Below are 72089 nucleotides of genomic sequence, written 5' to 3'. Positions count from 1 at the left end.
CGTTGGGCTCTGTGCTGACAGCTCAGAGCCTGGAGCCTGTTTCAGATTCTCTGTCTCCCTCTCTCTCTGACCCTCCCCCGTTCATGCTCTGTCTCTCTCTGTCTCAAAAATAAATAAACGTTATATTTTTAATTAGGATAAATTATTTTTAAAAAAAAATGTTACTCCAGCGAACACACAAATGATAAGAACACAGGACGGCCTTACTACGGATACAGAGAAAGTTTTAGTGCTCTGGACAGAAGCTCAAAGCAGTCACAACATTCCCTTAAGCCAAAGCCTAATCCAGAGCAAGGCCCTAACTCTCTCCCTTCTATGAAGGCCAGGGGAGGTGAGGAAGCTGCTGAACACAAGTTTGAAGTTAGCAGAGGTTGGCTCGTGACACTGAAGGAAAGAAGCCGTCTCCTAACAGCAAAGGACCAGGTGGGGCAGCAGGTGCTGACGCAGAAGCTGCAGCAAGTGCTCTGGTAGCCCTAGCAGAGATCGGAGATCGTTCGTGAAGGTGGTGACACTGAACCACGGATTTTCCAAATGCAGACCGAGCAGCCTTCTACTGCAAGATTGCCATCTAGCACTTTCATAGCTGGAAAAGTCAAGCTTGTTAGGGCCAAGGCTCACGTATCATTCTGAAAAGCCCTTAGGAATTCTACTCTGCCCGTGCTATAAATAGAACAGCAAAGTCTGGATGACAGCACATCTGCTTATAATATGGCTTACTGAATATTTTAAGCCCACTGTTGAGACGTAGTGCTTTCTTTTAAAATATCACTGCTTAGTGACAAAGCACCCGTGAGCTCTGATGGAGATGTACAATGAGCTAATGTCTCATGCCTGCTAACACAACATCCATTCTGTAGCCTATGGATCAAGGAATAATTTTGATATCCAAGCATTATTTTTAAGAAATACCATCCTGTAAAACCAGACAGAGCTCCCACAGTGATTTTTCTGATGGATCTGGGCAAAGTAAATAGAAACCTTCTGGAAAGGATTCACCATGACTTTGAAGGGTTCAAGACTTCCTTAGAGAAAGTAACTGCAGATGTGGTGGGAATGACAACAGAACTGGAGGTGGGGCTAGAAGATATGAATGAATTGCTACAAGCTCATGATAAAACTTGAATGGAATGGATGAGGAGTTGCTTTACATGGATGAACAAAGAAAGTAGTTTACTGAGATGGAATACAAAATTTAGAAAATATAAAAACATTGTATTTAACTATCCTGGAATTAAAATTTTTAAAAATTCAAAACATGGCCACCTGGGTCGCTCAGGTGAGCATCCGACTCTTGATTTCAGCTCAGGTCATGATCTCACAGTTCATGGGCTCTGCACTGATAGAGCAGAGCCTACCTGGGATTCTTTCTCTCCCTCTCTCTCTCTCTCTCTCTGCCTTCGCCCACACATGCATTCATTCTCTCTCAAAATAAAATAAAATAAATTCAAACAGGGGCACCTGGGTGGCTCAGTCGGTTTAGCATCTGACGACAGCTCAGGTCATGATCTCACGGTTCGTGGGTTTGAGCCCCATGTCATGCTCTGTGCTGACAGCTCAGAGCCTGAAGCTTGCTTCCGATTCTGTGTCTCCCTCTCTCTCTCTGCCCCTCTCCTGTTCATGCTCTGTCTCTCTGTCTCTCAAGGATAAATAAACATTAAAAATTTAAAAAAAAATCAAAGAGATGAAATCTACTCCTGGTGAAGATGTTAAGACTGTGGAAATGACAACAAGGAATTTAGAATATTACATACGCTTAGCTGATAAAGCAGCAAAAGGGTTTGAGAGGACTGACTCCAGTTCTGAAAGAAGTTCCACTGTGGGTAAAATGCTATTAAACAGTATCGCATGCTATAGAGAAATCACTCATGAACAGAAGAGTGAACCAATGCAGCAAGCTTTGTTGTTGTCTTATTTTACGAAACTGCCACAGCCACTCACCTTACAAACCACCCTGGGCAGTCAGCAGCCATGAACATCAAGACAAGACCCTTCACCAACAAAAACATGACTGGCTGCAATTTCAGATGACAGCAGCGAACTATTTTTAAATCAGCTACATTGTTTTTGAGACACCATGCTATGACAGACTTAATAGACTACAATAATGCAAACATAACTTACGTGCACCAAGAAAACAAAAAATTCATCTGACTTGCTTTATTGTGATGTTTCTACACTGCAGTGGTCTGGAGCCAAACCAGCAATACCTCCAAGGTATGCCTATAGAATGCCAGAAGCTGGGGTGTGGAGGAAATGGGGAGATGTTGGTCAAATGGTACAAACGTTCAGTAATAAGATGAAAAGTTCTGAAAATGTAACATACAGCATGGTGACTGCAGTTAATAATGATGCTGTATACTTGAAATTTACTGAAAGTACTAAAAGTAGATCTTAGGCATTCATACAGAAAAATAATGTAATAATTTTATAAGAATGGATATTTAATTAACTTCAATTGTGGAAATTATATCACAGTGTATACATATATCAAATCACTACAGTGTACACTTGAATATATATAATTTTGTATCTCCAGAAGGCCGGAGGGAAAAAGAAAATACACCTAAAGTACAAACCTTGCAGGAGTCTGTTGAAAAGTAGCCTGTGATTCAGCTAAGTAGTCTGACAATGTCTGCAAACCCAGCACAAGGAGAGGAAGACATGTCAGCTAAAAGAAGGGATCAAAACCTGGGAAACAGGGGAGCCTGGCTGGCTCACTTAGTAGAGCATGCAATTCTTGATCTCAGAATTCTAAGTTCAAGACCCAAGGCTGTAGAGCTAACTTTAAACAAACAAAACCCCTGGGATACAGAAGTGACATGGATCTGTACTCACTGACCCAAACGAAGAGAGCAAGCATGGTGGAATCCATTATGGTCACTAAAAATCGACTAACTTTGAATCCTTCCCTATGAGGGTTTTAGTATAGCAGGTACTGAGGCTGCAGGGGCGGGGAGAAGACGGCAGTGCAAACAAACCAGCCCTATCGACATGGCAACTACCCAGAAAGCTGAGAACCCACAGTGCCCATGGTCCACATGTAAGAGAGACTGAGAAGGGATGGGTTGAGGGAGAACAGGACCTAGTTCAGGCCACTGGGGAGGGGGAGGGCCTTACCCAGTGAGGATATAAGTGCAAAGTTCTCCAGCATCACAGCGTGGTACAGGCATCTCTGAGCCTCATCAAGGAGCCTCCACTCCTCCCAGGAGAAGTACACAGCAACATCCTCAAAGGACACACTATCCTGTTACGATGGGGACAGATGAAACCATGAACATTCTGAGATCCCACAATCCATCTCACCATACATCTACCCCACACTCCTCCTCCTCCAGAGCTCCCCACTCCAAGAATTCCAGGCCTATGTGCCACTAGCACCGCCCCTCCCCCCCCCCCCCCCCCCCCCCCCATCCTCAGGGTCTCTTTATTCACTGAGTTCAGCCCTCAGCAACATCAGGCAGGGAGACAGAGATGTCATCCAAATTCATCCTGGCCTGTAGGGTCCCAACCATACAATTCCCTAGGGCCTCCATTTTGCGACTCCCAAGACACACTGAAATGTGGGCTCATGCTGTACCCTTCAGCCTCCAATACCAGGGCCCTGTGGCCCTGAGCACACACTTCTTCTTGATGTGCACACTGCTCTGCAGACTCTCCTCTCTCACATCTCCAGTCCCTACAGCTGCACTCCCACAAACTCTACTTTGGGCAAAGCCCTGAATTCTGCTTTGAAGTCCTCCTCTGTGCCTCTGATCTTTGCTTCAGTGTCAGCCGCCCAGAAGCACATATGCTTTAGATGGCTATGGCCCACTTCCACTTCTGTGCTGGACTTGCTGTCGTCTCAGTGGTCACAACTCCCCACCTCTCCACTCAACCTTCCTTAAAACCCCAGCCAGGCATGATGACTCTCACAAAGGACTACATTTACCGGATCTTATCCACCAGCAAGACCCGAACACCCCAGACCCCATCAAAGCCCCCCCCAAAATTCTGGTGAATCCATACAGTGGTGAATTAGCAGGAGCCCTGCCTTCAGTGTCATCTTGCCTCAATTACTCCTCCGAAGCCATCTTGTAGCCACTTGTGCCATGGAAGCTTTAGCCTCCCTGATCATCCTCTCTCCCACACCATTCACACCATCATTTCTCCCTATCGCCTGTGTTTCTCATACTTAGGATGTCAACCAGGAGCTAAGCAAGAGAAGCACCTCTCAGCATGCACCCTAGTCTTTCTGACCAGCTAACAGCATTACCACTATAACCTACATTACACACTTCCTAAAGTGTGACCCACAGTTCCATCCTGGTCCGATAGCCACCGTTTTTGAAAGTCTGCCCCAGATCTATGCACCATCAAGACTGAACACCACAAACCCCACCGAAGCTCACCACAAAATTCCCGTGAAACTGCAATAGTGAGTAAGCAGGAGCCTGGCCTCAGTGTCCTCTTGTCTCAATTACTCCCGTGCCTCCATGGCCTCCACTCCACAGGAGCCTTCATCACCTGCCAGATCATCCTCTCTCCCATGTCTCTGCTTCACCGGTGTTTGTGTGCCCAGCAACCCTGATCAGGTGCACAGCCAGAAAATCACTCCTCATCATGCACCTCCCTCTATTTGGCCAGCTAAGGCACTGTCACAATGACCTGCATTCCCCAACCTAAACATAGTCCACAGCTCCTCTCTGGTCTACACAACAGCCACCACTTCTGGATGTCTTCATCCTGTACCTCCTCCCCAAATCTCCAGACTGGCAAATCCAGCTACTCACTTGCTGTCTCCACGAGCTGTGCCCTGAAATATCTCCTAACAGGACTCGTAACAGGACCAAACGAAACTCCTGGCAGTCCCAAAGAAAATTAACCTACCGTCAACCTCCCCACCCCAGGTGATGAAACTTCCATCCCTTCAGCTGCTAGGACCAAAATCCCTGGGGTCATCCCTGACTTTTTTCTCTCCCTCACCTACAACATCAAAAAATCTACTTTACCCTTCTTTTAAAAAAGGAAGAGTCCAACTTTTCACCTACCCCTATGGCCATTGCTTTGGTTCATCAGCACTCATTTGGATTGCAGCAGCTGCCTCCTCCCGGGCTCCCTGCCTCCTCCCCTACCCCCAAGGTCTGTTATCTTTTCTACAACCGGAAAGGGCCCATTAAGACTTTGGTAAGACCAGCCCCTCCCCCTCTTATCCAAGCCTCTCATTGCCTCCGAAAGAGGTGCCCAAATTCTCAACAGCCACATTACAGGCCTGATCCTTGACCCTCTGCTTTGTTCCCCACGGGGAGAATGGACGCAGGTCGTACCTGTCCAAGCACTTGCACACTCTGATATCTATTTCTGGGATAGCTTCTCACACCTGTTTATATGTAACCCTTGGCCTGCACTCCGGAGCCTCGGCTTGGGGTATCCTCAGGGACCCCACACCCAGCCGTTGGAAAAATAGCAAGGGAAGGGGCTCAGGACACCACAATCCTGGACACCGTACTGGCGATGTCAAGATCAGTGAGGGACTTGCGCAGGTGCCATATGAGCTTTCACAACCTTCAGAACTTGTGGTTGAGTGAAGGCAACCAGGGCTGGGCTCTACCAGGTCAGGCCTCCCCTGCATCCCGCCCGGCCCTGGAACCCAGGGACCTCGGGATGACCAACCTCGGTGCCTCAGTCCTCCTACCAGCTCTGTGACCTTCGACAAGAACGGCACTCCCGGGGCCTCCTTGTCTTCATCACCCCCTTTCACCTCTCTCTTGAGAAGCTTTCGGAAAGCTATTCACACCCAAACACGGACCGTGTCCCTCTTCGGTTCACGACCCTCCAGCGCCCTCAGAACTGAGGTACCACACCCCAGCTCGCCAGTCCCCCCGTGATCCCGCCGCACACCGTGTCCCTGAGGGCAGACCCCACACCCCCGAATCCTCCCCCTCGGCGCCCCCTGCAGCCCGCTCCCGCACCCCATCACGCCGGCGCTCAGACACGGGGCCCCGCCCACGAGCGCCTCCCCGGCCCGGACACCGGACCTGGGCCGCAGGGACGCGAGCAGGTGCCCCGCGCTCGGGCCTCGGGAGTCTGGGTGGGGGAGGGTCCGGGGGCCTCGCGTTTACCTGAGCCGGGTCCCTGCGCGCGGCCGCCGCCATCGGACTCTGTGGGCGGAGCGGGGCCCAGAGCGGCGAAAGAGGAGCAGACCCCCGCCGCGGGACAACTCGGGCGGCGTCGTCGCCGAGCCGCGGACCCGCCTCTCCGCCGTGGGGACAACGACTCCTGAGCCTTGACAGTTCCGTCACTTCGGTCCCGCCCCGGCACGCCCGAGAGCAGCAAAATGGCCGCCACAAGGAGGAGGCCGGAAGTCCCGCCCCTACGGGATGAATTCCCGCGGAAACGCTTCCATTGGCCCAATTCCGCGCACGGTCTTCTGGAAAATGTAGTTGGCGGATCCCTAGAGGCAGCAGCGAGGGTTTTCTCCATTCTGATCTGAGCATTGGCCAGGCTGCTCTCCAAGGGATGCTGGAAACCTAGAGGGAGAAGGAGTTTGCTCCTTGTGAACTGCGATGAACAGGCATAATTTCATACTCCGTGATTGCCAGCCTCTTCCCAGAAATGAGATGTTCCCAAATCCAGTGATCTAAATGGTCCTATCATTCCATAGAACCATTCAGACATAAAATAATCCACGCATAGCTGAAGGCAGTATGTTACTCCTCTTCAAATGAATGTAGCTGATGCTTTTGTCATCACTTTGTGAGTTCTATTATGATTGACTAAGAGCAAGGGAAAAAACTACACAGGGCCGTGACTGGGAATAAAGAGAAATGTTAGGCCAGAATAAACAGGATCTCTGCCCTGGTTCCCACAGAAAATTTGTTCCTTGCCTGTAGGGTCAGTGATTGTGTCCTGCCCATTTTTAACTACCTAGTATTCTTACTCAGTGTTCTAAGATACACTCAATTCTATTTTGCAAAGTGACATCTACCTCAAACAAAGACCAACCTTAGTGCTATTTTAGTTTGGGTCAGTGGCTACAACTTTAACAGTTGCAGAATGTCTGATGCAGAGTATCTGAACCTCCAGATAAAGGGTGTAATTGACCCCCATGATGACATGTCCTGACTGGTAAGTGACTATGATATTCCAGTGATTGCAGGTACAGTTGTGCATGGGGAACTGAGATTATTTCAGAAGAGTAGTTTGGAAATGCAAATTCAGAAAATTAGTAATAATGTTTTTGTTCTTTTTTTTTTTTTTTAAGGTTCTCTTTTAAGTAATCTCCATATACAACTTGGGGCTCAAACTCACAGCCCTGAGATCAAGAGTCACATGCTCTTCTGACTGAGCCAGCCAGGTGCCCCAGTAATAATGTTTTTGCAGTTTAGAGATAGTGTTAGAAATAGCTCTGGGAAAATACCAGGGGATGCTGAAGAAAGTTAAGATGTTAGAGAATTTTTAGGAGAGCTATTTTTCTTGAAAATATTAAGCAATACCACCTTGGAGGGAAGAAAAGAAGTGAACATTTATAGTAGCCAGATTACTAAAAATGGACAAGAAACTGAGGTGTTCTGTTTATTCACAGCTCTACCGCTGTACCCTGAGCAAATACTCAGTTGCAGGCACTTAGGCACTTTTGTAATGTGAATGGAAACATTAGGGGATGCATGGGTGGCTCAGTCGGTTAAGCATCAGACTCTTGATTTTGGCTTAGGTCATGATCTCACCATTTGCAAGTTCAAGCCTCATTTTGGACTCTCTGCTGTTAGTGCAGAGCCCGCTTCAGATCTTCTGTCCCCCCACTCTCTCTCTCTGCCCTTCCCCCAGTTGCTTGTTCTCTCTCTGTCTCAAAAATAAACATTTTAAAAAAGGTTAAAAAAAAGAAACATTAGAACACTGGAAAGACAAATACTCATGCAATTTACATTCTTCAAAGAACACAGGTAGGTAGCAATCCCTATCAAAATAATACCAGCATTCTTCACAGAGCTATAACAAGCAATCCTAAAATTGGTATGGAACCAGAAAAGACCCCGAATAGCCAAAGCAATCTTGAAAAAGAAAACCAAAGCTGGAGGCATCATAATCCCAGACTTTAAGATGTATTACAAAGCTGTAATAATCAAGACAGTATGGTACTGGCACAAGAACAGACATTCAGATCAATGGAAGAGAATAGAGAACCCAGAAATGGACCCACAAATGTATGGCTAACTAATCTTTGACAAAGCAGGAAAGAATATCCGATGGAATAAAGACAGTCTCTTCAGCAAGTGGTGCTGAGAAAACTGGACAGTGACATGCAGAAAAATGAACCTGGACCACTTTCTTACACCATATACAACGATAAATTCAAAATGGATAAAAACCTAAATGTAAGACAGGAAGCCATCAAAATCGTTGAGGAGAAAGCAGGCAAAAACCTCTTTGACCTTGGCTGCAGCAACTTTTTACTCAACACGTCTCCAGAAGCAAGGAAAACAAAAGCAAAAATGAACTACTGAGACCTCATCAATATACAAAGCTTCTGCACAGCAAAGGAAACAATCAGCAAAACTAAAAGGCAACCAACAGAATGGAAGAAAATATGTGCAAACGACATATCAGATAAAGGGTTAGTATCCAAAATCTATAAAGAACTTATCAAACTCAACACCCAAAAAACAAATAACCCAGTGAAGAAATGGGCAAAAGACATGAATAGACACTTCTCCAAAGAAGACATCCAAGTGACTGACAGGTACATTAAAAAATGCTCGGGGCGCCTGGGTGGCGCAGTCAGTTAAGCATCCGACTTCGGCCAGGTCACGATCTCGCGGTCTGTGAGTTCGAATCCCGCGTCGGGCTCTGGGCTGATGGCTTGGAGCCTGTTTCCGATTCTGTGTCTCCCTCTCTCTCTGCCCCTCCCCCGTTCATGCTCTGTCTCTCTCTGTCCCAAAAATAAATAAAAACGTTGAAAAAAAATTAAAAAAAAATGCTCAACATCACTCATCATCAGGGGAATACAAATCAAAACCACAATGAGATACCACCTCCCACCTGTCAGAATGGCTAACATTAACAACTCAAGCAACAACAGTGCATAAGAGACTAGAATGTGGATTCATTTCTGCTTGCTTGTTGATCCTTATATTCCTTTATGCTGGCCTCAAATTTGTCCAGCCCATGCTGGCAGACATTCACAAGCCCTGTCAAGCCTCTCTGAAGCGGCTCAACAGCTGGAAGAGCACCTCAAGTCTGAATGCATAAATTAATTTTGCTCTCTGAAGGATGGGTTGTAGTGTAACCACAAAATTCCACTTCTGGGTTCTTCATGATCATGTAACGAAGAGCATTTCTTAGGGTATGGTCCTCCTCCTTGTGCAACAAAAATGTCACACAATTGTCACACATTTCCAGGGCTGTCTTCTTCTCACCTTCAGCCACTGAGGTTCAATCCAGGAATTTTTCCCTCCAGCTTTCCTCTTCTATTGTGGGGGCGGCTTCCTGAAGCCTCGGGTGGTGTAGGAGGGTCGGAGGCTCTAAGGCATACCGCAAATGGTAAGGGCAAAGCAGGAAGGAAGGAACGACCTATGCAAGGAGCCAAGGACAGAGGCAAAAATGAATAAACATTTTAAAAATAGAAGAAGATTCTCTCTTTCCCTCTGCCCCTTCCCTGCTCTCTTTCTCTCTCAAAAAAAAAAAAAATTAAAAACTTAAGAAGCCAATTTAAATTGTTATGGCATTTTTAGAATTATACCAGGTGTGTCCCCAACTACATCTTTTGGGTGTGGAGCCTCGTTATTTATGTCTTTGGCAAAGAGAACATATGAAGTGAGAACTGTGTTAGTCTGCTGGGGTGGCCACAACAAAACACCACAGACCGGGTGGCTTCAACAACAGAATGTATTTCTCACAGTTCCGGATGCTGGGAGTGCGAGATGGTCGGGTCAACAGGTTTGGTGATCTATAGTCTCTCTCCTTGGCTTGTGGATGGCTACCTTCTAGCTGTGTCCTAATGGGCCTTTTCCTCTTGGCGAGCAGTGTTGGTGTCTATTCTTCTTAAAATGCAGCCAGTTTGGGGGCGCCTGGGTGGCTCAGTCGGTTAAGCGTCCGACTTCGGCTCAGGTCATGATCTCACGGTCCATGAGTTCGAGCCCCGCGTCAGGCTCTGTGCTGACAGCTCAGAGCCTGGAGCCTGTTTCAGTCTGTGTCTCCCTCTCTCTCTGACCCTCCCCCGTTCATGCTCTGTCTCTCCCTGTCTCAAAAATAAATAAAATGTTAAAAAAAAATTTTAAAAATGCAGCCAGTTTGAATAGGGTAGGACCCCACCTTAGTGACTTCATTTAACCTTAGTGACCTCTTTAAAAGTAGTTGCTTAGGGGTTAGGTCTCCAACATATGAAAAGTATTCTATTAATGTTTTAGTGGTAATAGAAGGCAAAGGAGTTACTAAAGTTAGATGATAGACAAAGACCATTCAACTATTTGCAAGTATCTTCCAGTTGCCAGTGGCTCACAATAACTTCTAAAAGTGACTTTTATGAAAATGTAATTTCCAAAAGGTGCATTTAGTGGTATTTACTTACAGTATCAACTGTAAATGCATTGTTTCTTTTTGTTTGTTTGTTTAAGTTTACATATTTATTTTGAAAGAGACAGAGACAGTGCACATGGAGGAGGGGCATAGAGAGAGGGAGAGAGAGAGAATCCCAAGCAGGCTCCACATGGACAGCATGGAGCCCAATGTGGGGTTCAGACTCACAAACTGTGAGATCATGACCTGAGCTGAAACCAAGACTTGGATGCTTAGCTGACTGAACCACCCAGGTGCCCTTGTAAATGCATTATTTCTAAGAACTACTTAAAGAAAACAGGGTGCCTAGGTGGCTCAGTCACTTAAGTGTATGACTTCAGCTCACATCATGATCTCATGGTTCGTGACTTTGAGCCTGCATCAGGCTCTGCCCTGATGGTGCGGAGCCTGCTTGGAATTCTGTCTCCCTCTCTCTATGCCCCCCCCCCCGCCAAAGAAATAAACTTTAAAAAATTCAAATACTTAAAAAAATAAAGCAAATATTACAAAGTGCTGAAACATAGAGTTTAATAAAGTAAAATACATTTCTTTCAATTGAAACTTAGTATTTTGTGATGATGGAAACAAAGGCAAGAAAAATGTAGCTTAAATTAAGTCTCTTTCCAGCTCACAGTCCACTGACAGACACCTGAAACATGCAGAGTGTGACCTTCCCCGAGGAACTCATGGCTGCCTTAGTGACTTTATGTTTATATTTTATTAAAGTCTAAAAGTAACCTTAACAGCTAGCCCCTCAAGGTCCTGAAAGCCTTGCTTCAAAATTTCTCTATCCCCACTCCCTCTGCAAACTTAAAAGTATATAATCAGTCACTCCTCACAACCCCAGTGCAGCTCTTTCTGCCCATGGGTCCTGTCCCCGTGCTATAATAAAATCACCTTTTTTCTCCAAAAATGTCTCAAGAATTCTTTCTTAGCTGTTTGCTCATGAACCCCACTTCTAATTTCATCATTTTGTATCATAAGCAACGCTGATTACTTATGCAGCCTGATTAAACCCTCACAAACACATCATCTGGCCTAAGAAAAGTTCTGAACATTTTGGTCTTTGCGGTGTCCTCAGATACCTGGCATGAAAACCCTTCACCTACTTTCTGGGCTTCTTTTCTCGCCCCTGTCTCCATCATACATTTTTCCACAGAGGCAATGATCTTTCTTCAGTTTTTTAAATTCCACATGCATCTCTCCAACTTAGAGTACTTCTGGCTTTCCTTCTCTCTGATTAAAACATTTGCCCCCACTATGCTTTGTAAATTTAAAAATATCTATATATAGGTGTCTGCATAAATTTCAAATCAGAAGTCTTTTCTACCCTAAACTCCTAAATCCTGAACATTCTGTGAAAGGATCTCAATTTAAAATGGAACCAGAAAATATGAAATGGAGACTCTCACACACAGACTCTCAGAAGAGTGGAACTTAAGAACTGAGAGACTGGGGCTCCTGGGGGGTGCAGTCAGTTAAGCATCTGACACTTGATCTCATCTCAGTTTGTGATCTCATGATTCATGAGTTCAATCCCCACATCAGGCTCTGCACTGATGGTGAGGAGCCTGCTTGGGATTCTGTGTTTCCTTCTCTCTGCCTGTACACCACTTGTGCTTTCTCTCTCTCTCTCCCTCAAAATAAATAAATAAACATTAAAATATTAAAAAACAAACAAACAAACAAACCCGGGGCTCCTGGGTAACTCAGTCAGTTAAGCATCTGACTTGGGCTCAGGTCATGATCTCACGGTTCGCAAGTTCAAGCCCCACATCAGGCTCCGTGCTGACAGCTCAGAGCCTGGAGCCTGCTTTGGATTCTGTATCTCCTCTCTCTGCCCTTCCCCTGCTCATGCTCATGCTCATGCTCTGTCTCTCTCTTTCTCTCTCTCAAAAACAAATAAACATTCAAAAAATTATTAAAAAAACAAAAAAGAACTGAGAGACTGATTTGCTGTAAACATTTGATTTACAGAAGACTTGTCACCTGACCAATGAACATCCCCCAAGAATCTCCATCCTCAAGACAATGAACTTCCTGCTTGGACTTGGGTTGACTCTTCTATCTTTGCACTGCAAGCCCTAAATACAGCCTGCTTGAAACCCCCATTGGACTTGCCTGTATCTTTCTACATTATATGTGCTGAATTGCAATTTCTCTGTCATTCCTAAATAAAATAAATTTCTGGTAATTCAAGCTTGTTCCAGTTTACCTCCCTATTTAAGGTGACAATTCCCTATATTATACTATCATAAAATTTCCTGAATATCTCTAGTGATTAACAGTATTCAATTTTAGAAAATCCTTTAAAAATAATTATCAATAGCGTTCCTGTTTTCCATACACTATAAGCAATCCAAAGCAGAGTTATTATCATTGTTACTCAATTTGAATCAAAATGTCCTGGAAGATTAAATGGTATACAATGAGAGCCTACAAATACATAAAGTTGACTAAATAAATGATCGGATGTTTTAGAGAGGACTTCTAGCCCAGAAACTGCATTTGGAACATTTGGGGTTTTGCCCAGTGGGCAAAACAAAACAGAGATCTGGGTTTCACTGCCAAAGAGACTGAAGGGATGACTGTCAGGGACCCTGAAGACACCCATGCAGAGGCATTCATCAGAGGTGTGGCTTCATAATCCCATAATCAGGGATATGTGAAAATATAAAATAGAAGGCGGAGTAAAAGGAGACAAACATTCACCAGAACAAGAATTGTGCTGAGGGCTCTAGCCTCGTGGGAAGGTCTGGGGGAAAGGCTGTTGCTGTGAATTCAACGGCCTTGCTTCCTGTGCCTGTGTAGGTCAAAGATCATGGAGCCACATGGCCAACCATGAGGTTAGGACACATAACATTAACGAAGAACAACATGAATGTGTGTACTGGGATGGTCCATCTTTCTGGAATGTCTGAAAGACAGTATCTATGAATATTTTTCTGCAGTTGTTTTTCCTCTTTCTTGGTCCAGTCTACTCATAGCAGGAGAGGAATTTAGCAGGAGTTACAGGGCCCACCAGAGGAAAGAGCAGAATCTAAGGCACTTTGGAGACATCATTCCTTAGCTCCACCCATCTCAGAACACTGGGGCAAAGCTTACTGACCTGGAAGCCACTTGAAAGGATGTAGTGCTGAGACAGATCCTTCTGCCCCTCTGTGAAAATAAAGGACAAGTTTATGTCCAATGTCACCTAGAAAATATTTCCTTCCAACGCTGCCCTTGTCTGAAGGAACTCTTTAGAGAGAAGCCCCAAGGAATTGGCAAAGACAAGTTGTTTAACCATATCTCTTAACAGATATTCTCCCCATCAGTACTATTCAGTCTCTTTGAGTCTCTTTTTAAAATATCTCTTTAAATGTTGTACACGTTAAAACAATTATAGTTTCACTCTTCCATCCAGTACATTTCTTGTTTCTACCTGTTAGTTCATAATTTGGGGAGCTTCCTGGGTATCATCTGAAACTGGCCCTTGTACACAGAGGACAGAGGCAGACTGCTCCAGATTGCTAGGTGGCAGAATTAAGCAAGGAAACTTATGTGTGAGGCTTACCTTGGGTGACTGCAAGATAAACAGATCTCTGCATCTGCCCGCCGAAATCTTAAAATGTATATAGAAACCTTCACTGGGTTCAGCTGCATATACCATCCGGGTGGTATCAACAACACTTAGTATCGCAAGGCTGTGTTCTCGGGCAGCTTCTAGTGCAGGGAAGGCAAGCAGAGTGGACATTCCCAGGACAGGGGAGGGGTTTGGAGCCTCTGACTGCCCAGGCCCATCTCTTCACTGAACCGATGGTGACTTCTTGATGACTTCCTCTAATACTACCGTTTCTCATTCACATCTGAAATAATATATATCTGTCCCTGGTTCCTGATGCAAACCTTCTAAACCATTATAATTTTCTGGTGATAGTCACCTTTTCACGTCTCTGGCAAAACTGAGGCTTAACAGTGAATGCAGATGTATCACCTGGTGTAAAGCCCTCTACTTCTGCATCTTTGTAATTTTCAAAGGATTGAACAAATGAGTTATGTAATGAGGGAAATCCAAAATTACATTAATGCCTCAAAAGGGGCTCACAGAGAGATGGAACACAGGTAGGTGAGAAGGACATGTGACAACGTGGGCTTGCGACTGGTATCTGAAGTGGGGGAGGGGCAGCAGTCTTGTAGGACTGAGCCCTCAACCTGTGGGATCCCCGCTATCTCCAGGTAGATAGTGTCAGAACCGATTTCAATTGTAGGACACGCAGATGGTGTCAGAGACTTGCTTGGTGTGCACCCCCCACGCATACCCCCAGTACCACTGACACTGGACAACAGTGCAGAACCTTCAGGCAGTAAGCACAGAACATTGAGTTCTAAGGCGTAAAAGAATTAAGTTGAACCCACAGCTACACTGGAAACTTGGCTACCAGGAAATTCTTCTTTCTAAAAAGCGTGTTGTTTATTTTTTTCTCACTTTGAGAACTCTGAGGAAAATTACACTTAGAGGGAAGGAAATAATCAAGTGAGAATAGAAATACATGGAAAAGTGGAAGGAAAGCTATATAGTCTTGTGCTGTTTCATTGTTTCAAAAACGTTCACTCAACATCTTACCTGGTTCAGAGACTGGTCTAGATATGTTACACATAAGTAAAGAAAGAAATGTGTCCTACCGTAGCCTGCATTCAAAATTATTGAGGGGAGTGACCAATAAGTAGTGAAGAGACTATTCTATATTATACTAAATTATAAGGTGGCAGGTGCTGTGGAAATATGAAATAAGAGCATTACCAAGTAATGGCAAGGAGGTGGATTCAGGAGGATTTCGATAGGAAATAGAGGGGTCAGGGTTGTTCTCATAGGGAGATATTTGACCACACAATTAAAGGAGGGAAAGGAGAGATTTGGAATCTTGGGGAAGATGTTCCATGGAGAAGAAATGGCCAGTACAATGTCCCAGGACCAGGAGCTTGCCTGGAGTATAAGACAATTGATGTGATTGTTGTTTGAATTGGTTGGTAAATTTTAGTAAGCCAGACAGAAATCTCCCTCCTGTGTGCACATTTCCGTAAGTACATCTACATGTCTCTACCACAGACCCCCTGGTTTCCAATCTTCTTCACTCTTCCTTCTTCACCAGGGCAGATCACTGGCTACTACCTGGAATCTACATATATTATCGGCTTGGGATAATAATTGTTCCACACAAAGTGGATGGCCAGACCAAAGCATAGGTAAAGTGCTGCTTCTTCATTGTCTTTCAGGGACACCTTGAATATGGCTGTGATGCAGCTACCGTTAATTTTACTTGCAACCATAAACCAAAATGAGCCAAGCAGAACCCAAGCTCAAGCCCTTAACGCCCAGTACAGCCATTATAGTGAGCTATTGCCACATTGGTGGGTTCTCATGAAGCCCAGTTGTGTTCTCTAGATCTGATTTGGCTCAATCCTGACTGCACATTTCTACCTTCTAATTAAATACACCAGAGTCCTTTGACTTTATAATTTGGTTGGTCCAAGAGAACTCTCCTCATAGTGGGTTGTTCTGGATGCACAGATATTTATACACCCTATTCACTGTTCAGTTCTTATTTGGAGACAATGACTCAACAGGAATGGTGTCAAAATGATGTAGAAGTCTGTACTACAGACACATAGGCTTCCTCCAGAGCCCTGGGGGACTGTCTTGTGATTCTCTGGCTTGGACTCTTACTCAAACCCCACACTGCATGTTTCCTACCAGGTGTTCTGCTCAATTTTGTGGCCCAGTGGACAGGACTGCTCCCACCACAGCCCAGATCTGCTGCACAGCTCTTTCCCACAGGACCCTGTCCATGGCTTCCATATCCTCTGGCATAGGACAAGTGTTTCTAGTTGAGGAAATGTTGCTTCTTAAAGACAAAGAAGCCTACCAGGTGCCGTGCTCCACATTTTTGTAAGGAGATCCAAGAGACAAATATCAGAATGGCTAACACTAAAAAGATCGATTACAGCAAGGGTTGGTGAGCATCTAAAGAAACTGAAATTCATAGGCTACTGTTGGGCAGGAAGCTAGGCATGCGCAACAGGAGGACGGACCTTAGATGTCCTGATGGAGAGCCCCAACCGAAGGCCACCTGGGGGGAGGGGGAGCTTTGTCTCCCTTGGAGTGTACTTTAGTAACACTTTGCTCACCTTTACATTCATTTTGCTGTCCTGTAATTTTTTCCTGTGGCAGCGAGAACTGAGGCTTCTTTCCTTTTCCATCAAATTCTCAGTAATACTAGTGGTGGAGATGTAGAACCCTGTAACCAAGATGGAAAGCAGTTTGGCCATCCCCCCTCTCCCCTCCCCCCTTCCCCCCCTTCTTGTGAACTCCTTTGGGTCAGACACCAGATCTTAAAAATTGTAGCAAAAATGAAAGCTAATACCGGTTTGGTACTTTGGCAGCCATTATCTCCTCTTTCTCATAATGGCCACTTAAGGTAGGCGGGGCATAGGTTATAACCTCCACCGGGCAGATGAGAGGCTATCACACAGCAGGAAGCAGCAGGGCAGGGAGGGCCTGGGGCTTCTGCCACCTGATTCTATCCCTGTTCCACTACCCCTTGCAGTCTCCCTTGTGCTCTTCTGATTTCCCAAACCCTAAGGCAAGCGATGGCCAATATTTGTCGATTTTATAACCTCCAACTTTACCCCCTGGCTGTCATCCTGCTGCCGTAGTGGCCTGGTGTTCGCCTGCTGGTACAACTTTGTTCTCCATGTCCCATGTCGGTGTTACAGGCTCCAAGAAGCAAGAGGATAACCGATGGTGGACCCTCAGAAGCAGCTGCCGGCAGGCCTTCATTGGGCCAGGTGTGTGTGTCAAGGTCACACAGCTAGGGACACAGAGGCTGCATTGGGACCTGGCTCTTTCCAGAGCTCAGTGTTTCCTCCTATGGGAAAAGCAGAGATGCAGCAAGGGAGAGAGATGATGCTTGGAGAGGTGAGCCCTTACCTAGCAAGACCAGGAGTCCAAAGGTCTTCAGCATCACCTCCAGGTACTAGATTCTCTGGGCTGTGCCCAGCCCACCAGAGTGAAGGTCATAAACACCTGGAAGTCAAACTAAGGCATCATATTGACCTTCGGGTTGGTGAGTGGGATCAGAGCTTATCACTCCATTGCTGATAAAGATAGAGAGACCCAACCGTGAATCACCAAGGTGTCTTAAGGTTTGAGCTCTGTGCTGGGCTCAAGGAGGAGGCTAATGCAGTCGTGTACATAATGCTACTGTGACTGAGAGAAAAGCCCTCCCTGGGGAAGGCCACTGGAGATGACAATGGCCTCCCCATGAGGACAGTGGGGGCAGAGGACAAGTGGGAAAACAGTCATGACCATTCCAAGGAGAACAGCAGCAGCAACAGCACCTCCTTGGTCCTTGCTATGCACCTGCCCTGGGCTGAGGGCTTCGTGAACTGTGGTACAGGGGTTACACACACCCAGGGCTGGAGCTAGTTGTTCAGGTTTGAATCCAGTCTCTCAAAGCCGACACTTGTCTGTTATATGACCTTGAGGAACCAACTCCATCTTTCCAACCCTGGACTTCTCTGGAAATACAAAAATCATTCTCACCTCCTCAGGTTGCCATAATTAGAGATGCTCACAATGCAAGCCCGCGAGTCCTGACACTGATAAATGCTCAGGGTGCGAGTCTTAGTAATTCTCACAGGGGCCAAGGTAAGCACCATCACTGCCTCCCTGTCAGTCAGGGAGCTGAGACTCCGGGAGCAATAACAAGTTGCCCAGATTCCCAGGTGAAGCCCCGCTTCCCCTGCAGGCAGGTTAGCAGGTACTGGAAGGCCCCATTTCTTTCTCAAACACAAGGGATAGAGGGCTGTTGGGGCACTGGAGAAACATTGCCTAGCCCAGGGGTGCCACTGCAGGCAGAAGTTGGAGTTGCTCAGGGCTAGATAGGCCACAGGTGCCACTGCACAGCAAATGACCTCCAAATGCTCAGGAGCAGCCTACACCTTACACGCCTTTTACACAAGAGGAACCTGAGGCCCACAGAAGATGGGAATGTGTCCTGAGGATCTGGGGTTCAAACCCAGGGCTTAGGGATCCTGATCAGTGCCTTATATCCTCTCTGTTGGGCTTTAGGACTCAAAAAATACCTTCTCCATCCTGAGTCCACCTGGTGCTCCAAGAGTCCTGCTCCAGCCTACCAACCTCCATAATGACAGACCAGGAAAATGGGTGGACACTACAAAGCAAGGCTTTATTGTATTATTAAATGTCTGGACTTTAGAAAGTGAAGGAGAATATATTAATGTAGATTAAAAGTGTTTATGTGTGTCCATTATGCATAGCATTAAAAAACTGAAAACAATGAGAACATATACTTTCACAAAGTAAAAGTCACAAAATGAAATTCTAACATACATCTGTTGTTTCACATCCTTTTGTAAAAGGAAAATAACCAAAGTTCATAGAATAGGCAGAAGATATGAACCGTTTAGCAAAAATATAGATAGCAAATACACATCAGAAAAAAATGCTCGTCATGACTCCTCAGGAAAATGCAGTTAAAACACTGAGACTGCACTATAAACTTATAAAAAGGATTAAAATTAAGAATGACCAAACCAAACAATTCACAGGATGTGGAGGAAATGGAACTCTCATACACTGCTGGTAAGAGCACAAAAAGGTATACCATTTACATCACAATATGCTAAATTCTTTAAGTTAAACATTTACCCTATGACTCAGACTTTCCACTCTGAGTTACAGACAAAAAATAAGTGAAACACATATCCATATAAATAATTACACATGAATGTTTATACCAACTTTATTTTCCATATGCAAAAATTAGAAATACCCAAATGCCTGTAAACAAATTAATGGGTAAACTAAGAGTGGTATAACTCAAAAGAATATTTCTCAAAGGAAAAAAAAAAAAGATCACCTACTTATATATCATTGATGCATCTACAATTATTTATGCAACACAAAAGTAGGAAAAAAGGGGGGGGCACCTGGGTGGCTCAGCTGGTTAAACATACAACTTGATTTTGGCTCAGGTCATGACCTCATGGTTCATGAGTTCAAGCCCTACATCATGCTCTGCGCTGCCAGGGCAGTGCCTGCGTGAGTTTCTCTCCCTCCCTTGCTCTCTTTCAAAATAAATAAAATTTTTAAAACTTTAAAAAAAAATACTTTGATTCCCACTATATAAATCATAGAAAATAGAGGGTTTTTTTTTTTTAATGGAAAGTAAATCAATGGTTACTTGGAGTGCTGTGAAGGCAGATAAAGGACATGAGGTAAATATACAATGACCGATATGATCACTATAAGACCACGATGTTTTCTGAGGTTTGTAAGTATGTCAAAACTTACTGAAGACTACATTTCCAATATGTACAGTTTATTACATGTAATTATACCTTAATAAACCTTTCTTAAATAATTCAAGATAAAAAATCTGTTTGTCCAACTCTTTTTGGAAAATAGGTTTTGCAACCCTACATTCAACACACAGTCTCACCCCGCGGAGGCTAGTTTTGCTGTGAAAGCAAATATAGCGATCAACGAAGGACTCTCCATGAGAGTCAAGAGGACTGCTGGCTGGGTCACAAAAGCCGCATCCCCGGACTACAGATCCCCCTTTTCTCGATCTGTTTTCCTGCCTGTGCAGCAGTGGTCTTGAGATGAACATCACTAAGAGGCTGCAGGAATCCACAAAACCTTTCAATTATTTCCAATGGCAACGATGTAAGCTACACCAGATCCATCCACCCGGAGGTCCATGGACTTGCGCACACCCCAGCTCTGCACAGCCTCTGCTGCAGTATATGTGGGCACACTTTTAGAAGAGGCACATTCTGTCTAGTTGGCTGCAGTCTCCTCCACTCCCTGTTAAGTCAGTGTTTCTATAGCAGTTCTGGTCTCCCCTGAACCTTATGGCCTTACAATCAATGACAAAACACAGGATATCAGGACACATGGCTCTTTGCAGGACCTGGGAAAGAGGTGTCCCTCAACAGTGCTGACATCCCCTGTGTTATCCCCTGTGGAAAAAAAAAAAATCATGCTGCTCACAGAAGCACCTGAGGTTCTCACACCTGCCCCTCCTCAGGGTGATCTCTATGCAGTCTTTCCTAGGAGGTCAAGGGCAGTGCAAATTTGGCAAAAACTGGTAAGCTCATTTCTGCCACCATACTGTCCCCTTGAGGCACAGAAATTTGAGACCCTCCCCAATGAAAGCTGTTCACCCCTTCATGTTTGTAGATCGCAAAATGTTTATGAACCACCACACATGGTAGATAAAACACACAAGATTGAAAAGGACTTAAACATGGACTTTGTTACTGCAAAACCAAAGCAACAGGGGCTAGCAGTTCTTGAGTGAGTGGCTTGGAAGCTGGAAAAATTAATCACAAATGTCTCTGGAGACCATGTCCCTGCAAATGCTCATCCTTCTCTGCAAGCTGCCAGCTGAACTGATTTGATGTTCTCTAGGACAACATTGGCCAGGTCTATGCCAATTAGTCAGAAAGAAGGAAATGTGGGTCCCCCAGAGACTCAGGTTACTCCTAATTTCCTCCAGCAATGAGAACAGAGGTCAGCTTCCCTGAGCACAGTGGGGTAATGACTGATGCATGATGTAGAGACTTGCCAGGGGAGGAGTAAATAGCTTTGGCCACAGACTGGCAGTGAAATGTATCTGGAGAAAGCCCTCAGCAGTTTAGAAACTGCAACATAGCCACACATGCTTCAGCCACACAGCTGAAACTTATGAGAAACCTCTCTACTACTGGCATTTAGATGCAGTAGATTGAATTCAGGCAAATGGTGCCTTACAAAGAGTTGCCTCTGGTATCATTACACCAAGCAAGGAAACTGTATGCTTCTTACCCATCTAAGGCCTTTCTCCGGTGTGAACCCTCTGGTGCTGAGAAAGGTTTGATTTTCGGCTAAAAGATTTCCCACATTCATTGCAGTCATAAGGCCTCTCTCCTGTGTGAACTCTCTGATGATAATGGAGGGTAGAACGAGAGGTAAAAGATTTCCCACATTCACTGCACTCAAAAGGCCTTTCTCCTGTGTGAACTCTCCGGTGAATAATGAGGTGAATTCTTTGGGTAAAGGATTTTCCACATTCACTGCACTCATGAGGCCTTTCTCCTGTGTGAACCCTGCGATGTCGAATCAGTATGGAGCTATTGGTAAAAGATTTCCCACATTCACTACACTCATAAGGCCTTTCTCCAGTGTGAACTCTCTGATGATAACCAAGGGCAGAGACGGAAGTAAAAGATTTCCCACATTCACTGCACTCGTAAGGCCTTTCTCCAGTGTGGACTCTACGATGTTTAGAGAGATATGAGTTCTGACTAAAGGATCTCCCACAGTCACTACATTCGTAAGGCTTTTCTCCAGTGTGAACTCTCTGGTGTTGATTCAATTGCGAACTATCCCTAAAAGATTTCCCACATTCGCTGCAGTCAAAAGGCCTTTCTCCTGTGTGAACTCTCTGATGACAACGGAGAGCAGAGGCAGAGGTAAAAGACTTCTCACATTCTTTGCACTCGTAAGGCCTTTCTCCAATGTGAACTTTTTGATGATAACGGAGGGCAGAGCCAGAGGTAAAGGATTTTCCACATTCCTTGCACTCGTAAGGCCTTTCTCCTGTGTGAACTCTCTGGTGTATATTGAGGTGATTTCTTTGGGTAAAGGATTTCCCACATTCATTGCACTCGTAAGGCCTTTCTCCCGTGTGAACTCTACGGTGTCGAATAAGTATCGGTCCATTGGTAAAAGATTTCCCACATTCACTACACTCATAAGGTTTTTCTCCAGTGTGAACTCTCTGATGATAACAGAGGGCAGAGCCAGAGGTAAAGGATTTTCCACATTCACTACATTCATAAGGCCTTTCTCCCGTGTGAACTCTCTGGTGTTGAGAGAGGTAAGATTTGTGGCTAAATGATTTCCCACATTCACTGCATTCGTAAGGCCTTTCTCCTGTGTGAACTCTTCGGTGTATAATGAGGTGATTTATTTGGGTAAAAGATTTCCCACAATCATTACACTCATATGGCCTTTCTCCTGTGTGAATTCTCTGATGGTAACGGAGGCCAGAGCTAGAGGTAAAAGACTTTCCGCATTCACTACATTTATAAGGTTTTTCTCCAGTATGAATTCTCTGATGATAACGGAGGGCAGAGCTAGAAGTAAAAGATTTCCCACATTCACTACATTCATAAGGCCTTTCTCCTGTGTGTACTCTCCAGTGTTCAATGAGATCGGATTTTCGTCGAAACGATTTCTCACATTCAGTGCACTCATAACTCATTTCTCCAGTGTGAATTGTACGTTGTCGAATAATGATGGAGCTCTGACTAACAGATTGAGCACAGCCACGACACACGTAACAGTTTTCTCCAGTGTGACTTCTCTGAGGATAAGGGAGGACAAATTTTTGGCTAAAAGATTTCCCACATTTGCTGCACTTGTACTGCCTTGGTCCAGTATGAATTCTTCGATGTTGACTGAGGGTTGAGCTTCCTGTAAATGATTTACCACAGTCACTACACACATGAAGCTTGTCACCAGTGTGGATTCTCTGGTGAATAGCAAGTGAAGATCTGTACCTGAATGTTTTCCCACATTCAGGACACACAAAACACTGTCTTCCAGTGTGGATACCGTGGTCTTGAACAAGTGTGTGTTTGGGACCAAAGGCTTTACCGCATTCTTCCCAGGTGTAATGACTTTCTTTGCTTTGAAAAGTCATCCCACACTTGGTGATTCTGTTCTCTCCAGTATGAGCTGCCTGTTGTTGGAGATGTTCTGAGGTGGTCAGGAAGTCCTTCTCAACTTCCTTATAGGTAAAGGGCTTTTCTGAATCATGGAAATTGCTGCTCTTCGCAAATGAGGCCCTGTCCACCCTGCTTCTGAAGGATTTTTCTCTCATGTGCTGCTTCTCATGCTCTTGAAGGTTTGCACTGCAATAGATTTGCGTCACACATGCCCCATACTTGAATAGTTTCTGGCTACTTGGCTTCTCCTGGTGCTCAGCCAAGTGGAAAACGTCTCTCAAGACCGGACCACACATCTCACAGGGATGGGTCTTCCGGGAAGACAGAGTTGCCTTGGGCATACTGGCCCGTGACACACCTACAGAAATGCTCTGTTCAAGGGGTGCCTCTGCATCTTCTGCCCCACAGCAGCAACCTGAACGCAAAGAAACACTAGTGAAATACACGCTGACTTTATTGGAAGAGGGCAACCCAATTACAAATATGCAAATAAAGACCAAAAAAGAGCAAGGTCTGGTATAATGATAAAATAGTTAATTTATCAAGAGGATAGAATAATTAATTACAAGTATATAGGTTCCCAATATCCAAGCACTTAAATATATTAAGCAAATACAGATCAGAAGGCAGAAATAGACAGCAATGCTATAATAGTAGGGGACTTCAATATCCTATTATCAACAATCAACAGACTATGCAGACAGAAAATCAGTAAGGAAATGTTGGATTTGAACTGCACTTGATACCAAAGAGACCTAACAGACATACACAGAAGATGCCATCCAACTGCAGCAATAAACTGTACATTCTTTTTTTTAATTTTAAATGTTTTTTTTTTATTTATTTTTAAGACAGAGACAGACACAGCATGAGTGGGGATGGGGCAGAGAGAGGGAGACACAGAATCAGAAGCAGGCTCCAGGCTCTGAGCTGTCAGCACAGAGCCTGATGTGGGGCTTGAACTCACGAACCGTGAGATCATGACCTGAGCCGAAGTTGGACACTCAACTGACTGAGCCACCCGGGTGCCCCAACTGTACATTCTTGTTAAGTACACATGGAACATGTCTAGGACTCTCTCACATGTAGATCACAAAAAAATTCTTAACACTTAAGAAGACTGAAAACATACCAGGGATCTTTTTCAACTATGTGTATGAAACTAGAAATCATTAATAGAAGGAAAGCTGGAAAATATCACAAATATGTGGAACTTAATATTATCCTGAACAATGGGTCAAAGAAGAAATCAAGAACTATATTCAAACAAATGAAAATAGAAACACAATACATTAAAACTTATGGAATGTAAGAAAATCAGTTATAAGAAGGAATAAAAATTATAGTAGAAATAATTGAAACAGAAACTAGAAAAATAGAAAGACCAATGAAACTAACAGTTGGGTTTTTGAGATGATAAACAATTTGACAAACCATTAGTTAGACTAAGAAAAATGTGAGAAGACACAAAACCAGAAATGAAAGCGGAAACATCACAAGTGATACTGCAGGAATATAATCAAACAAAAGAGACTACTATGAACAATTACATGACAACAAATTGGCTAACCTAGAACAGATAAATTCACAGAAACATACAACCTGACAATACTAAATACTGAAGAAATAGAAAATCTCAACAGACTCATAACTGGTAAGGAGAGTCAATCAGTAATAAAAAATCTTCCAACAAGGGACATAGGTGGCTCAGTCAGTTAATCTTCTGACTCTTAATTTTGGCCCAGGTCATGGTCTCACGGTTCGTGGGCTCAAGCCCTGCATCGGACTCTGTGTTGACAGCACAGAGCCTGTTTGGGATTCTCGGTCTCCCTCTCTGCCACTCTCCCACTTGCTCTCTCTCAAAAATAAATAAACATTAAAAAAAAAAAAATCTCCCAGGGGTGCCTGGGTGATCAGTCAGTTAAGCTTCCGACTCTTGATTCTGGATCAGGTCATGATCTCACACTTCATGAGTTCAAGCCCCACACTGGGTTCTGCACTGGCAGCACACAGCCTGCTTGGGATTCTCTCCCTCCCCCTTTCTCTGCCCCCCCCCCCCCATGCTCTCTTTCTGTGTGTCTTAAAATAAATAAATAAACTTAAAAAAAAAAAATCTCCTAACAAAGAAAAGCCCAGAACCGGACAGAATCACTGGAAATTCCACTACATATTTAAAGAATCAACGCCATCCTTCTTAAAGTCTTCCAAAAAACTGAAGGAACACTTCTAAAATCATTTTATGAGGCCAGTATTACCTCAAAGGTAGTACAAGAGAAGAAAAGTACAGGCCAATATCCCCAATGAACATGAATGCAAAACTCTTCAAAGAAAGAAAAAAAAAATACTTGCAAACCAAATCCAAATCCAAAAGCACATTACAAGGATCATACACTACAATCAATCAGGATTTATCCCTGGGATCCAAGGATAGTTCAATATGTGCATATCAATAAATGTAATACACCACCTTAATGGAATAAGAGTTTAAAAGGTAAAAATCATATAATCACATCAATAGATGTAGTAAGTTTATTTATTTTGAGAGAGTGTGAGTGGGGGAGGAGGAGGGAGGGGAAGGAGGGAAGGAGGGAGGGAGGGAGGGAGGGAGGGAGGGAGGGAGGGAGAGAGGGAGAGAGGGAGAAGGAGAATGAATCCCAAGCAGGCTCTGCACTCTCTGTGCAGAGCCTGATGCAAGGCCCAATCCCACAAACCATGAGATCACGACCTGAGCAGAAATCAAGAGATGGACATTCAACTGACTGAGCCACCCAGGTACCCCACCTTCACTTTTATTCAACCTAGAACTAGAAGTTCTAGCCCCAAGTAATTAAGGAAAAAAAATAATAAAAGGCATCCAAATCGGAATGAAAGTAAAATGGTCTGTTTGCAGGTGATACAACCTAACATACAGAAAATCAAAGAATACACCAAAACACTGTTAGAAGTAATTAATGAATTCAGTAAGGTTGTAGAACTAAAAAAAAAAAAATCAACATACAAAACTAAATTGTATTTATATACACCAATAATAAACTACCTGGGGAAAAAAAACTGAGAAAACAATCCCACTTAAAATAGCATCAAAAAGAAAACAATATTCAAAATAAATTTAACATAGAAGGTGAAAAATCTGTATCTTGAAAATTATAAGAAAAAGGGGCGCCTGGGTGGCACAGTCGGTTAAGCGTCCGACTTCAGCCAGGTCACGAGCTCGCGGTCCGGGAGTTCAAGCCCCGCGTCAGGCTCTGGGCTGATGGCTCAGAGCCTGGAGCCTGTTTCCGTATCTGTGTTTCCCTCTCTCTCTGCCCCTCCCCCGTTCATGCTCTGTCTCTCTCTGTCCCAAAAATAAATAAATGTTGAAAAAAAAAAATTAAAAAAAAAAAAAAGAAAATTATAAGAAATTGATGAAAAAAATTGAAGACACAAATGGAAAAACATCCTGTGTTCTCAGACTGGAAGAATTAATAGTTAAAATGTCCATTTTACCACAGCAATCTACCCAAAGCAATCTACAGATTTAATGCAATCCATAACAAAATCCAATGACATTTTTCACAGAAATAGAAAAAACAATTGTAAAATTCATATGGAACCACAGAAAACTCCAAATACCCAAAGCAATCTTGAGAAAAAAGAGCAAAGCTGGAGACATCACACTTCTTGATTTCAAAATATTCCAAAGCTATAGTAATTAAAACAGTATGGTACTAGCATAAAAACAGACCAATGAAACAGAATAGAGAGCCCAGAGATAAACCTTTGCACACATGGGTCAACTAATCTTTGATAAAGACACCAAGTATGTATAACGAGGAAAGGACAGTCTCTTCAATAAATGGATATCCACATGGAAAAAGAAAAAAGACCTCCACCTTGGGTCTTAAAATAAGATGGGAGGCATGGGGAGACTTTGGCCAAGCCTGCCAGCTGGTTTGAGAAGCCAGACTAGCTGTCAGTGAATGTGGACATTACGGGCTTTTGTCCACTCCCCACCCCAAGTTCTCCATATGTAATTTGGGTGCCAGCAGCACTGTGATGAGGCCAAGGCTGTGGATATTCCCTACATGGATATTGAGGCACTGAAGAAACTCAACAAGAATAAAAAAATCAGTCAAGAAGCTGGCCAAGAACTATGATGCCTTTTTGCTTTCAGAATCTCTGATCAAGCAGATTACACAAATCCTGGGCCCAGGCCTGAATAAGGCTGATAAGTTCCCTTCCTTGCTGACCCATAATGAGAATACGTGGCCTATGTGAAGTTCACAATCAAATTCCAGATGAAGAAAATACTGTGTTGGGCAGTGGCCATTGGCCATGTGAAGATGACAGATGAGGACCTTGTGGACAACATCTACTTAGCTGTCAATTTCCTGTTGTCAGTGCTCAAGAAGAATTGGCAGAACACCTGGGTTTTCCATGTTAAGAGCACCATGGGCAAGCCCCAGTGCCTATCTATACTAAGGCACAGCTTAATAAACCCTAAAGCTACCAAATACAACAACAACAAAAACACTGGACTTGTATTTTACACCACTCACAAAAATTAACTTGAATTGGATTTTTTAAAAAAACTTAAACCTAAAATTATAGAAGTTTTAGAAGAAAACATACAGAAAAAGCTCCTTGACATTTGTGTTGCCAATGATTTTTTGGATAGGACACCATTTTGTTTTGAAACAAAAGCAAAAATAAATAAGTGGAACTGTATCAAACCAAAAACTTCTTCATAGCAATGGAAATAATCAACAAAATGAAAAGACAACCTAAGAAATAAGAGAAAATATCTGCCAAGAGATTAATATCCAGAATATATAAAGAACTCATAAAACTCAACAACAAAACCCAAATAACCCAAAAGAAGCAAAGGACCTGAATAAACATCTATCCAAAGACATATAAATGGCCCACAGGTACATGAAAAGGTGCTCAACATCACTAACATCAGAAAAATGCAAATCTTAGTTACAATGAAAAATCACCTCACACCTATTAGGATAGCTCTTATCAAAATGCAAGAGAGAATAAGTGTTGGTAAGGAATGTGAAAAAAAGGAAATCATCACAGTTGGTAAGATAAATTGGTACACACATCGGTACAGAATGGAAAAGCTTTCAAAAATTAAAAATAGCAGCACCAGGGGCGCCTGGGTGGCTCAGTCTGTTAAGTGTCCAACTTTGGCTAGGTCATGATCTCAAGGTTCATGGGTACGAGCTCTGCATCCAGGCACAGAGCCTGGAGCCTGCTTCAGATTCTGTGTCTCCCTCTCTCTTTGCCCCTCCCTTGCTAGCACACTCTCTCTCAAAAATAAATAAAAACATTAAAAAAAAAATTACAAAAAAAATAGCAGTGCCTGTTTCAGTTAGAAGAGCATGAGACTCTTGATCTCAGGGTTGTGAGTTCAAGCCCCGCTTTGGGTATAGAGATTACTGTAAAAAATAAAACCTTAAAAAAACTGAGTATCTCAAAGAGGTATTTGTACTCCTGTATTTATTGCAGCACTGTTCACAACAGCCAAGGTATGAGAACAAGGTAAGTATCTATGGATGAATGGATAAATAAACCCTGGTGTATATATATACAATGGAGTATTGTTCAGCCATAAAAAAGGAAATCATGCATTTATGACAACATGAATAAACTTGGAGAGCATAATGCAAAGTGAAATAAGTCAAACAGAGAAAGACAAATACTATATGGTATCACTTCTATGTGGAATCAAAAAAAGGAAGGAAGGAAGGAAGGAAGGAAGGAAGGAAAGAAGGAAGGAAGGAAGGAAGAAAAGAAACAAAGAGTAGAATGCCAGGGGCTGGAGGCTATGGGAAACAGGGAGATGCTGGTCTGTTACAAACTGATCAAGTTCTGTGAATCTAATATGCACCGCGGTGATTATCATTAATAATGCTGTGCTGTACACTTGAATTCGCTAAGAGAATAGATCTTAAGGGTTCTTATACTCACAAAAAATATGTAAAGTGATGATATGAAATCAATTGTAGTAACCATTTCATAATATACATGAATATCAAGGTCATAACACTATACACTATAAATATAAATATATACAAAATTATTGGTCAATGATACTTCAATAAAGCTGGCAAACAAGAAAAAGAAAAAAGAGGTCTGAACACTATAAATAGAACCGGATGGTTTTGAAAGACAGTCCATGGTCCATGTAAATAATGGTCATGATAATGCCTGCAATTCCCAGCACAGGCAAGCACAATGAAATCTCAGATTAAATAAGCAAACAAAACCAAGGACACAGAAGAGCCATGGACCTAGAGAGATGAACTGGCCAGGGAGAGGACAAACAAGATGCCATCCATTAGCCTTACTGCACAACTACTGAAATCAAATCCTTCTTGTAAAAGTTCAGTAGGGACAGTGCTGAACTGGGGAGAGAAGAGGGCAGTGCAAAAACACAGCCCTACCTAGGACAGCAACTATCCAGGAAACGGGGAAAGCCAGCTGTACCTATGGTCTATATGTTGAAAAGGACAGAGAAGACCCCGGGGGCAAGAGGGACAAGGAAAAAAAAAAAAGGAAAAAAAAAAAGGAAAAGAGGGTTATGGATGGTGAAGTGCAAAACCTAGTCCACATCACTGGGGAGGGTCTTACCCAGTGAGGATATAAGTGCAAAGGTCTCCAGCATCACATCGTGGTACAAGCGTTTCTGAGCCTCATCAAGGAGCTTCCACTCCTCCTGGGAGAAGTACACGGCGACATCCTCAAAGGTCACACCACCCTGTCAAGAACAGGACAGATGAGGGGCGCCTGGGTGGCGCAGTCGGTTAAGCGTCCGACTTCAGCCAGGTCACGATCTCGCGGTCCGTGAGTTCGAGCCCCGCATCAGGCTCTGGGCTGATGGCTCAGAGCCTGGAGCCTGTTTCCGGTTCTGTGTCTCCCTCTCCCTCTGCCCCTCCCCCGCTCATGCTCTGTCTCTCTCTGTCCCAAAAATAAATAAACTTTGAAAAAAAAATTTAAAAAAAAAGAACAGGACAAATGAAACCATGAACATTCTTTCTCTGAGAACCCACAATCCACCTCCTACACATCTACTCCACATCCATCCTCCTCCAGAACTCCCCACCCTAGAGGAGGTACCGGGCCCCAGTGCCACTGACAGCGGTTCTCAGCAACAACAAGCAGGAGTGCACATGATGTCAAGGAAGCTCTGGGACTGGCCCTCAGGGCCCCATCCCTCTTACCAAGCATTTCTCCTACATCTCACAGATCATACATACAAGATACGGCCACATGGGCTCATGCTTCACCCCAAGGTCCCCAATCCCAGGGCCGGAGGGCTCTCAGCTCATACTTACTCTTGATGTGTATGTACATCACTCAGTAGACCTCTCTCACATCTATGGATCCCTCAAATGCACTCCCAAGCTCTACCATCTCCCTGCCCTGCACCACAGGCATCTCCCTGGACTCACCCACGTACTGGGCACACCGCATCCAGCATGCTTGAAAGTTTCAAACATGATCTGGTATAACCCCCGTCCTTTGATGGGATCCCAATGACAAAGAAACCCCAAGTGCTGCTTTGAAGGCCTGCCCATCTCTCTGCCTGGGATCTCTGCTTCAGTATTAGTCACCCAGAACCACAAGTGAATCTCATGACCCTCTTCTACTTCTGTGCTGCCCTTGCTGTCCCCATAGCAGCAGCAACCCTCCTTTCTCCACTTAACTTTCATTAGAAGTGCATCAAGGGGGGCGCCTGGGTGGCGCAGTCGGTTAAGCGTCCGACTTCAGCTCAGGTCACGATCTCGCGGTCCGTGAGTTCGAGCCCCGCGTCGGGCTCTGGGCTGATGGCTCAGAGCCTGGAGCCTGTTTTTGGTTCTGTGTCTCCCTCTCTCTCTGCTCCTCCCCCGTTCATGCTCTGTCTCTCTCTGTCCCAAAAATAAATAAACGTTGAAAAAAAAAAAAAAGAAGTGCATCAAGGGGCACCTGAGTGGCTCAGTCTCTTAAGCGTCCGACTCTTGATTTCAGCTCATATCTCACAGTCATGAGATTGACCCCCATATCGGGCTCTGCGCTGGCATTTCAGAGCCTGCTTGCCATTCTCTCTCTCTGCCCCTGCCCTGCTTGTGCTCTCTCCCAAAATAAATAAACGGAGGAAAAAAAAAGTGCATCAAAACCCCACTGGTCTCCATGCCAGGCACAGTGACCCTCACAAATGAACAGATTTGCCCCAGACCTTATCCACCAGTAAGACTAAAACACCGCAGATGCCGTAAAATCTCGCCACAATTCTGGTGAATCTGCACGGTAGCGAATAAACAGGCCTCACTGTCATCCTGACTCAACGACTAGTTCTGCCTCCGCAGCCGTCTCCTGTCCACTCCTCCCAGGGAAGTCTTGGCCACCTGCCAGATGGTCCTCTCTCCCACACTGTTCCCGCTATCACACTTCTCCTTCAGCAGGCACCCTCTTCTTTCCAGCCCACCAACAGCACTGCCACCACGCTACCACCACCTGCATCTCACCCCTCCTATATGTGACCCAAAGCTCCACCTGGTCCACACAATAGCCAGAACTCTTGGATGTCTCCATCCTGGACCTCTCCCAGATTCCAGACCTGAGTGTCCAGTGGCCCATTTGACGCTTTCACTCAGTTCTCTGAAACTTCTCACACTCTTAACAGGGCCGAAAAACTTAAGACATTCACAGTGAAAATGAGCCCACCGCCAACGTCCCCATCCCAGTTGATGGAGCTTCCGTAGCTTCAGCTGCTAGGACCAAACCCTCCCCCCGCTGCTAGGCCAGAACTCTCCCTGGCGTCTAGAGTCCTCACATGAAGAGGCAACCCCTCCAGCCCGCCAGTGCCCTCGCCGCACACCCTCTGTTCCCCGAGAGCAGAGGGCGGACCCCACATCCCCCCGATTCCCCCTCGGCGCCCCCTGCAGCCCTGCAACAGCCGACCCCTCCCCTGCAGCCCACTCCCGCACCCCCTCAGGCCGGCGCTCAGACACTGGGACCCCGCCCACGAGCGCCTCCCGGGCCCGGACACCGGGACCGGGGCCGCAGGGACGCGAGCAAGCGCCCCGCGCTCGGGCCTGAGGGTCGGGGGTGGGGGCGGGGAGAGGAGGGTCCGGGGGCCGCGCTTTTACCTCAGCCGGGTCCCTGCGCTCGGCCGCCGCCATCGGACTCTGTGGGCGAGGCGGACACCCGGGCGGGCGGTGCCTGTCCCGGCCCCGGCGCGGGGCAGCACGGGCGGCGTCGCCGAGCCGTGAACCCCGGTCGGCGCGCCGCGTACGGCGCCTCCGCCCGCCCTTTCTCGGTCAGTCATCCACAATCCGAACCCGGAGCTCCGGAATTTGTGTGAAAGAATGTGCCAAAAGGACCAGGATGACGGCCCCGGAAGTCCCGCCCCGAGACGACGCGCACGCACGGAAATGGCCCCTCATTGGCTCCTGACTGCGGCCGCCCAGCGCAGGATCTTCTGGGAAATGTAGTAGTAGCACACGGTCCGCAGTGTCTACCAGTAGGTGGGCCACACGGCACGCAGGCAAGGCTAGTGACCCTTCAGAGTCAGTGGGGAGAAGGGGTTTTTGCTCATTGTTAAACGTGGCTTAGAGACATTATTTCGACTCTATAAAGCTCAGCCTGCTCCCTGAGGATAAAAATATTATTTTAAATGGGCTCCATGCCCAACGTGAGGCTTGAACTCACGACCCTGGGATCGAGAGTGGGATGCTCTACCAAATGAGCCACCCAGGTGCCAGAGATGCCATTTGGATAGAGGATTTGGGCGCATCTCAAATAATATTAATTTTAGGAGCGCCCGGCTGAGCTTCTGGCTGGCTCAGTGGGTTAAGCGGCCCGCTCTTAATTTCAGCTCAGGTCATGGTCTCAGGGTGGTGAAATCGAGCCCCACTCCTGGGTCCGCAGTATGTATGGAGCCTACTTGAGATTCTCTCTCCCTCTGCCCCTCCCTGGCTCGCTCTCATGTGCTCACTTGATCTCAATAAACAAACAAATTTTTAAAATGGCATCTGATTCCATACATCATTAAAACATAAAAGAGTTCACACATAGCTGGAAACATTACGGTATTGTTCCTCAAATGTATATGGCCTGAAGCATTACTCAGTTTTATGTGTGTGTTTGTCAGGAAGAAGAAAAAAGACTCCACACAGGGCCATCACAGAAAAGCAAGAAAAGGCATATTACACCACCCTGACACAGGTGGACAAAGAGGAATTGTTTCTGGCTCCCACAGAAAACTTCTCCCTTACCTGTATCATAAGTGATTTTGAGAAGTGGAAGCAAAAATCAACAGAAGCGGAAGTAAAATTGTAAAAGCTCTATACTAAACCCTCTATATTTTGTAAAAGCTAACTTATAATTGTGTAGCCTTACTTTTTAAAAAAAAATTTTAAGTAATCTGTACACCCAAGGTGGGGCTGGAACCACAGCCTCGTGAGATCAAGAGTCACATGCTCCACTGACTGAGCCAGCCAGGGCAGGTGTAGCCTTTTTAGAATTGTGACCATTGTGTCCCCTAACTGTATCTTTTTGGATGTCCAGCTTATTTATTTTTTGGGTGAGAAGAACACATTAAATGACAATTGTGGTAGCCTACTAGGACTGTCATAACAAAACAGTATGGACTGAAGCAGCTTGAACAGAAATTTATTTTCTCACCGCTCTGGATGCTGGAAGTTGAAGATGAAAGTTTCTCCTAAGGCCTCTCTCCTTGGCTTGTGGATGGCCATCTTGCTGTGCCCTCACAGGGCCTTTTCCTCTCTGTGACCATACTCCTGGTGTCTATTCTTATAAAGAAATCAGTCCTAATGAAGTAGTGCCCCATCCTTATGATGTCATTTTACCTTAATTGCCTCTATGAATGCTCTTTCTCCAAATACACATTCTGGCTTAGGATTTCAAATATTAATATTACATTAATAAACGTTTTAGTGGTAATGAAAGGTAAATGGCTTACTAACGATATGTAATAAAGAGAAAAAGAGCAACTTTTTGAAAGTATAATCCAGGTGCCAATGGCTCACAATAATTACTAAAATTGACTTTTATAAAAACAATTTCCAAAAGCTTCATACTAAGTACTGTAAATGCACTTATAAGAACTATTTAAAACAAAAACCTTTCAATTAAAACATATTAAAAGGTGCTAAAATGTAAAGTTTAATACATTTATTTGGATACTTAAAATGTTATCATTAACAATACTATTGATCCCATCTGATTAATCCCTCACAAACCCATTATTTCCCTTACCCAAAGTTCTAATCATTCTTACAGTTCAGGTGTCCTCTGATACCTCGTAGAAAAAGCCTCACCCACTTTCTATGCTGCTTTTCTCACCACAGTCCCCATCATACATTGTACTAAACACCCATTGATCTTCCTTCAGTCTTTTGAATTCCATGTGCCTTTCCATCTCAGAGTATTCCCAGGTCTTTTTTACTCCATTTGAAACACCCCCTCCCCTGCCACTATGCTTTGTTAATTAGAATCTTTTAAATGTCAGCGTAAATTTGTAATCAAAAGTGGTTTTATACTCTCAACTCCTATATTCTGAACATTCCCACTGTTAGATCATAAAATTACCTGAGCCTCTAGTGAACTACATCATACAATTTTAGAAAATTACTTTTGAATGAGTGGCCTTCATGTTTTCCACAATATAAGCAATATAGAAGAGAGTTATGATCTTTGTTATTCACCTTTGAGTCAAAGTTTCTCAGATTAAATGACATAAAATCTGAGCCTACAAACATGTAAAGTTTATTTAAAGAAATGGTGAGATGTCCTAGAGAGAACTTAGAGCCCAGAAACTACACTTGGAACAAATGTTTTTCTTGCCGAGCCGGCAAAGTATAACTGAGAGACCTGGGTGTCACTACCAACGAGCACAAAGGGATGAATGTCAGGGAGCCTGAAGAAATCAGTGTAGAGCTATTCATCAGACCATGGTGTAGGTTCATATTCCGAAAGATAAAAGAGAACAAAAGGTGACAAATGTATTCACCAGGATGAGAATGGCTTTTGTCTCACCAGGATAAGAATGCTGCTTACGAGAAAGTCTAGGGGAAAGGCGGTTCCTGTGACTGTATTGGATTCTCCACTTGTGTCTGCGCCAAAGTCCCTTGGAGCCACTTGGTAGACCATGAAGTGAGAACATACAATGTGAATGACGAACAACATGAATTCATGTACTGGGACTATATATCTTTCTGGAATGCCTGCATAACAGTTTCCATGAATTATTTTTTTTTTCTGGAGTTGTTTTTCCTTTTTATTGCTCCCGTCTATTCATGGCAAGAAAGGAATTTAGCAGGAGTTACAGGGCCCACTAGAGGAAAGAGCAGAGTCCAAGGCACTTTGGAGACATCATTCTTAGCTCCACCCACCTCAGAATCCTGGGGCAAAGTGTATTGGCCTAGAAGTCACTTGAGAGAATGTAGTGCTGAGACAGATCCTTCTGCCCCTCTGTGAAAATAAAGGACAAGTTTATGTCCAACGTCACCTAGAAAATATTTCCTTCCAAAGCCACCATTGTCTGAAGGTACTCTTTAGAGAGAAGCTGTAAGGAGTTGGCAAAGACAAGTTGTTTAAATCTCTTAAAATAACAATGTTGGGGGTGCCTGGCTGACTCAGAAGATCATGTAACTCTTGATCTTTGGGTTGTGAATTTGAGTTCCATGTTGGGTGTAGAGATTACTTAAATAAAAACTTAAAATAGGGGCACCTGGGTGGCTCAGTCGGTTGAGCGGCCGACTTCGGCTCAGGTCATGATCTCGCGGACCGTGAGTTCGAGCCCCGCGTCAGGCTCTGTGCGGATGGCTCGGAGCCTGGAGCCTATTTCGGATTCTGTGTCTCCCTCTCTCTGACCCTCCTCCGTTCATGCTCTGTCTCTCTCTGTCTCAAAAATGAATAAACGTTAAAAAAAATTAAAAAAAAAGTTAAAAAAAAAACTTAAAATAACTTCGTTGGACACCTTAAAACAATTATACTTCACTCTTCCATCCAGTACATTTCCTGCTTCTACCATTTCTCACCCACACCCTTTACAACTCAACTTTTTTTTTTTAATTTTTTTTTTCAACGTTTATTTATTTTTGGGACAGAGAGAGACAGAGCATGAACGGGGGAGGGGCAGAGAGAGAGGGAGACACAGAATCGGAAACAGGCTCCAGGCTCTGAGCCATCAGCCCAGAGCCTGACGCGGGGCTCGAACTCCCGGACCGCGAGATCGTGACCTGGCTGATGTCGGACGCTTAACCGACTGCGCCACCCAGGCGCCCCACAACAACTCAACTTTTTAAGAGTGTTTTTTGGGGCACCTGGGTGGCTCAGTCGGTTAAGCATCAGACTTTGGCTCAGGTCATGATCTCACAGCTCATGAGTTGGAGCCCGAGGTCGGGCTGTGTGCTGACAGCTCAGAGCCTGAAGCCTGCTTCAGATTCTGTGTCTCCCCCTCTCTCTCTGCCTCTCTCCTGCTCATGCTCTGTCTCTCTCTGTCTCTCAAAAATAAATAAACTAAAAGAATTAAAAAGTTAAAAAAATTAAAAAAAACTATTTGAGAGAAACAGCCAGCCTATAACATATCTAAAATGCCTGGAAAACACCAGGTAAAAACGACAGGCAAGACAAGGTCTAATCATTGAGAGAAGACAGCTAAGATGGAAGATGTGTTTACTGGGATGTGTTTTTGGTCAACCCAAGTGTTTCACCTAAAAATATATTACTTTAAATTTCTGTTATTTGTGCATCATTGCAGCCTGCTAGAAGATGAAAATAAAGAAGTAGGAAAGATTTCACATTCTTAAAAATGAACAGGGACAAGGTAGGTATACTTTTATTCACTGCTTCAATTGGTACATGTTAAGCAAGCAATGTGTGTCACACCTTATTCTTGTATATGAGAAGTAGGAAGAAAATGTTTGGCAAAGAACCTGCCTCTATTAAGCCAATGTTACCATCAGGAAAGATAAACTTCAAACAAAACAAATAGCTAAAATATGCAATATATTTTCAGATGAGAAGGGCACAGTCAGAGATTCCACAGACAGAGGAAATTCTGTCTCTAGACTGGCTTCAGACTAGCGCTGAACATCCACTATTCCCTGGATCTCCAGTTTAGATCTAAGATCTAAGATCTTAGACTTTTCCAGCCTCCACATTTTTGTGAACCAGTTCCTTTAAAATCTCTCTCCTTTCTCTCTCATGTCTCCATTAAGCCAATATTACCGAGGAAAAAACGAATATGACGTCTCTCTCTCTCTCTCTCTCTCTCTCGGTTCTGTTGCTCTGGAGAGCCCAATGAATGAATAGTCTTTGAAAACTTTCTGTGATCAATTACAAAACTGCACACCCCGTGTACTTTATTACTGGTCCTAGGGAGCTGGGTGCACATTATTTCATCTGTATTTTAGGTCTATAGCAAATTTCTGGGATCAGCACAAAGAAAGTGTTACTGAACCCAAGTTTGGCTGGCAGTCGCCTGAAAGATCATTACTCAAGAGACCAGTTTTAATTGGAAAGGAATTTGAGCTTTATATACAAGGCCAGCAACCTGGGGAGAAGAGGACTCTTGTCCAAACGCCAACTCTGAGGTTTCTACCTGGCCCAGGGGTTGGTAAAGGGGTTTAGGACAGCTACTCAGCAAAGGGAGTGCCGTGACCTGCAACATTTCTTGGTCACGGGCAAACTCGATGGTGCCAGTTATAGATGTTGTCTCGGTGCTTGGTAGTTGTGCAGTGGGGTCCTGGTTATGTGCTGTGCAGGAGGACTCTGTTCTTTCTGCAAAGGAGGGCAAGGTCTATAGATGCAAAAAGGGAGGTGAGGAAAAACATTTCTGTGACCTAAAAAAAAAAAAAGTTTTTCTACAAAAAAAAAGAGAAAAGAAAATAAAAGAAAATTGCTAGGCTAATCAGAAAGCCGAGGTGGCTTCAAACCGATCTGCTGGCCTCTGTGGCCTGGGAAAGTTCTAGTTCCTCACACCTCAAGACAGGTGGTCTACAAATCTCAAAGAGAGTATAAATGAGCTGTTATAGATCAAGGACCTCAGGTCAGCAAGTAAGGAGCGTGTCAACTAGAAGCAAGTTAACCTTTAAAACCAGCCGGAGTGCTGTCACAAGTGTGTTCTCACTCAGAATAAACACCTCATTGGATAAGAGAAAGAACAAGTGAAAGATCACTGAGTGCAGAGGCCAGGAATCACAAAGGTGTATGACGGTGTCAAGGCCCAAGTGTTTCTCTGGCACTTATATGGCCCCTGGATATCAGCACCTGCTCCAGATCTGCAAGGATTTCTAAAGCAGCTGCCCCACTCATCCTCTGAGCAGTGACAACTTGGTCTGATCTGACCTCTAGAATTTAAGCCACAGAGCTGTGAGGTGGGGAGTCTCCTGTTACTTCTCCTGAAAATAAGATGTGCCAATTTAGTCCCTAAGTGTCCTTCTACAGAAACTATGTGATAAAAGACAGGACACAGGCTTGATTTTTTTCACAAATGACTACAGTTCTTAGTAGGAGTGAGACAGGTAACCACAACTGGTCCAGGACTCAAAGATCTTTTGTGATCTCTTTATGTACCCAAATCTTGTGGTTCTGACTCCCACTTACATATTACATCTGATTATTATTTAAATTCATTTCATACTTTTTCTTTATTACAATTCCTCTATAATTTTCTATTATTTGTATTTATGGATTAATTTCACACGCACGTGCGCGCACACACACACTTTGTTTGTTCTAGTTTATTACTGTTTTCCTTACTATTTTTTCAATATGTATACAACCTTTTTGTTTAGAAAATTTTGAGATTTATGTGCATACATATACAATACCTAGTATTTCCTCTTTCTCCTACTTGACGCCCTATCTCCTATAACGCAAGAGTTAAGTTCTGTCATCAATTGTTGTGCATCCCTCCAGAAATACTTATTTGTTAGCATATATTCGCAGTAACTAACCTGTAGTTTACCAAACATCTGATGGTCCCTGAAGTCTAATTCCAATTAATAATTTACTGTTATTTAATAACTTATGGACTATTAAGGTAAACAAGTAAAATATTATTATGGATTTGAAGTAAGTGATGCTGTGATGAATCCTAATTTGAATTCTCTGGGAGAATCTCAAATTTGGATGGTTTAGGTGTCGTTAACTTAATGTAGCTAATAAAACTGGTTTTTTTTTTAACATAAACGTGAACAGATACTTCACCAAAGAAGACAGATGGATGGCAAGCGAGCATATGAAAAGATGCTCAACATCATTTTATCATTAGAAATTGCAAAATAAAACAATGAGATATAACTAAATATCTAATAGAAATGGCCAAAATCCAGAACACTGATGACAACAAATGCTCATAAGAATACAGAGCAATAGAAACTCTCACTCATTACTGGTAGGGATGCAAACTGGTACAGCCACTTTGGAAGATGGTTTGGTGGTTTCTTACAGAACTAATCACACTCTTATCATACAATCTGGCATTGTGCCCCTTGGTATTTACCCAAAGCAGTTGAAAATGTATGTCCACATAAAAACCTGAAGATAGACATTTTTAGCTGTTTTATCCATAACTGTCCAAACTAGGAAACAACCAAGGTGTCCTTCAATAGGTGAATGGATAAATTATGTCCTATCCAGACAATGGGATATTATTCAGCACTAAAAAGAAGTTATCAAGGGGCACCTGGATGGCTCAGTTGGATAACATCAGATTTTTGACTTCGGCTCAGGTCATGATCTCATGGTTCGTGAGATTGGGCCCCACATGGGGCTCTTCGCTGACAGTGCGGAGTCTATTTGGGATTCTCCCTCCATCTCTCTCTGCACCCCCCCCCCCTTGCTCATGTACATGTGCTCTCTTGCACTCTCTCTCAAAATAAATATTTTTAAAAAATTATTTTAAAAAAGAAGTTATCAAGTCATGAAAAGGCATATTACTAAGTGGAAGAAACCAATCTGAAAAGGGTACATACTGTAGGATTGCAAGTATATGACATTCTGGAAAAGGTCGAACTATGGAGATAGTAAAAATCCACAGAATGCACAACACTAAGTGTGAACCCTAATGTTAACCATGGACTTTGAGTGAAAATGATGTGTCAGCACAGATTCATAGATTGTGAACAAACATATCACTCTGACGTGGGATGTTGATAGCAGGAAGTGTGTGCTTTTGCGGGGGAAGGCATATACGGGATACCTCTGTAGCTTCCACTAATTTTGCTGTGAACTTAAAACTGCCCTAAAATCATAAAGTCTAATTTAAAAAATAATAATCTGGGGCGCCTGGGTGGCTCAGTCGGTGAAGCGTCCGACTTCAGCTCAGGTCATGATCTCACAGTCCGGGAGTTCGAGCCCCGTGTTGGGCTCTGGGCTGATGGCTCAGAGCCTGGAGCCTGCTTCCGATTCTGTGTCTCCCTCTCTCTCTGCCCCTCCCCTGTTCATGCTCTGTCTCTCTCTGTCTCAAAAATAAATAAAACGTTAAAAAAATCTTTTTAAAATAATAATCTGGATTTGATGACCTGCTTAACAAGTAAAAAACTGATCATAAATACAAAATAACAGCTAACTTAGTGGGGTCTTCTCTTCTCCAGTATGCAAGCTCTACCCACATGGCTGACCTTACTCCTTTCACTGACCTCTCCTCCCAACGTAGAAAGCATATAAATTATTGATTCTTGCTTAGGAAAAATGATGAGAAACAGTAACAGAAAGAGACTTCAATGTAATACTCTCAAAATTGAAGTCTAAATAATGCAATATAAGGATGAATGGTGCCCTAGAAAATAATGATTTTAGCAAATAGAGGAAAAATATTTTTATCTGTATTTAATTATTGAAATAATGACATTTTAACAATAACTTTAAATTTTCAGACATCTACAAAAGAGAAAGGTTAATAAAATGAACCATGTGAACCCATAACAGTTTCACAGAACCTACCCACTGCCAAACTCATTTCGCTTATAAACCCACCCAACTTCCCTCCAAAGCCAATTCATGTTAAGGATAATTTAAGAAGTCATATAATTGTGCCTCTAAACACTTATGTGAATATTTATAAAAGAATGTTTTTTATAAAAGAATATTTCATTTAGCATAAAGTATTTTTATTATATGTAAATTAAATAATAGTTGCTTAAAATCATCAATTACCAAGTCAGTATTCAATTGTGATGTGTTGATTAAATATTTAGAGTTGTTTGTTGGAGTCAGCACTCAAATATTTTTCTGACCATTGTATCATATTTATATGTTCTCTAGATTTTATTATATTCTACAGATATCCTATCCCTTTTATCTTAACATATTACATTTTATGAAAGGGTTCATATATCTCATAGAATTTCACATATATTAATTTGGCTTACTGCTTACTCATAATGTATTTTAATATAATCTTCGATGCCCCATTGTTCCTTTAAACAGTCACTTAAAATCAATGGGTGGGATCAAAATTAGATTTGGTACTTGGGTAGAATTATTCATATGGGGCCATTGCCATTGCTACTTTTCTCTATATGACATTCCAAAAAACATACTATCTCCTTATCTCTATTTTCATCAAGTCAGTATCAATATATTCAGTAAGTTCTTACTTAGGAGCCAATCAGCTCCTAATGACACTCAAGAGAAACAAACAAACAAAATTTTCCTTCCATTCTTAGAAAAATACAGCTTCCTGCACAAAATATTATGACACCTTCTTCCTCTTCTTTTTCACCTAACAGTATGTTCCAGAGCTGTAGCAGTTGGGAGAACTTCCTCCAAAGCTAATGCTCCATCTTGGTATCCGTCATGATTTATTCAATCTTCCATTGATAGACATCAAATTAGTTTCAATCTTTGGTAGTATTAAAAAACCCTCCAAAAATTAAATTTGTGTGTGTGAAAGACCTGATGTTAATGTTTATGTTATATTGAGTTGGAAAAGTCGGTTACGTGAAAAATGACTTCTGAGTGTAAAGATAATAAGCCTTATTTATTTATCAAACTCACAACCCCGAGATGAAGAGTCACATGCTCCACCAACTTCCAGGTGCCCCAATCCAATTTTATTTTAAAGTTTACATATTTCTCTGATTCAAGGAAAATCAAACCGCCCAAGTCCTCTAAATTGATAAAATGGTTTCTACTAAAATTTGGATATTATCTGCCTCAACCATACTGAATGTGGGATCCTTATATTATCTTTATAATTTTACTTTTCTCACAGCACAGAAGGTGTTATTGACAGACTTGAATTTCAACCAACTTATCTTTAAACTCAATAAAGCTTCCCTCTAATGAGATTTCTCAGCCAATGACAGCGGAAGGAAATGTTTTCTGGAATGATGTTGGATATTACCTTGTCTTTATTTTCACAAAGGGGCAGGTTTTTCTCAGCATTGCCTCCTTTATGAGTGGCTTTCAGAACCTTAAGCTTTGCCATAATACTTTGCAGTGGATGGAGCTTAGAATGATGTGTCCAAAGTGTCACTGGTTTCTTCTCCTGCAGCCTGCATCTGCATTAAGTAACTTTACTGCTATGAAAGTAAATGGCCCCAAAATAAATAAAAACTACTAAAAATATATATAGTAGTATTCATTGGATATTCTAGAAATATCACCTCACTGCATGTATGCATGTTGCCATCCACTGACATTGTGTGCTCTGGCCTCATCTACCAAGTGGCTCCATGTCCTTGTCCTGATCGGGTACAAGCAACAAGCCCACCATGTTCACAGCCACGGCCTTTCCCCCAGACCTTCCTGTGAAACCAAAGCCCCAAAACTCTATTCTCATCTCAGTGAGACAAGAGCCATGTCTCATCCTAATGAATATGTCAGTCGCCTTTTACTTTCTTCTGCTTCATCTTTTTGAATAATCCTGATTATGAACCTACAACATAGTCTGATGAACACCTCCACACTGGTCTCCTCAGCCTCCCCAACATTCATCCCTTCATGCTTTCTGACAGTGACATGTGGGTGTCTCAGTCCTGCTTTACCTGCTGGGCAAGAAAAACAAATGTTCCAAGTATAGTCTCTAGGCTTTAAGTTCCCTCTAGAACATCTCATTATTTATCTAATCAACTTTATATATTTGTAAGCTCACATTGCATGTCATTTAGTCTTCCAGGATATTTTTATTCAAAATTCAGTAACAGTGATAGTAAGTCTGCTTCATCTTGCTTATAGTGTAGACAACTATAAGCTACATCTTCAAAGGTCACACTGCCCTGCATGACAGATAAAACTACATTCTACTTCTGAGAAGCCACAATCCTTTCCCCCGCACATCTCCCTATGACCATCCATCTCCCAAGCTTCCCAACTTAGAGGAGAAATCAGGCCCTGGTACCACTGGTGTTATTGTCTCCTCATGGTCCCATTGGCCACTGGGTTCAACCACCAGCAATAAAAGACAGGCAGAAAAATATATATCTGAGCTCTGGGCCTGGCACACAGGGATCCACAACCTCCTGACAAGCAATTCCCCTGGTATGGTCATTGTCATGTAATTAGCAATGCAGGGCCCTGGGATCATCTGACATGTTCCCTCTCCAAATCCACATCTTTCTTTAGGCTGCACATCCCTTAGTGCCCGTAACCCACAGTCAAATTACTGCGGCTGCCACCGCCTCACTGTCCCACTCCAAAGACAGCTCCCTGACCTGCCCAGAAGTTACCTATATTTAAACTGCGTCCTCCTCACCCCACCCTCAGATTATGGTGATGGCTGAACACGTAACACCTAAGACTGGACAGATGTGACTGACAGCAGTTTATCACAAATTCATCCCTCTGAGAACAGGATACTACTCACCATAAAGGCCCACATGGGGGCTGCATTCTGGAAAAAAGTGAGAAAATAGGGGCTGTGAGATGCTATCCTTGTAGGATGAAAAGGTTGGGAGCCCTCTGTATCCCATAGGCTGTGACTGGCTTGTGTGAATAAGTCTGTGGGCTGGGAGGGGACTGAAACCTGCTACAAAGAGATGAGCAGGAACCGTGCCCTGTTCCCTTTAGGAAAAGGGTTGTTAGGCTAGGAGATATTATCCCATGAAGCAGTGTGGGAAGGAGAATTTGCACTCAGGCCATCTGAGAGCACTAGGTACCTCCACACGTCAAGGAAGCGTATCATACAGGGTTTAGGCCTTATGCCACAATTTGGCACACAGCACCCACAATTCAAGTGGCAAATTCAAACAGGATCCTGTAAGACCACTAACCTCATACGGGTCCCAACAGCAGTGTTATTCCAAATCATTTTATGGCTCTGATCATCCTGTGGCTCTGATCCCTGCCTGACTTAGACACACAGAACCCTGGGCAGATCTCACATATCCATAGGCCCATCCTATTTCCTTGATGCACTTGCTATCACCTCAGCAAATAAAAATTTTCTCTGTCCCCCTAACCTTCGAGACCAACTCCATTGATTGCCCACCCCAGGCCTGGTGATTCTCACAGGTGACCCTATTTTCCCTGACCAGGCTGAATGAAACACATCAGGCCCCACCAAAGTCCTCACAAAATCTTGCTAAGTCTAAAAAGTGGCTAATAAATACCAGTTCTGGCCTGGGCATCATCTTTTGTCCCCTACCTCTCATCTCTGCATCCACTGCAAATCCACTCTTCCCTTGGAAGCTCTGGCCATCTACAGACTAGTCTGTCTGATACACCAAACCTCATGTCTACTTACCTGCATCTGTGCAGCCCGAAACCATCACCCAGGTATCCAAGCAAGAGACCCAGTCCTGGCCCTCACCCTCCACACCTGGCCCCCAAATAGTTTTGCCACCACAACCTCAAGTTTGCCTAAATACGACCCACCGCTCAGTCCTCTTCGTCCCCACTGTAGTTTCCACATTTTGGATGTTTCTAACCTGAATCCCTCCCCAGATTTCCCGACCTGTAAGCTGTTCATTTGATGCCTCCAGTCACTGATTTTTGAAACACCTCAGACTCTTCACATGGTCAAAACTAAGCTCCTGATATCCTCGGTGAATACCAACTTGCTCATCTGAATGTGCCAGCAGCTAGATCCCAAGACCTGACCTTTACTTCTCACCTGCTTGTATCCACCGACCTTTGTCCCACATTTTTCTTAGGCTCTTCTTTCCAGCTTATCTCCTAACTCAGGCCAAAGACCCAAGAGGCAGAGCATCCCATGATGGAAACCAAAACTACCCCTCAAGCTATCACGACTTCCTGGAGGAAGAGCTCTTGCGGCCCAGACCAGTTGGAGCTTAACCCCTAACTCATGCCAGCACAGATGGATCATGGAGTGACCAAGAGTTACCTTTAACTCACTACAATGTTGAAAATCACGCCCAGAGGTGGAGGCTTAACTGCAAACAAAACACCCAATGTATGAAGAAGCATGTTCTGTCAACTGGGCCTGCGTGCCCAATTCCTTGTATTTCCCCACCCCTACATGCTTACACGTCACTCCTTTTCTGCCCTAGGTCCTTTAAAATTCCCTATTTTTCGGAGAGCCAGTCTAACACCTTTGTTGTGACTGTGTTTCCATTCAGTTACAGCTGTTGCTCCAATAAAGCTTTGTCTGTATTTTTAAATCGTGGGTCCAGGTTCATTTCTACTCTCACTGGGTCCAAGGACTGGAGTTCGGTAACACATTGATGCAGCTTCCATTCCTACAGCTGCTAAGACCAAAATCTTTGAGGTCATCACTGATTAGCTCTTTCATTTTCTCACTGTCCACATCAGAAAGTCTAGTTGCCCCTTTTAAAAACACACAGGGGCACCTGGGTGGTCCAGTCAGTTAAGTGTCCGACTTCAGCTCAGGTCATGATCTCGCGGCTTGTGGGTTCGAGCCCCATGTCAGGCTCTGTGCTGACAGTTCAGAGCCTGGAGCCTGCTTCAGATTCTGTGTGTGTCTCTCTCTCTCTGCCCCTCCCCCACCCAGGCTCTGTCTCTCAAAAATAAATACAAAAAAAATTTATTTTAATAAATAAATACAAAATAAAAAATAAATAAAGACACACAGGGCACTTGGGTGGCTCAGTCTGTTAAGCGACCAACTTTGGCTCAGGTCATGATCTCATGGTTCATGAATTCAAGCCCTGTGTCGGGCTCTGTGCTGACAGCTCAGAGTCTGGAACCTGCTTCAGATTCTGTGTCTCCCTCTCTCTCTGCCCCTCTCCTGCTCGTGCTCTGCCTCTCTCTTTCAAAAATAAAACATTAATAAAAAAATTTTTTTAACACACAGCCAGAATACAACCATTTCCTAAGCAACAACCCTGGTCCATTACCCCTCACCTGGACTATAGCAGTAGCCACCACAATGATTGTCCTTCTTGCTCCCTCAAGCTCATAGTCTGTTTTCCACTCTGAAGCCAGATGAAGTCTTCTAAGACCTTGGTAACATCACCTCCTTCCTGTGATCAAAACCTCTCGTTACTTCTAGAACACACACCCAGAAGCGCAGGCAGTCACTCTTGTCATGACACCTATCCACTTGCTATTTATTCCTACTTGAAAGAAACGGAGACCTGTGGTTTTGAACATTCCTGACTTTAGTTTTACCTCTAGGCACTTGCACATCTTGGTACCCAGTCCTGGGTTAACCTTCCACACCTGCTTAAAACGGTCACCATTAAAGGGAACATCCACATATAACCCCTGACATGAACTTAGGACCTCAGCCAGCTGACCTCAGGCTGGCTTCTTTCTATTTTTTGTGCCTGAGTACTCAGTTTTGCCTTTTACCAGGTGTGACCTTGAACAAAGACTCAACCTCCCAGGGCCACAAGGTCTTCACCACCCCTCACCCCCCACCCCTTACGGAGATCGTGTCCTTCCTTTGGCCAAAACTTGGCGTCTAGTGTCTAGAGTCCTTGGCGTCTAGAGTCCTCACGTGAAAGGACAACCCTCCAGCCCGCCAGTCCCCCCCGTGACTCCGCGGCACTTATGTTCCCCGAGGGCAGAAGGAGGACCCCACACTCCCGAATCCTCCCCCTCAGGTCCCCCTGCAGCCCTGCACCAGCCGGCCCCTTCCTTGCAGCCCACTCCCACACCCCGTCACGCCAGCGCTCAGACACTGGGCCCCCGCCCACGAGCACCTCCCCGGGGCCGGACACTGGGGCCTGGGCTGCAGAGACCCGAGCAGGTGCCCCGCGCTCTGGCCTGGAGGGGCGGAGGCGGGGGCCCGGGGGCCGCGCGTTTACCTCAGCCGGGTCCCTGGGCGCGGCCACCGCCATCGGACTGTGGGCGGAGTGAAGTGATGACAGCTGAGTGAACACGACGGTCACGGGCACAGAAGTCTCCAGGCCGGTCTCGCTGGCGACGAGGTCCCCGCCCCCAGACTCGCCTCCGTACGGCGGGACAAAGCCTCCTTTCTCGCCGCGGCCCGGCCCTCCGGAACGTCTCACAAGGCGAAGACACCTGCCGACAGCCAAAACGATGGCCACAGACTGGACACAGGAAGCCCCGCCCCAACCCTTTGTGCTCAAACGGAAACACCTCTTTTCTAAGCCTTCGTTGGCTCAGCGATGCCGTCTTTAACGCTGGGCGTTCTGGGAAATTTAGTTCCCACAGATTCCCAAGGCCTAGGAAAGAGGGTTCTCCACCTGACTCCAGGAGAAAAGGCCAAGATTTACTGAGAGGGCCTCTGGGAAATGGAAGGCCCTTGTTCAAGGGTAGAGGTTCGGCGGTCCTTCTTTAAGGAGGCCATGTGCGGATATCTGGAGACTAATCACCCAGGTGTGCAAGCCATGAATTAGAATAACAAATCTTTGCCAAGAGGCTATGGGCAGCGATGCAAATTTGCCCAACACTGAGGTGCCATTTCCTCCCATACTGTTCCCTTAGAGGCACACAGAGTTCGGGAATCGACAAAAATTGTAATGCTTGCAAAGCCCAAATCTATTATAAACCACTGCATAGTAGCTAGAACCCCCAAATTTAGAGAGTATTTTAAAAATAAGGTCTTTCTTATGGTACAAACCAAAGCAATATGTGATAGGCAGTCCCCAAGTTGGAGACTTGGGAGTGGGAAAAATTAATTGCAAGTATTGCGTGAGACAAACGTACCTGAAAAAGGTAGCTCTTGGCAAGCTGCCAGTAGAATTCATTTGCTTTCCTCTGGGACAACACTAGGTGAGGTCCATGCCAACTAATCAGAGAGAAGGGGATATGGACCTTCTAAGGGCTCAGGCTACTACTACTTTTCTCCAATACATGGCAGAACAGATGCCAGCTTCCCGGAGGGGAACCTGCCAGGTAGTTGAGATGAAGTGGCTTTGGCCACAGAAACTGGCAGTGACATGAATCTGGAAAGAGCCCTGGGCTGGTTAGAAAGTGCAACATAGCCACATATGCTTCCTACATAAATGAAATTTATGGGGCATCTTCCCTTTATGGAGGTTCAGATGTATGAGATTCAAAGCAGACAGATGGATACTCACAGAGGCTTTGATCCATTTTTGTTATACTGAACAAGGAAATTTCACATTTCCTCCAAACTGTGGTCTTTCTCTAGTGTGAACTCTCCATTGATAATTGAAGGTGAGGCTATCGCCAGAAGATGTCCTATATTCACTATACTGTAAGGATTTTCTTTAGTGTAGACACCCTGATTCTGAGCAAGTGTGTCGGTGTAGCTGAAGGCTGTCTTGTGTTCTTCCCAGTTTTAATGACTTTTTCTACCAACCCACACTTGATGGTTTTGTTTGCTCTCTCCCTAGTATAAGTGCCCTACTTATAAAAATAGTCCAAGGTGGCCAGGAAGTCCTTCCTAACCTCCCCACGGGTAAAGGGCTTCCTTAACACATGGAACTTGCATCTCTTCACATATGAGGCGCTTTCCATGTTTCTTCTGAAATTTTTCACCAAAATGCTGCTCCTGGTGACACTAAGGGTTTGCACTAAAATAAAATTGTTTGGTACATGCTGTTCTCTTGTAAACAGTTTCTGTCCATGATGCTTTCCATGGTGCTTAGACAACTGTAAAATGTGTTCCCAGATAGGGATACACATATCACAGGGGTGGATCTTCTGGATGAAGGGACCTGCCTTGAAAATCCTGATCTGTGCTACTCCTACAGAAACACTCTGTTCATAAGGTACCTCTTTGTTCTCTGGTCTGCACCAATAACCTTAAAGCAAAGAAGTAACAGTGAAATATGTGTTGACATTTTTGGAGTAATGTGTCTACACTGACTCAATGAATCACATCCAGTTGAATTACTCAATTTAATTGCAACCAGGAATAATTCAGGGGATGCTTTTGAGAAATGGGAGTGGGGTTCTGGTTGCAGATATGGCTGCTGAGCATTACTGAAACCATAAGGTCACAGAATAGTAGAGGCTTCACCAGGAGGACATTGGACAGGGTGTGGCACAGGGAAGGAAAGCAGATGTACATCTTCTTCTTCCACCAAAGGCTTTCAGCAGGAACTTGTCTGCTGGTGACAATGAAGGCCATGCAGAGGCATGTGAGAGCCCAGGAAAATCCAATTGCAACAAATGAGTGGGAGCTCAAGGCCAATGTCAGGATACTGTACACCTTGGGGTACAACATAGGCAGGTCAGTGTGGCAGAGCACTTAAGAAAGATTGTTGAGAGGGATAGGTAAGATGTGGAATACAGAGATATTCGAGATTTCCCCTGGGACTTCAACAAGTCAGCACAGTACCAACAACAGAAAGATAGAAATGGGGTGTGGCCACTGGCAATGGCACCAAAACCCTGGTGGGAAAGGACAGGTTGCTGGTGTGATCTGAACATAGCCCAGACATCACACACTCCCCAGCTGCCATCCACCAGGGGCAGGCCCCCCTGAGCCCACCCTGTCACGGCTAAGGTCATGTCCATCCTGTGATGCAGAGAGGACTCTTCTGAAGCCCTACTTGAGCAACTACATGGGACATGGAGGATACAAGCACTGAAGGAAAAAACTGTCAGGTGAGTGGTCACTACCGGGCCAGGGCAATTCAGCACACAACAGACCACAAAAGAGATCTCCACACTACAAAGAGAACTGAGCAGGAGGCTTGAAAAACAGCTCATGGTCCAGGTAAGTAGAGGCCATGAGAATGCAAGGAATTCATGGCATGAGCCTGCACAAGGAAATGTCAGTTAAAGTAAGGGAGTAAAACCTAAGGTACAGAGGTTCCATGGACCTAAACACAGTCACTGGCCAGGGAGAGGGCAAGCAAGTGAGATCCTTGGGCTCACTATGAGAGTACTGACCCTGAATCTTTCCCTATGAGGCAGATGTTGGGGCATGAGGAGGGAAGAGGTCAGTGCAAACAGTCCAGCCCTATCAACGACAGCACCTGCTCAGGAACTGGGGACAGAAACAGTGTCCATGGTCCTGATGTGAGAAGGACAGAGCACCATCTGGGGAAAGCAGGGTTGGAGAGTGGGGATACAAAGCTTAGACCAGAGCACTGGGGAGGGCATGAATGCCTTGCCCAGTGAGGATATGAGCATATAAATGCAAAGTTCTTCAGATTCACATTGTGGTACAGGAATCTCTGGAACTCATCCAGGAACCCCCACTCCTCCCACAAATACAAAAGCATGTCCCCAAATGTCATAGTGCCTGTCATTATAGGGACAGCTGAACTCAGGAGTAGCCTCTCTGAGGTCCCACAATACAAACTCATCTTCCTCCAGAGATCCACATCTCAGATTAGATACCAGTCATTGGTCCCACTGATGACTATGCTCTCCTCTTGGTCACATTAATACTGTTCAGACCTCACTAACAACAGGCAAGTGGGGGGAATAGACCCCATCTAAGCAGTGAGCCTGGCCTGCAGGGTGCAAACCCTCCTGCCAGGCAATAACCCTGGGCCCCCCAAGATCATGACTCCCAGATACAACCAAACCTGTCTTCACAACTCTACCTTCAGTCCCCATAGCAAGGCCCTGGAGCCATCAGATCACAGTTCCCCCTATATGCACATCATTCTGTGGACCATACTCTCACATCTCCAGACACTATAGTCATCACCACCTCCCTGCCCCCCTTCACAGGTATCTCCCTGGACTCACCCAGGTACCAGGCACATGGCATCCAAAGAGTGCTTGACCAGTTCAAACATGATCCAGCACAACCCCAGACCTCTGATGGATCCCACAGTCAGGAAAAGTCCCAAATGCTGCTTTGAAGGCCTCACAGCCTGCCTCTGAATCTTTCTTCAATATTAACCACCCAGAACTACAAGTGAGTTTGAGACACACATGGCTTTCTTGCACTTCTGTGCTGCACTGGTATCCCCTCAGCAGCCATTACCCACCATTCTCTACAAAACTTTCATTAAAATCCCAGCACTACTGGTGCCCCATGACAGGCATAGTATCTCTCACAGATGAAAACCTTTGCTCCAGATCTTATACACCAGCAAGACTGAAAAATCCCAGACCTCACCAAAGCTCATCACAAAATTATGCTGATTCGGTATAGTAGTAAGAATAAGCAGGAGCCTTGCCTTCAGTGTCATCTTGACTCAATTACTATTCTGTCCTCATATCCATCTCATATCTACTCATCCCAGGGAAGCCTTGGTCACCTGCCAGACCATCCTCTCCTCACCTTTGTGCCCTCCACACTCAACCATGGTGCCCAATCCTGGGTACCATCTTCCTAACCTATTAAGAGCATCACCACCATAACATAAATTTCCCCCTCCTACATGTGACCCAAAGCTCCACTCAGGTTCACCACTTTTGGATGTCTCCCTCTTGAACCGCTCCCCATATTTTTAGTCCTGTGTGTCCAACTGCCCACTTGGTGACCTCACTTATCATTCTATGAAATATCATAGACTCTTAACAGAGCCAAACAAAACCCCTGATAGTCCCAATAAAAATTAATCTTCCACCAACTTCATCCTAGTTGATGGAGCTTCCATTGTTTCAGCCGCTAGGACCAAAAACCCTAAGGTCTTTTCTGACTCTTCCCTTTTCTCCCTCACCTACATCATCAAAATGTCTACTTGGCCTTTCTTTAAAAATAGACCCATTCTCTCTCCTTCTTCCTTTCCAATTGTGTGAAATAAATAAATAAACAATAAATCATAAAATGGACCCAGAAACCAACCACTTCTCCCACCTCTACAGCCACTACTCTGGTTCACCAACACTCACCAGGACTATTGCAGTAGCCTCCTTCTGGCCTCCCTCCCTCCTCTCTTAACCTCATACATAATCTGCTCTCCACTGTGCAGGGTATGATTCAGATCATGTAACTCCATCATCACTAGAACCTACAACACATTTATAGAAAAGAAAAGTGATTCTGAGAGTTTCATAAACCAATTTTTCAAGTGGAGCTTTGTTTACACTGAGACAAATTGGAGTTAAGTTTTGGATTCTTCTTTTCCCTAAGATTTATTTAAGTAATCTCTATATCCAACGTGGAGCTTGAACTCATGAGATCAAGAGTCGCATGTTCTACTGACTGAGCCAACCAGATGCCCCAAGTTTTGGAATATAACAGACAAGGTGCACAGGCACAAAAACCCTCATATAATATATGTATTTTTGAAAAATGCAATACATGAACATGTAATTTGAGTGTCTTGCATTAGGCCAGATTTCAAAGTCAGTATTTGTGAAAACAATGGAAAGATTCAACATTTCAAAATAATTGCATCTCATTCAGATGACATCTAGGTAAGCCACTGAGCATTTACTAAAAACTCTTAGACTGTGAAAACTATTAAAACATCAAAGTAAAAACTTCAAAAGAAAAAAGCTTCAAGGAAATCATGCAGTTTCTTATTTTCTATTAGAATATAGACTAATGTTGAAAAGAAACAACTCTTCCTATGGAAATTTATGTTGTTATTGAGTTTATTAAAAATACTAAATATAACTTAAATCACCATGATTTATCATTTATAACACCCATGTTACTTAAATATATTGGATTAAAGGGCTATTTAGGCAAACATGTGCTTCATATTTACTTAAACAGTAATTAAATACTAAAATTCAAACAATTTTCAAATGGATTTTTTTAAAGCAGATATCACAGAACTACATTTAGCCACAGATAAGACTATTTTTCAATGACCAAGAATTATTTTTATGTTAGTCATCATAAAAGACAAATGGGAGGGGGGGGCGCCTGGGTAGTTCAGTCAGCTAATCATCTGACTTTGCTCAGGTCATGATCTCATTGGTCCGTGAGTTCAATCCCTGAATTGGCTCTGTGTTGACATCTTGAAGCCTGGAACCTGCTTTGGATTCTCCCTCTCTCTCTGCCCCTCCCCTGCTTGTGCTTTCTCTCTCTCTCTCTCTCTCTCTCTCTCTCTCTCTCTCTCTCTCTCACACACACACACACACACACACTCAAAAAAGTAAATAAAGGGGCGCCTGGGTGGCGCAGTCGGTTAAGCGTCCGACTTCAGCCAGGTCACGATCTCGCGGTCCGGGAGTTCGAGCCCCGCGTCAGGCTCTGGGCTGATGGCTCAGAGCCTGGAGCCTGTTTCCGATTCTGTGTCTCCCTCTCTCTCTGCCCCTCCCCCATTCATGCTCTGTCTCTCTCTGTCCCAAAAATAAATAAACATTGAAAAAAAAATTTTAAAAAAAAAATAAAAAAAAATAAAAAAAAAAGTAAATAAATACATAAATACTAAATTTTTAAAAATAAATAAAAGACAAATGGTTATGAAATATAGATAATGAGGAAATGAAAATCCAGGTCTTTGAAAGTTGCCATTATGCGCCAGTGACCACCAAATACTTCTAAAAGTTGTTTTCATTTCATAAAAAATTCCAAACTATTCCTTTAGTATTTTTCCTGGTTCATTGGTGGTTAAATGTAACAGTCAATAAAGTAAATTTATTTAATTAAATTTTTAAAGAAATATGATCATTTCACCTACGTGAATAAATGCTTATTGACCCATCATGTCCCCTCTGTAAAGATTCTCATCTTTGGCATATCCATCAAGACCTAACAGAAGAAATGATCAATACTTCCTCTGCTTTGTCTTATATGCACTCACATACTTCTTAAATTCCCTTCAGTTTTTCTGAAGTCTTTATTATCAGCCTCCATAATCTGGATACTCCCATGACTTTTCTCTCCATTTGAAAGGACCTTCACCCTATATGCCTAGAAAATGCAAATAAATCTTTTAGTCATTAGTTTAAAGTTCAGATTAGCAGTGAGTTTTGTAAGGGTAAATATAAATCTAAAAAAGAAAAAAAAAAACCTGAGGTAAGAAGAGAAAGAGACTCCATCTATCCATCACTTTTCTTAGAGTATTTGCTTTAGAAAACTTATAATTGTGAATTCTTCCTTTGCTCTTTGAAATGTATGTAAATATTTATAAAAGTTAGATAAGCCCCATGCCAGTTTTAAAACCCAGGATTTTTTTTTCTTGAAGATCTGAAGGGCATCTCTTTGAAATGATATGGAGAAAACTAAGATACCATCTCCTAGATTCCAAGGGAAGATAGGAGCCTAACTTCGCAGGAGCCAGGGTCCAAGTTACAAAATTCCTTCCTGCCATAAAGATACAAGAAATTTATTTTTCCTTAGGATAAGGCAATCAGCAAACACCAACAGCCATTCTAATTGTGAAGTGAGTTTAAGATGGATTTTGTGCAACAAATGGTGCTATGAAGTCATCTTACTTGACGTCTAGTTATTGTTTAAGAACATGGATGTCTTAGGTTGTATTTCTTTGACCTATAAAAGGCAGAGAGTTCTTATTGATTTTATTGTCTTTTTAGTGGGTAGTCCCTGATGCACATTACATCCTGTTCAAGAATAAGACTGTTGTCTGCTAGTGTGGAGAAGTTTTCTGGGTCAGCAGCAGATTTTGTTGATAATTATATTTCCCCAACAGTTTCCATCTCAGAACTCCAAAACACTGAAAATTCCATCCACAGCATTATCATGAAACCCTCAAATTTCAGTAGTGAGTGATACTACCATTTGAGAAAGTCACCTTTGAGTATTTTTACATTTTTATCATAGTAAAATAGACATAAAATTGACCATCTTAACCATTTTATTTTTTACTTTTTTTTTAAGAAAAAGAGGGAGAGTGCATGAGCAAGGGAGAGAGAGAGAGAGAGAATCTTAGCAGCCTCCCAGCTGAGCGTGGGGCTCAATCCCACAACTCTGGGATCATGCCCTGAACCAAAATCAGATGCCCAACTGACTGAGCCACCCATGTGCCACTTAACCATTTTATATATTAAATTTTTTTAACATTTATTTATTTTTGAGAGACAGAGCACAAATGGGGGAGGGGCAGAGAGAGAGGGAGACACAGAATCTGAAAAAGGCTCCAGGCTCGAGGCTGTCAGCACAGAGCCTGAGGCAGGGCTCGAACCCACAAACCATGACATCATGACCTGAGCCAAAGTTGGACTGAGCCACCCAGGCACCCTGTTATATTTTTAAAATAATCTCTACACCCAAAGTGGTACTCAAACTCAAGAACCTGAGATCAAGAGTCACATGCTCTACTGACGGGGCCAGCCAGGTGCCCTTAGCTATCTTAGCCACTTTAAGTGTACAATTCAGTCGAATTAAGTACATTCACATTGTTGTGAAACCACCAGCAGCATTAAGTCCACATCATCACATTGTCCACGTTCGTTACATCATCCCAAATGGAAACTCCATACTGAAGAAACAAAAATCTCCATTCCCTACTTCCCCCAGCCCCTGGTAATGAATACTCCTTTCTGTCTGAGTTTGGCTATTCTAAATACCTCATATAAATGGAATCATTCAGTATTTGTCTTTTGTTGTCTTGTTTATTTCACTAAGCATACTTTCAAGACCTCAAGATTTATCCATGTTGTAGCATGTTTCAGAATCTAATTCATTTTTGAGGCTGAATGATATCGTATTGTATGTATATACCATACTGTATCTATTCATCATCCATCCATGGACATTTGAGTTGTTTCCACCTTTTCACCATGAATAATGTTCCTATGAACACTGATGTACAAATATCTGTTGGAGTCCTTGCTTTCAATTCTTTTGGGTATAGTGGAATTGTTAATATGGTAATGCTACATTTTTAAGGAGGTAATGCTATTTTTTTTAAGGAATTGCCATACATTTGAGTTATTATTTATACCATGTTCATTTCTTGGAAGTCCATTAAACAATGTAAAATCAAAATTTTTATTCAACACAATCTCAGAGTTTTTGCATAGAAGCCCACAAATGTTGCATAAAGTAATCAAATTAATGGTGGGATGTTCTGGAAGAAACTTATGGCCCAGAGACCATCCTTAGAGCGTTTGTTTTCCTTGTCCAGCCAACAAAGCAAAACTTTGAGATTCGGATATCACTGAAAATTTACACAAAGGGGCTGAATGTTGGGAAGCCTAAAGACACCAATCTTTAGTGCAGAGGCGTTCCTCAGCCAGTGGCTTGGGTTCACAGTCTGGGTTATCCAGAATGATAAAATAGAAGATAGAGACAAACATGCTCACCAGGATCAAGATGGTGCATGTCGCTCTGGTTTCGGGGGAAGGACTGGGGGGAAAGGCTGTTGCTGTGAATGTGTTGGACTCTGATTGTGCCTGAACAGAACAAGGACCATGGAGCAGTTAGTCCACATCATGAGGCTGAAACACACAATATCAGTGAAGGTGTGAACAACTGCAGTTACAGAGAATACCAATCTCTCAGGAATGGGTGGAAGAACAGTATCTTTAAATGTTTTCCACACCCATGTTTTTGCTATTCTTTGGGCCAGTTACATTCATAATAATCAGCATATTTAACAAAAGGTGCAGAATCCAGTAGATGAAAGAGCAGAAGCCAATTCACATTGTGGATCTAATTCTGAATGCATCTACCCAGAGAAACTGGGGCAAAGCTTAATGCACTGGAAACAACCGAGGAGGCAGGTGGTGCTGAGGGAAGCCCCTCTGGCCACTCTGTATAAATAGAAGTCCAATTTACATCCAGCATCATCCAGGAAAGATTTTAATACAAAAGCTGTCAGTGTCTGAGGGACCCCTTTAGAGAAAAGAACCAAGATGTTAGCTAAGACCAGTTGGTTAAGAATCAAGTCTATGGGTCTCAAGACCTGTGCACTGAGCAACATAACATTATAAAGACAAAGAAGTGAAGAATTTCCAAGGATCCCAGCAACAATCTGAGTTAGGAAGGTAAGACCCCAGTTTAAGTTAATAGAAATCAATCCATCCATTCAGAAGAGATGTTACAGTTTAATTTAATTTGAATCAGAGGAATATGGAGACTGAAAGAAAATTTGGTTACTCTCATTACATCAAGAAAGTGTCTTTCCTCAAAAACAAACAAGCAAACAAACAAACAAACAAAAACAAAACAAAAAAACCCCACCATTATTCCAAGAGAATATGAACATGATGGATGACTTCTAGTTTCTGGTTAAACTCATAAGGAAATTGGAAGTCACCACTACAACCTCACCACAAATGAAAAGCTGAACAGGCTGAAAAACTAATAACTCTTTTTGGATCCATAAGGGGAGGGGCGCAGGGTAAACTGGTGCCCTAGATCAGAGAGACAGACAGGTGAATATAGAAAGTCACCCCTTGCTGCAGCAGAGACACTCATGAGCAGAAACCACCACGAGAACCAGTGTCTGGGTAGAAAAACCCACACCGTAATTGATGAATTGTTGGATGCACAGTGTGGACAATTCCGAGCTGAAAACTCCAGGGGACCCAGTCACAGCAGGACCCCATAAAATTGTGAAATTATCTCCAGGAACTTGGCCAGATTCACACAGTAAATACTGAAACAACAACAACAACACCCAACAAACAAAAAACTATCAATCTCAAGATTCCTGCAGGAGGAGGGGAAAAAGAACCCTTCTGAAATAAGCCAGAACAGTTCATTCTTCTCAACAAGGCCTACACTCAGGAGAAACTACTTAACCTGAACCTGACTTGCTGGGTTTTATCAGAGCCTAACTAACCCCAGGGAAGGCAAATACCCAACTCCAGCCCATTCTAGCCATTCATCCGTCCCATCTAAGGGAGGAGAAAAATATAGAAACACTTGTGAAGTTAAATAGTCCAGAAGCACAGGTTCACTAGAACACTGAGACCTAATCTTAGAATTCCCCTCCTCCACACCTCACTACCACACAATGAAAGGACTAAATATAGTAGTTCCTTTTACCCATACATCATGCCTGGCTATCAAGAAAAAAATTACAAGGTACAAAAGGCAAAAAACCCACAATTTGAAGAGACAGAGCAGGCATCAGCTCCAGACATAGAAAGGATGCTGGAATTATCAGACCCAGAATATAAAGCAACTATGATTAATATGCTAAAGGCTCTCATGCATAAAGTAGACAGCATGCAAGGACACATGAGCAAAGTAAGCAGAGAGATGGAAGCCCTAGGGAAGAACCAAAAATAAATGCGGGAGATCAAAAATATTGTAACATAAATGAAGAATGCCTTTGATGGACTTATTAGTAGACTGGACACAGCTGAGGAAAGATTCTTTGGGCTTAAAAATATATTGATAGTGGGGCACCTGGGTGGATCAGTTGGTTGAGCGTCTGACTTTGGCTCAGGTCATGATCTCAAGGTTCCTGAGTTTAAGTCCCACATCGGGTTCACTGCTGTCAGCGCAGAGCCCGCTTCAGATCCTCTGTCCCTCTCTCTCCCCCTCCCCTGTTTGTGCTCTCTCTCAAATATAAATAAATAAATAAATAAATAAATAAATAAATAAATAAATAAATAAATTACAGAAAGATATCAACAGAAACTTCAGAAACTAAAATGCAAGGAGAACAACGATTGAAAAAAAGGGAAAGAATATCCAAGGACTGAGGGGCAGCCACAAAAAGTGTAACATATACACAATGGAAAGACCAGACGGACAAGGGAGAGAGGAATAGAAGAAATTTTTGAAACAATAATGACTAAGAATTTCCCCCGAATTAATGTCAGACAGCAAACCACAGATCCAGGGAGCTCAGAGAACACCAAACAGGACAAAAACAAAACAAAACAAACCACCACTACCACCACCCACAATAAAAGAAATACTAGTAGGCATATAATTTTCAAATTATGTAAAACCAAAGATAAGTAAAAACAAACCATGAATAATGCTGGAGTGAAAAACACCTCACCAATAGCAGAGCAACAAATAAGAATTACAACTTTTCTTCAGAAACCATGTAATCAAGAGAGGAGTGAAACATTGAAAATGTTGAGAGAAAACCCTCACCAAACTATAAGTTTGTACCCTGTGAAATTATCCTTCAAAAGTGAAAGAGAAATAAAGACTTTCTCAGACAAACAAAAATTGAGGGAATTTCTTGCTATTAGACCTACCCTGCCAAGAAATGTCACAAGATATTCTTTAAAGAAAAGGAAAGCAAGTTCAGAAACTCAGACTGACAAAGAAATGAAGAGCATCAAAGGAATGAGTGAAAGTAAAATTAAAACTCTTATTTTCTTAAAAAAAATTTTTTTTAATGTGTATTTATTTCTGAGACAGAGAGAGACAGAGCATGAGTGGGGGAGGGACAGAGAGAGGGAGACACAGAATCCAAAGCAGGCTCCAGGCTCTGAGCTGTGAGCACAGAGCCCCACGCAGGACTCAAACTCATGGACCGTGAGATCATGACCTGAGCTGAAGTTAGTCGCTCAACTGACTGAGCCACCCAGGCGCCCCAAAACTCTTATTTTTCTTATTCAATCGATCTAACAAAATAACAACGTCACAAAAGTAGACAAGAATATAGAATATTTTCTTTCTTCCTTTTTTTAATGTTTATTTATGAGAGAGAAAGAGAGAGAGAGAGAGAGAGAGAGAGAGGGCACGAGCAGGGGAGGGGCAGAGAGAGAGGGAGACACAGAATCTGAAGCAGACTCTAGGCTCTGAGCTGTCAACACAGAGCCCGACGTGGGGCTTGAACTGACAAACTGTGAGATCATGACCTGAGCTGAAGTTGGACACTTAACCAATTGAGCCACCCAGGTGTTCCAGAATATTTTCTTCTTCTAGTGAATTTTTTTAATGTTTATTTTTGAGAGAGTGTGTGTGCGCATTCGTGTACACAACAGGGAGAGGGACAGAGAGAGAGAGAGAAAGAGAGACAGGATTCAAAGCCAGTTCTGCACTGACAGCAGAGAGCCCGATGTGGGGCTTGAACTCACAAACTGTGAGATCATGACCTGAGCCAAAGTTGGATGCTCAACCAACTCAGCCACCCAGGTGCCCCAGAAATATAGAATATTTTCATGTTATGCAAAAAGAAGTAGACAGAAGTAGACATGAACACCTGTGAAGGAGTCTACTGAATGTCAAATTAGATAGAATAATTATCTGTAAAAGGAATTACAGGGCAGAGAGTCACATCAGAAGCTAACTTAGAATAAGGTGAATTCCACATGATAAATGACCTCTTTCTGAATAATGATTTGATACTTCACGGTATTGAAGAATTAATATGTTTATGGGTGGAAAGATATTGTAAATAAGAGGAAAGGGGTTTTTGACTTTTAAAAAAATTAAAAAAATTTTTTTAACGTTTATTTATTTTTGAGACAGAGAGAGACAGAGCATGAACGAGGGAGGGGCAGAGAGAGAGGGAGACACAGAATCGGAAGCAGGCTCCAGGCTCTGAGCCATCAGCCCAGAGCCCGACACGGGGCTCGAACTCATGGACCGCAAGATGGTGACCTGAGCTGAAGTCGGACACTTAACTGACTGAGCCACCCAGGTGCCCCTAAAATTTTTTTTAATAAGGAGCCTCCACGCCCAATGTGGGGCTTGAATTCATGTCATGACCCCAAGATCAAGAGTCAGATGCTCTGCTGACTAAGCCAGCCAAGTACTCCAAGTGTCTTTGTCTTTCAAAGTGATGTATTTATAGATGCAATTATATGGCTTCTAGGATTTGCTTTTAAGTAGTTCCTGGAGAATATGGGTGCAATTATACATGAAATGAGTTTAGCCATGGATTGATCCTGGAATAGATGTGTAATAGATTCACATGGTTTATTATACTGCCTCCTCATCTTTTGTAGATGTCTGTAAATTCATATATCAATGTTTTAAAATTCTTATTTGAATAACAAATATTAGAATTTGTTTACTATTTGGGACATTTATTTTTTCTCCTGGGCACTGTAATTTTTTCACTTGGTATCAACTGGCCTGCAATTTTCAGAGAGTATTATGTTGAAGTCTCTTTATCTTACTCTATTTCTATTATTTTTCTGAAGTCTCATTTAAAAACTCTAATGCCTTTACTGTTCAGAGTCACATCAAAGGAAAGAGGCCAGCTATGTGGACAGAAGTGGAAAATGGAGAATATGATGCCCAAGGGAATAGGTTCCCATGTCTCAGTTCTAACTTTCTTTTGATGTTGTGTTCTGGTGTCATCAAATATCACCTGTTTTTAAAAATGCATCCTTGATTTTTATCAGAAAACAAAATTTCAATTAAAAGCCAAAACACTTGGCTCAGTCAGTGGTGCATGTTACTCTTGATCTCGGGCTTCTGAGTTCAAGCCCCATGTTTTTTGTACAAATGACTTAAAAATAAAATCTTAGGGTCGCCTGGGTGGCCCCATCAGTTAAGTGTCCCGACTCTTGGTTTTGGCTCAGGTCATGATCTCACGGTTTCGTGAGCTCAAGCCCCACGGCAGGCTCTGCACTGGCAGCATGAAGCCTGCTTGGGATTCTCTCTCTCTCACCCTCTCTCTCTTTCCCCCTCCCCCACTTGCACTCTCTTTCTTTCTCTCAAAATAAATAAACTTAAAAAAAAATAATAAAGTCTTTTTAAAAATCAAAGCACTCAAACAAATACGTACATTTTTTGGGTGAGACTTCCTGACCCCTACTTCTAGACCTCAGGAATGTGTGGACCAGTGGTTTATTAATAGAGCATTGCCTCTTGTATGATTTTAATTTTTTCCATATTAAAGAGCATCCTTTATTATTATTAGAGCGGTTGTAACCAGCAACATATGAAAAAATTTCAGAAATATGATAAGGCTGAAATCCATATCTCTAGCAAATATAAGGCAAAAGTATAATGATACTGAATTTCTTGGCATCACAAGTTTACCTTTTAACTGGTGGAGATGATACAGTTGAATACTTGCTAAATAAATAGGTAATTAGTAAATGGAAAAAAATGAGATTATGAATATTTACGAGTTTAGAAAATGTACAAGTGCTATGGTAAAATGAATAATTTGTAGGTGGTTCTGTGTAGATACAGATTGTATTTGAAAATATGATGGGAAAAAAGTGCTTTGATAAAATGTGTGTAAAGGTACAAAACCAAATAATTAAATACAGAATAAATATTTCAAGAAAATAACTTAGGGGCGCCTGGGTGGCGCAGTCGGTTAAGCGTCCGACTTCAGCCAGGTCACGATCTCGCGGTCCGCGAGTTCGAGCCCCGCGTCAGGCTCTGGGCTGATGGCTCGGAGCCTGGAGCCTGTTTCTGATTCTGTGTCTCCCTCTCTCTCTGCCCCTCCCCCGTTCATGCTCTGTCTCTCTCTGTCCCAAAAATAAAATAAAACGTTGAAAAAAAAATTTAAAAAAAAAAAAAAAAAAAAAAAAAAAAAGAAAATAACTTAAAATAAGATCTAAAGGAATGCACAAATAACTACCTTGCATGAGATGCCTCAATATTTTAAATAATTTGATCAACTAAATATAAGTGTGTATAAACAACATAAGTGGTAACTAAGTGGAACACAATCACATATCCTGCACTGGAAAGGGGAGGAGGAAGAACAGGAGGAATAGAAGAAAACTCAGAGAACACTAAGCAAGATAAATGTCAAAAAAAAGTTACATGTAGGTATATTTCAATTTATAGAAACTTGAAAGATAAATAAGAAAACAATCCTGAAAGAAAAAAAATACCTTACCTATGGAGGAACACAGACTAAGAATTACATTCATCTTCTCAGAAACCATGCAAGTGAGTAAGAGGGAGAACAATAAAATTTTGGTAAATATTTTCAAACAAGAAAATATTTGAATCCTGGGCCAGCTGTGGCTATGGATCTGGGTGCGTTCAAGAATGGTAGTCATTCATTGAAAAGCAAAAACCTTTCTCCCTTATTTTATCAAAGTATTTTCTATGGAGGAACAGTTAGGGATTAAATTGGGCACATTTACTTCCTGGCACAGTGACAGGAAAATACCCGCTCCACAGGTGTTCTGGCTTGGAACAGGTAAAGTTTTCACTACTTGATGACTGAGTGGGGTGACAACTTCCGAAATCTCAACGGATCTGGTGCAGATGCAGAGGTCTGAGGACTATCAAAGCATTTTAAAATCTTTAAATGTCAGAGTGGCATTAAGACATTAACACATTTTCATGGTGCCTGGGTGGCTCAGGTCATGGTCTTACAGTTCATGGGTTCAAGCCCCACAGCTTTGTGCTGACAGCTCAGAGCCTGGAGCCTGCTTCGGATTCTGTGTCTCCCTCTCTCTCTGCCCCTCCCCCACTCACTCTCCCTCTCTCTCAAAAGAAAATAATTAAAAATTGTTTTAAAAAGACATTAACACATTTTAATCTCTGATTAATCCTGCTGATTAAACCTGGCAATCTCTCTGAGAGAGAAAGAGAGCGATTGATTTGTATTTCACTAAATGGGAGATATAGTCTACCTTCTTGACACTGATCCCAGAAATTTTCTGTAGCAATGAAATACTGGTTCAGTAAAGTGCATCCTGCTCTCCAGAACCCATAATAAAGGATATGGAGGATCGCACTGGTCACAGACAGTTTTCACAGACATACTGTCACAGCCAATCAGAGCACAATATATACAGATGTGTAAAAGGATGTCGCAGGTGCCATCAGACACCAGGTGTCTAAGCAGAAGCCAAGAGCTAAACACACTCATACCAACCATGTAAGCAGGGGAGTGAGGGCTGTGAGGGTGTACGTGTTCACTCAGGGAGAGGAATGCAGATAGGGCTGTGACAAAGAAGATGGACAAGAGATGTCAGGCAACTTTGAGCTAGGAAGGCTGGGGTGGCTCTGTGCCTCAGGAACCCTCAGAAAATATCACCATTTCATATATTTTTCTTGGTTCAGTTTCAACCATGGGGGAGGGGAAAAAGAAAAGATGATATGTCCATATTTCTTATGAGCTTTCTAAAGAAATATTCTACTTTTCTAAGTATCTATCTAGAAAGAAGGTCCACTTACCAAATACCTTTTCTTGCTTAGACAGCAGCTACCATGACCACAGTCTGAGCGCAAGTGCAAAGGGAGCATCTTATCCCCACAATAAAGGCTGGGGACAATATGATCTCCTCTCTTGCTGGCAAGTGATTATCATTTCACTTGTAAGCTTAGTGACAGTGTCTGTCTGGGTAGTGGCAGTTTTCTCAGAAAGACAACTGTGAAATGTGAAAATTACTAAAAGCTAGTAGGAGCAATTTGCAATGATTAGCCAATTATATGGTCAGAGAGAGAGAGAGAGAGAAAGGCCAGAGAAAACATATCTCAGAAGCCTGGAAAAGACCAGGTACAAGGGACAGGTGAGAGAAGGACACTGGGGTCTAGAAAGTGAGAGAAGGAAGCTGAGAACAAGGCTGGGCTTTGTTTCTTGCCAACCTGAGGCATTTTGCTTTCCAAATGTGATTATTTTTCAATTCTTATAACTTTACACCATGGAAGCCTGAAAGGGAGAAGAAAAGAATTGATTAGGAACAAATTGCCTGAATGTCAGAAATGAACTGGAAAAAGTGGATAGACTTTTACTCACTGCTTCAATAGGCACAGGTGAAGCATCACATGTCATTATTATTAATTTTTTTTGATGTATAAGAGGTACCAGGAAAAAAAAAAACTTGTGAAGAATCTGTCTCTATCGAGCCAGCATTACAGTTAAGAAAGATGGACAATAACAAAATATTGAATCTAAGATGACAGTTCCTTGCATGAAAAAAAAGACAGTTTGAGGGATGATCAGGGAACGAAGGAAGATGCAATATAAACTGGATAGTAATGGAGAACTTCATTGACAAGATCATTACAGGCAGTATTTGAAAAAAGATGAACGACTAAGCTATGCAGATACGTTGTATATATTATCTAAACACAGGAAGCCACCAGTGTCCTGTCCCAGGCAAAGCCAAGTGCCAGTGCACATGGAACTAGATGTGGGGCAGAGTTCAAGGAGGCGGTCAGAGAAAAACATGGAAGAACTGTAAGGCTGTCTAGGTTTCTGTAAGAATTTTGAATTTTCTCTAAATAAAATGGGAGCCATGGGGCGCCTGGGTGGCGCAGTCGGTTAAGTGTCCGACTTCAGCCAGGTCACGATCTCATGGTCCGTGAGTTCGAGCCCCGCGTCAGGCTCTGGGCTGATGGCTCGGAGCCTGGAGCCTGTTTCCGATTCTGTGTCTCCCTCTCTCTCTGCCCCTCCCCCGTTCATGCTCTGTATCTCTCTGTCCGAAAAATAAATAAACGTTGGAAAAAAAAAAATTTTAAATAAAATGGGAGCCATTACAGGGTTTGACCAAAACACAGACACTATCTGCTTTGTACACTGAAAGGTTCATGTTGACTGGTGGGTGGAGACTACACTGAAAATAAAGTTAGGAAGAGGAAGAACAGTTACACACCCAATGAGGAAACCCAGGTAAAAGATGCTGGCTCTGTCCAGGCTAGTTGCAGAGAAAACAATGGAATGTGTTCACATTGTTGACAAATTCTGAGACAGAGCAAGTGGGATATCCAGTAGGAATGGATATGGGGAGTGAAAATAAAATGAATCAAAGATGGTCCCTAGATTTGTGGGCTCTGCAACTGGGAAGATGAAGCTGGCATCATCTGAGGTCAGAAAGGCTGGCCAGAGCAGGTCACATTTCTGTGAAAAATCACACAACATAGTGAAAAATACTACCCAATTTGGATACATGTTTTACTCCTGATTTAAACCATAGGAATTGTATAGTGTCCCATTTAAATGTAATATTGTATTATGAACATCTTATCTTATAATTCAAAGTATTATCAATATGTGATTCTATTATTTTGTAAATGGTAAGGCATTGTGTTAAGCTTCTGTCTGCAGCTTCAGCCCTCATTAATCCTCTCCCTGCACAGAAACTTTCAGCCTCATTAATCTCCTTGCCTTCCTGGAATATCCTATACATTTGTACTTCTGTGCATCTTCCTAACTGCTTTTCTTTTCTCATGAACACTTAGTGAACAAATGACAGGTGTGAAGCTCTATGGATGCAGCATGGGTGGAACAGACACAGAGCCTTTGCTCAAATGGACCTTGGCTGCTAGAGGAAGAGGCAAGTATCACAAAACTGATGCCTGCCCTCGATTCTTCACTGAGGCATCTCACCTATCCTTCAAGGCTACCACTAAGGACCCTTTCCTAATACCCAACAGCTTCACTAACCCTCGTTTGTCCTCGATGTTCTCATAACATTCCAATCTTCATCATTTAGTGTGGCATCATAGAAGGATTACTTTGGCTTTCCTACCTGCAGGGCTTTGGCTAATACATCAGTGTCCCCATTGCCACAGAACTCCCAGCATGAGCAGGGGAGGGGCAGAGAGAGAGAGAGAGAGAGAGAGAGAGAGAGAGAGACACAGAATCTGAAGCAGGCTCCAGGCTGTCAGCATAGAGCCCAATGCAGGGCTCGAACCCATGAACCATGAGATCATGACCTGAGCCAAAGTTGGATGCTTAACCGATTGAACCACCCAGGTGCCCCAAGTGTTCATGGTATATTAAGGAAGACAGCAAATTCCTTGCTATTCCTCCCACTGAAAAGTGACTCTATTTCAACTTACCTCAAAACTGGATGACTTGTTTGACTGAAAGAACTGGTGGATGCATTTTTTTTTTTCATCTCTGAGAACAAGACACAGAGTTTGCAGCTTCTCTGTGAGCTTCTAGATACACCTGGACTTCCATGTAAGAAGTTTGACCATGTGTATGTGAATGCTCTAGTTCAAAGTTCCTGCTGAGCCCACCTTTCCAGCCATCTATTAAGGCAGCACAGGAACGTGGGTGAATCATCCCAGGCTCCCTAAACCAACCCACCCACTACCTGAATGTCTCTAAGTATAATTTCTGTTGATACAGTGAAGAGAATTACCCAACTGAAACTTGTTCAGTTTTCTGACCCCCAAAACTGAATTAATGCACTATTTTGTTTATTTATTTTGAGAGAGAATGTGTATGCGAGCAGAGGAGGGGCAGAGAGAGAATCCTAAGCAGGCTCTGTGAAGTCAGCACTAAACCCTGTATGGAGCTCAATCTCATGAACCCTGAGACCATGACCTGAGCCAAAATCAAGAATTGGATTTCTAACCAACTGAGCCACCCAGGTGTCCCATTTGCTATTTTAAATCACTTAAGTTTGGGGTCATGTTTTTACACAACAAAAGACACCTGCAAAAGTATTTCATTCTTTTCACCCACCTAATTATTAGCTTCCTCCAAGGACAAGTAGAAGCCTCACCCTCTATTTATAAGTTCTTTCACATATTCATTCTTCCCTCTTGGGATCTGTCATGGTCCAAAGAACTCACAAAAAATGAAGAACTTATCTAAAAGGTGAGGTTCTCTCCTTAATAAATCAAGAAGAAAGAAAAATTCTAACTTGGATAAATGAAGATGTTTGAACTCTCCTCTTTTCAGTGCCCCCTCAGACCTCAACATCTTTGAATATATTCAAGATTCTCTCTCTCTCTCTCTCTCTCTCTCTCTCTCTCTCTCTCTCTCTCTCTCTCTCTGAGTGATTGGAGACCAGCCCTGGGGCCAGGTAAAAGAATCGTGGGGGATGATTGTCCTTTCCTCCCCACCCTGGCAGGTGGAGCTTATCCTCAAGACAAAAACTACTGGACAAGTCAACCAGCAGTTCAGATATCATGGTCACCTGGAGGTGAATGTGAAGAGCTGCCCTGTGGTCTCTGACCCAGAACCTGTCTTTTGAGGATGTGCCCATGTTCATTCAAGGAAGTCGGATGGAGCCTTCTTAAAAAAATTTTTTTTAATGTTTATTTATTTTTGAGAGAGAGGGGGGCGGAGAGAGGAGACACAGAATCTGAAGCAGGTTCCAGGCTCCGAGCTGTCAGCACAGAGCCCAAAGCAGGGCTCAAACTCAAACTGTGAGCTCATGACCTGAGCCGAAGTCAGATGCTTAACCAACTGAGCCACCCAGGCGCCTCAGAGCCTTTATGTGGAAGACAGGGGTGTAAAAGAAACCCTGCTTGTGTGTCAGGTGACCTGCATTCTGGCCTCAGGTCTGACATAATTTTTATTACGTTGGGGAAGATCCTTTCCCCATTCTCCCAGAAAAAGGTATACCTCTGTGTCCCATTTTGTACAAGATGGCTAGGCTGTTGATCCTGGCAACCATTTAAACAAGCTAGTGTTTTGGGGCGCCTGGGTGGCGCAGTCGGTTAAGCGTCCGACTTCAGCCAGGTCACGATCTCGCGGTCCGTGGGTTCGAGCCCCGCGTCGGGCTCTGGGCTGATGGCTCAGAGCCTGGAGCCTGTTTCCAATTCTGTGTCTCCCTCTCTCTCTGCCCCTCCCCCGTTCATGCTCTGTCTCTCTCTGTCCCAAAAATAAATAAACATTGAAAAAAAATTAAAAAAAAAATAAACAAGCTAGTGTTTTCACACTTCATTGAAGCACAATTTAAACTGTTAAAAGTGTACCCATTTAAAATATACAATTGGGGGGCCTGGGTGGCTCAGACGGTTAAGTGCCTGACTCGATTTCAGCTCAGGTCATGATCTCACTGTTCATGAGTTCAAGCCCTATCTCAGGTTCTACACTGACAGCACATCACCTGCTTGGGATTCTCTCTCTCTCCCTTTCTCTCAAAATAATAAACTGAAAAAAGTAATAAAATATACACTTCATTGAGTTTTGACAAATGTTTGTACCTGTTTCGTCACCACCATATATTTGGTATCAAATCGAAAAAAAAAAAAAAAAAAACATTACCAAGACCAATTTCAAGATTACCCCTATGTTTTTTCTCGATTTATTGTTTCAGGTCTTACATTCAAATCTTTCATCCATTTAGAACTTATTTTCATTTGTGGTATAAGACTGGTGTCCAGATTCATTCTTTTGCATGTGACTGCCCAGTTTTGCCAACATAATTTATTGGCAACTATCCTTTCTGAATTATATATTCTTGGCTTTGTCTTTATAAACAGACAAACCCATACATGCATGGGTTTATTTCTGGGCTCCCTATTCTGTTCCATTGATATTTGTGTGTTTCTATGTCAATAAGGAGTTATGAAGGCTTGCTTAATTTCAAACTCTTATATTCCTGGAGTATGATTTCATATTTGTAAAATTCTACACATTGTGTGTTTATCAGGTTAATTTCATACAATATTCTGTGATGAGGCTGTATCCTTCCAATATCTCCCCATTCTCAGAACTTCACAATCAGATAAAGGGTGTTTCGTTAAAGCACAATGACTTAAATGCTTTCTAACTAGCTAAACAGGTCACCAACTGACTTTTGCACTCTATAATCCTAAGGTCATTTCTGACCCAGTCATACCTGCATAATTTTATGATAAAACATCAATATAAAGTTATACCTTTGCCTGATGACAGTTAATGGATACTGTTAAGCAATGAAGCCACAGTAAATAAAGCAGTTTACTTACCAACACTGATCCTACCATGTCACACAGAGGGAGAAGCTTCATAAAGTGAGCCCTCACTAACTTGCTCTATGTCTTTCTCAATCATTCATTTCTCCGCATGTCTGTTCCTCTATCCATTTTCTATTGTTCCTGTAATAGATTACTACAAACTCAGAGGTTAAAACACTGCATATGTATTATCGCACAGTTTCTGTAGACAATATATAGTAGGATCTTGCTTTGGGGCCCATTGTGAAAATCTTTTAATTAGTTTTCTACCATTCAAAGTGATTATTGACATAGTTAGATTAACATATACCATATTTGTTACTGATTTCTCTTCATCACCCTTGTTCTTTGTCCCAATTTGTCTTCCACTCTTTTCCTGCTTTTTATGGTTTTAACTGAGTATTTTATGGTACTCCATCTTCTTTGGTTCCTTAGCATATCAGTTATACTTTTAGTTGCCCTCGAATTTGCAATAAACATTGACAACTAATCCAAATCTACTTCTTTTTAATGCTGATTTTATTTTTGAGAGAGAGAGAGAGAGAGAGAGAGAGACAGTGTGCACACATGCTCAAGGAGAGGAGGGCCAGAGAGAGACAGAGGATGTAAAGCAGGCTCTGCACTAACTATGGGACTCAATCCCATGAAACGTGAGATTGTGATCTAAGCCTAAGTCAGACGCTTAACTGACTGAACCAACCAGGAGCCCTTCCAAATCTACTTTCAAATACTACACCACTTCAAGGATACTATACCTTATCATAACAAAATAATCTCAATTCCTCCTTCCAGTCCCTTTTATCATTGACATCATTCATTCTATGAATATCAAAGCCTAATATCTGCACACACACATTAAGATAATCATAAATAACAGAATATATTGTTGATGTAACAACTGTTTGGCTCAGTTGGCAGAGCATGCAACTCTTAATTTTAGGGCCATGAGTTTAAGCCCCTTGTCGGGTGTGGAGCATACTTAAAAATTGTTAAATAACAATATTAAAAAAGAAAAATATATTAAAAAAATTTTTAATATATATTTTGACAGAGAGACAGAGACCGAGCAGGGGAGGGACAGAGAGAGAGGGAGACACAGAATCCAAAGCAGACTCCAGGTTCTGAGCTGTCGGCACACAGCCCAATGTGGGGCTCAAATTCACAAACTGTGAGATCATGACCTGAGCCCAAGTCAGACGCTTAACTGACTGATCCACCCAGGTACCCCAGAAAAATACTTTTTTTACGTTGTTATTCTTCCTGCAATACTCTTTCTTCATGTAGATCTAAGTTTCTGACCCATATCACATTCCTTGTCTCTAAAGTTCTTTTCACAATTCTTGCAAGCAAGATCCTATGGTCACCCCCCTTCCCCAAATTCATGTGAAAAAATCCTAACCCCTAAATATGACACTTTTGGGAGGTGCTTAGGTTATAAGGTTAGAGCCCTCATGAATGGGCTTACTGCCTTTATAAAAGGAGCTCCACAAAGATCCCTTATTTCTGGGGTGCCTGGATGGCTCAATTAGTTAAGCATCCAACTCTTGATCTCAGGATCATGAGTTAAAGCCCCATATTTGGCTCCATCCTGGACCTGCAGCCTACTGAAAAAAAAAAATCCCTAATTTCTTTAATCATGGAAGAATGTAGCAAGAAAAGGCAACTAGGAACCAGGAAGAGGATCTTGACCAGAGAACTCACCCATGCTGGCACCTTGACCTTGGACTTGCCAGCCTCCGGAACTGTGAGAAATGAATGTTTATCTTTCTATAAATTACCCAGTCTGTAGTACTTTGTCATATCACCCAAAATGGAATAAGATGGCAGGTTTGCTGGCAAAACGTTCCCTAGTTTTTCTTTCAGAAATGCTGTTTGCCCTGCACTGTCGAAGGATAATTTTGCCAGGTAGACAACTCTAGCCTGATGAGTTTTTCTCTCAACACTAAATATTTCATTCCTCTCCTGTCTTGCTTGCATGATTTCTGAGAAAATGGATATAAGTCTTTGTTCTTCTGGAGCTATTTTCTTCCCTCAGGCTTCTTTAAAAACTTTATCTATGATTTCAAGTAAGTTGAAAATAAAACACCTACATGTGGGTCTTTTTTTCTTCTTCTTGCATTTATCCTGTTTAGTGTACTCTAAGCTTTCTGAATATGTGGTT

At 43.0% G+C, this 72089-nt stretch overlaps 3 protein-coding genes and 2 pseudogenes across 4 annotated transcripts in view; 1 reads left to right on the top strand and 4 right to left on the bottom strand.

Annotated features, from left to right (window-relative positions):
• The window catches only part of LOC122493685 (zinc finger protein 418-like), a 21442-nt gene extending 15111 nt beyond the window's left edge, over nucleotides 1–6331 (bottom strand). The window contains exons 1-2 of the mRNA XM_043598199.1: nucleotides 6099–6331; nucleotides 3118–3244 (exon numbers count right to left, since the gene is read on the bottom strand). Coding sequence (XP_043454134.1) covers nucleotides 3118–3244; nucleotides 6099–6131 — 160 coding nt within the window. The 5' untranslated portion in view covers nucleotides 6132–6331. The remainder of the gene's footprint in view (nucleotides 1–3117; nucleotides 3245–6098) is intronic.
• A 12411-nt stretch (nucleotides 6332–18742) lies between these two features.
• On the bottom strand, nucleotides 18743–47751 carry LOC122493684 (zinc finger protein 256-like). 2 transcript variants are annotated; one of them, XM_043598198.1, is made up of 3 exons: nucleotides 47493–47751; nucleotides 29935–30061; nucleotides 18743–23728 (listed from the first exon to the last, which is right to left on the bottom strand). In XM_043598198.1, exons 1-3 carry the CDS (start codon nucleotides 47523–47525, stop codon nucleotides 21411–21413), a joined length of 2478 nt encoding a protein of 825 aa, XP_043454133.1. In that variant the 5' UTR covers nucleotides 47526–47751; the 3' UTR covers nucleotides 18743–21410. The 2 variants fall into 2 exon arrangements, with proteins under 2 accessions (XP_043454133.1, XP_043454132.1); XM_043598197.1 differs by lacking the exon at nucleotides 47493–47751 and adding an exon at nucleotides 32433–33016.
• Nucleotides 27081–27860, top strand: LOC122494642 (annotated as a pseudogene).
• An 8041-nt stretch (nucleotides 47752–55792) lies between the features above and the next one.
• On the bottom strand, nucleotides 55793–58817 carry LOC122495150 (annotated as a pseudogene).
• A 12358-nt stretch (nucleotides 58818–71175) lies between these two features.
• Nucleotides 71176–72089, bottom strand: part of LOC122493683 (zinc finger protein 585A-like) — a 12441-nt gene continuing 11527 nt past the window's right edge. The window contains exon 3 of the mRNA XM_043598196.1: nucleotides 71176–72089. This exon is cut by the window's right edge and continues 4792 nt beyond it. The gene's annotated coding sequence lies outside the window, so the exon portion shown is untranslated.

Source organism: Prionailurus bengalensis, chromosome E2 (genome assembly GCF_016509475.1).
Source record: "Prionailurus bengalensis isolate Pbe53 chromosome E2, Fcat_Pben_1.1_paternal_pri, whole genome shotgun sequence".
In the NCBI taxonomy this organism is placed as follows: domain Eukaryota; kingdom Metazoa; phylum Chordata; class Mammalia; order Carnivora; family Felidae; genus Prionailurus; species Prionailurus bengalensis.
The sequence above is the reverse complement of the archived record's forward strand: the minus strand, read 5'-3'. Positions and strand labels throughout refer to the sequence as shown.

Bases quoted from the DNA above. Each gene is read 5' to 3' on its own strand.
- LOC122493684 (XM_043598198.1), bottom strand. From the start codon at position 47,525: ATGGCGGTGGCCGCGCCCAGGGACCCGGCTGAG. The intron at 30,062-47,492 runs GTAAACGCGCGG...TGTTCTTGACAG, and splicing joins CGCCCAGGGACCCGGCTGAG to GGTGGTGTGACCTTTGAGGA. The intron at 23,729-29,934 runs GTAAGACCCTCC...CTTTGCGTTCAG, and splicing joins TGCACTTATATCCTCACTGG to GTTGCTGCTGTGGGGCAGAA.